We start from the raw sequence: 67848 nt of genomic DNA, 5'->3' as shown, positions 1-67848 counted from the left end.
GAGCCCTGCCCCTCCCCCACCCTAGGGGGACTCGGGGTCCCTGGGAAGGAGGGGGTGAGGAGGGCAGCCCCAGGGTCCCGAGTCCCTCCGTGGGGCTAAGGAAGGGCGCTGAGTCAAGGGGAGCTGGGATGCAGGACGGGGCTGACCTGGGGGCGGGGCTGCAGTGCCCGAAGGCTCTGGGTTGGTCGGGGGGGAGCTGGAAAGGCCAGGTTTGGGGGGAAGGGACCTGGATTGCAGGTGCCCTGTAGGGGCACATGGGGACCCCTAAAAGGGCCACAGGTGTGAAGGCAGAGTTCCTGGGCTGTCCCACCCACCCAGGCCCATGCCCACTCCGCCCCTGGGGTTTTCCCCAGGGACACAGTCGGGGGTGGGGTGCAGGGCCTTTTGGAAAAGTACTGGCCTGGAGGCTGCTGAGAAGTCAGTTCCTCAGGTTGATGGTTAATCTGCAGCTGAAGCGTAAAAACAACTTGACCCAAGCAGGGCAGCTACTGATAGTGGTGGTGGGGGGTGGGGGTGGGGACGGTGCTTGCGGACAACGCTCACCCCCCTCCTCTGCTCATAAACTCGTGTCTCACTGGGGGGCCGGGGGGGAGGGGCTGTGACCAGGCCGCCCCTCTGCTCCCGAAGCCCTAGGGTCAAGTGGATGGACGTGAGGACCCCTCCGCCAATACACACTCTTGCCAGGAGCCCCGGGACCTCTGTGCTCACCATCTGCCATGTTTCTCTGGGCCGCAGATGAAGGCTGTGACCTCCTCACCTGCGGATGGAGCTGCCACTGACCCCCTGACCAGACCCTTGGAGGCTCCTGCAGCCCAGCCCCTAGGAGAGCCTGGTGGAGTCCTTGTCCCCGGTGGAGGGACAGGCAGGTGGAGAGCTGGGAGGGACCCTGGGCAGCAGGGAGGAGGGACGCAGTGGGTACAGCCGCCAGCAGGAAGCGGCTGCCTGGCATCCCTGCTGGAAGTTGCACCACTGCACTGTCACCAGCAGGAGGAGAAAAGATCCTCTCCCGCCTGGCAACAGCTCAGCCAATGAGAAGCCCCAGCCTCCTCCAATGGGCTCCTTGTGTTAAGGCCCCAGCCACCTACCCATCTCCCTATAAAAAGATGGTCCTCTCCCTGGCTCCCGACTTGCCCCCAGCTCACCAAGTTCACCTTGCTCTTGCAGCCAGGGTGGCAACTCTTTGCTGCCCTGAGTAAACCTGTTTTACTGGTAAAAAATGACTATTGTTTTAGGTTAGCATAATGAAACCCTCCCACAGCTAAGAGACATGAAAAATGTTAATTCAGCCAGGACTCAGAGGCACAAATGGACCCTGTGAGATACCAACTCTTGATTCAGTTGGCAAAGGTTAAAATGATGCCTTGCTCAAGGGCAAGGGAGACCCACACTGCTGTGTGGAGGTCTTTCCAGAAAGCAAGTTTCATACCCTTCAACCTGACAAGTCACTTCTAGGAAAAATCTGTCCCAGGATTTCAAGATTGGGGGAGCTGGTTTTGAACAAAATGCTTACTGCAGCAAGATTAACAATAACTAAAAGTTGGAGCAACAGAACTGCCCAACAATAGAAAAATGGGTATTAAACATTCTAATATGTCTGTACACGGGGGCTTCTGGGCAGTGTGAGTTTTGCAGTGTGGGAAAACACAGTATGCTAACTGGAAAATACAAAATGGTAATCACTGTAAGTATGTGTGCTGTGTGCTTAGTCGCTCAGTCGTGTCTGATTCTCTGCGACCCCATGGACTGTAGCCTGCCAGGCTCCTGTGTAAATGGGGTTTCTCCAGGCAAGAATACTGGAATGGGTTGCCATTTCCTCCTCCAGGGGACCTCCCCAACCCAGGGATTGAACCCAGGTCTCCCAGATTGTGGGCAGATTCTTTACTGTCTGAGCCTGATTATAAGTATACATAAGAATATACTTATCATGTGTGTATATGCACATATGTGTACACACATACACATCAGAAGAAAAATGCTAAGTTAGCTTTTGAAAACTGTCTATGGATGGTGAAATCATGAATGCTTTTTACCCATGTCTTGAAATTGTCCTGTATTTTCCAAATTGCATTGCACATTTCCGCTACAATAATCACAAGTTAATGTGCACATGTTACTATCGACCTGACAAGACTTCTTTAGAGCATTCAGCTAATGCCTCGTCTGCTTTTTCCAACCACACAAAGTAGGTCGGAGGGCTCAGCGGGTGGACCTGGTCCCCGGAGATTTCCCACCCCACCCCACCCCATCCCCGCCCACCACTGCTCCCCGCTGAGCTCTGAGGGCAGCTGCCACCACAACAAAGGCAGAATCGCACTGCAGCCTCCCTGCTTATCTGGGGTTATTTCCTCAAAGACCCAGGTTGGTAACAATCAGTTCTCTAGATAAGCCGGCAGTAAACAAACAGGCGCAGGTGGGAGTGGGGCTCCAGGGGACTCTGGCCTCTGGCCGGCGGGGTGGGGGAGAGAGCAGAGGCAGCATCCTGGGGCGGGAGTTCCTCTGGGCCCGGGGCGGGGGCTGGGGTGCGCCTGGGAGTCGCTCTGGGGAGCAGGGGTGGGGCGGGGCCCTTCCGGCGGGGACAGGTGGGGGAGCATGCCGGCTGTCACCAGTCACCAGACACGGACCGTTCTCTGTCCCTCCCTCTCCTGTGGTGACCCGGCTCCATCTTCCTCAAGAGGAGACTAAGGCAGAGCAAACACGGACACAGAGGGAGAGGGTCTCAGGTTGGGGGGCGGGGGAGGCTGGCGCGAACCCTGGGAGCTCTGCTGGGGGCTCAAGCCTCCAGCCCGGGGCTGGGGTGAGGTAGGGGACAGCATGGAGAAGCATCAAAGGTCCCTGGGCCCGGAGGCCACGACCCAGTAACTCGGGCCCTGTGACCAGCTGTTCCAGAGCACCCAGCCCCGGGAGGCAAAAGTGGCCGTCTCGGACACCAGCGGGCCGTGGGGCCCCACCCACCTCTGGTCCCCGAGCCAGGGTGGGCGGGGGACAGGACTTAGGCATGCTCGTTTCTGTCCTGGCCCTGCTGACCCGGCCTAGGGCCACCATCCCCACCGGCACAGGGAGGCTGCAACACTTGGCTTGTTTTCTGAGGGCTTGAAGTCTGGGGCAACCTCTTAACATGAGTCTGAGAAAAATATGAAGCTGACTGCCAGCCCTACTGAGATAAAATCTGATAGAAAAAACATAGAATTAATCAAGGATGGAATCCACTTATAAATGCTTCAATAAGCCATCTGGTCTGTTTCAACTACATTTTTAAAAAGTCAAAGGCAAAGATAAAGCCTTTGACTGTGTGGATCACAACAAACTGTGGAAAATCTTTAAACAGATGGAATCCCAGACCACCTTACCTGTCTCCTGAGAAACCTGTATGCAGGACAAGAAGCAACAGTTAGATCCAGACATAAAACAGCTGGACTGGTTCAAAATTGGGAAAGGAGTATGTCAAGGCTGTATATTGCCACCCTGCTTATTTAACTTATATGCAGAGTACATTGTGCAAAATGCCAGCCTGGATGAAGCACAAGCTGGAATCAAGATTGCTGCGAGAAATACCAGCAACCTCAGATATGCAGATGATACCACTCTAATGGAAGAAAGTGAAGAAGAACTAAAGAACTTCTTGATGAAAGTGAAAGAGGACAGTGGAAAAGCTGGCTTAAAACTCAACATTCAAAAAATGAAGATCATGGCATCTGGTCCCACCATTATTCATGGCAAATAGAAAGGGAAAAAGTAGAAGCAATAACAGATTTTATTTTCTTGGGCTCCAAAATTACTGCAAATGGTGACTGCAGCCCTGAAATTAAAAGATGCTTGCTCCTTGGAAGAAAAGCCATGACAAACCTAGACAATGTGTTAAAAAGCAGAGACACTATGGCTGATTCATATCAATGTATGACAAAACCCACTGAAATGTTGTGAAGTAATTAGCCTCCAACTAATAAAAAAAAATGCAAAAATAAAAAAATTTAAAAAAAATAAATTGTGGTATAAAAAAAAATAAAAAAATAAAAAAAAAATAAAAAGCAGAGACATCACTTTGCTGACAAATGTCTGTCTAGTCAAAGCTATAGTTTTTCCAGTGGTCATGTATGGATGTGTGAGTTGGACTATAAAGAAAGCTGAGTGCTGAAGAATTGATGCTTTTGAACTGTGGTGTTGGAGAAGACTCTTGAGAGTCCTTTGGGCAGCAAGGAGATCAAACCAGTTAATCCTAAAGGAAATAAACCCTGAATATACATTGGAATATCTGATGCTGAAGCTCCAATACTTGGGCCACCTGATGCAAAGAGCCAACTCATTAGAAAAGACCCTAATGCTGGGAAAGATTGAAGGCAGGAGGAGAAGGGGAAGACAGAGGAGGAGAATTGTGTTGTTATGTGTACTAGCAATATACCGTGAGAAGATAAACATTAAGAACAGTATTATTCATCAGTTCAGTTCAGTCACTCGGCCATTTCCGACTCTTTGTGACCCCATGAATCTCAGCACACCAGGCCTCCCTGTCCATCACCAACTCCCGGAGTTTACTCAAATTCATGTCCATTGAGTCGGTGATGCCATCCGACCATCTCATCCTCTGTCGTCCCCTTCTCCTCCTGCCCCCAATTCCTCCCAGCATCAGGGTCTTTTCCAATGAGTCAACTCTTCGCATGAGGTGGCCAAAGTACTGGAGTTTCAGCTTCAGCATCAGTCCTTCCAATGAACACCCAGGACTGATCTCCTTTAGGATGGACTGGTTGGATCTCCTTGTAGTCCAAGGGACTCCCAAGAGTCTTCTCCAACACCACAATTCAAAAGCATCAGTTCTTTGGTGCTCAGCTTTCTTCACAGTCCAACTCTCACATCCACACATGACCACTGGAAACACCATAGCCTTGACTAGATGGACCTTTGTCGGCAAAGTAATGTCTCTGCTTTTTAATACGCCATCTAGGTTGGTCATAACTTTTCTTCCAAGGAGCAAGCGTCTTTTAACTTCATGGCTGCAAACACCATCTGCAGTGATTTTGGAGCCCAAAATAATAAAGTCTGACACTGTTTCCACTGTTTCCCCATCTATTTCCCATGAAGTGATGGGACCAGATGCCATGATCTTAGTTTTCTGAATGTTGAGCTTTAAGCCAACTTTTTCACTCTCCTCTTTCACTTTCATCAAGAGGCTTTTCAGTTCATCTTCACTTTCTGCCACAAGGGTGGTGTCATCTGCATATCTGAGGTTATTGATATTTCTCCTGGCAATCTTGATTCCAGCTTGTGCTTCTTCCAGCCCAGCATTTCTCATGATGCACTCTGCATATAAGTTAAATAAGCAGGGTGACAATATATAGCCTTGACGTACTCCTTTTCCTGTTTGGAACCAGTCTGTTGTTCCATGTCCAGTTCTAATTGTTGCTTCCTGACCTGCATACAGGTTTCTCAAGAGGCAGGACAGGTGGTCTGGTATTCCCATCTCTTTCAGAATTTCCCACAGTTTATTGTGATCCAGACAGTCAAAGGCTTTGGCATAGTCAATAAAGCAGGAACAGATGTTTTTCTGGAACTCTCTTGCTTTTTTGAGAGTCCAAAAAAGTCAGATGCAAGAAGAAATGTGATGGAAGACCTCCACATCCTACACACACACACACAATAAAACGGGGACTTCCCTGGTGGCCCAGTGGTTAGGAGTCTGCACTTTCACTGCTGAGGGTGCAGTTCAAGCCCTGGTAAGGGAACTAAAGACCCCATAAGCAACAAGGTGTAGCTGAAAAATAAAAATTTAAAAAAAAATCTATGAAACATTATTGAGAGAAAAAAGACCCACACTAATGGAGGGATGAGCTACATTCATGGTTTGAAAAACCCTATATTGTTAAGATCCCATTTAAACCACACTATAGATTGAATGCATTTGAATCACAATTCCAGAAGCTTTTCCGTGGAGACTTACAAACTTGTTCCACAATGTATGTGGCTTTAAAGAACATGGCTGGAAGGAATGAGACCTGTGATAAAGCTTCAGGGATGAAGGCTGTGAGTCCTAGAGAAGATGGTGGGCAAAAGACTGATGGAACAGAACGTAAAGTGGAGAAAGAGACACCGTGCGCGAACGTTTGTGGCAGAGCCAGCTCTGCGGGAGGCAGGAAAGGGAGGCGCTTTGAGCAACGGTGCCCAGTAACCGCCCCTCCCTAGGAAGGGCTCCTGGCCGATCGAAGGTTGCCTAGGCAACACCTGACAACTCTGCGAGGATTACTGACTTAACCTGAACGCTCCTGGACTAAACATGAGGATGTCTTCACGACCTTGAGAGGGCAAAGGGCCTTTAAAGGAGGGCAGGTGGGACAGCACTATAAGGAGGGCTTCTCATTCCCAGCACCCCAAGTGCAAGGGAGGAGGCTCGTGGGGCCCCCAGGACCCAGGGAGCAGGACCGTGTCCTGGGGGGCAGAGGGAGGGTCAGCACCCTGCATGGAAGGACACCCGAGTGGGCTTCACGGGAGGATGGTGGTGTCGCAGGTCAAAGCCAGCATGCGCTTTGGGCCAGCAGGGTCCCCGTGGCCACAGGGCACAAAGGCCAGTGACTGGTGACTGTGTGTGTGGAGCGTTCCTGGCCGGCTGGGGGGTGACTGGCTCGGTCCCCTTGAACACAGTCTGGCAGCATCTTCTGCGGACGGGCCCCGTGCCGCCCGGGAGGCGCCGTCTGCCTGTGGGTGCCTCCCCGAGGGCACCAGGAGGTGGGCAGGGGCTTCGGAGCTGTCCCGCAGCGGGAAGATGGATGAGAGGACAGACCAGGCCCTTCCTGCTGGGAGACAGCTGGGCGATGGTGTGAAGGACTCGGGGGCCTCGCTGAGCCCGGGAGCAGTCCCCGCCGTGCCGTCAGAACGGCAGGGGGACAGACAGACGGACGGTGCTGTGGAAGCGCAGGGCCTCTGGGAGTTGGGATGCTCTGGCTCTGTCTGTTAAGATGCTGTATTTATTTATTATGGGCTGCTCCCGGTCCACATGGCTGGCCGTGGGCCTTGCTCTGGTGGTGGTGCTTTCTCCTGACGGGCATCTCCTGCCGAGGAGCGTGGGGTCTGAGGTGCGGGGGCTTCAGTAGCTGCAGCTCCTGGTTGCTCCTTAGCACGTGCGATCTTCCTGGACTAGGGGTTGGACCTGTGTCCCTGGCCCAGGACCACCGGGGAAGCCTGACGTTCTCGCTCTTCATCCGGGTGGTGGTTCCATGGATGTGCCCGCTTTATGAAAAGTCACCAACATGTCAGTCAATAACAAAAGACACGTGTTCACAGACACACCACAGCAATAGTTATAAGAGGATAAACTGCAAACGGCAGAGACATGCCTTATCAGGGAACATTTCTGCAACAGTGGGCAAGCAGACAGGGTGCATGGGATGTTCCGTATTAGAAACAGTATTTGAAAGAAAAGTTTCACAAAGCATAAACAATAAAACAAATCTGATTTTAAGCTTAAAAATGTTTAATTTAATGAAAGGAACACTCAAGACATAATGTTTAGTAAAAATCATGCACGTTTTCACATCGTGGGTAAGTATGTGTCACTCATCCTTAGAAAACTGTGTGGAATAAGGAGAAAGCTCCGGGCGGGAAGTCTCTGATTTTCCTCATCGAGCACGTGTTTTGTGATAAAAGTCGTTGGGTCAAGTGTGAGTGAACAGACGGGAAGAGGGGAGTGGATACAGAATGCAGGACACGAGCCAGGAGCCGGAGTCCCCATCCCCCGGGGGGCGCGTCAGGGGGGTGTGGGCCGGGCCGGGCGCCTGCGTGAGGGGGTGGACCTGATTCCCAGGAGGCTCCTCGGCTGGAGGGGGGCGAGGTGAGCGGGCTCAGAGGCCTTTGGCCCTCGAGTCTCGGGAGCTGGTGGAGGTTCCAGGGCCCGGAGCGTGGGGGCCACACCTCGCCTCCTGCCAGCAGCTCTGACCCGGGGTCTGTTTGCGTTTCTGTCTCCCTCTCTGCCTCTGGGTCTCTCTCTGTGTCTCACTGTCTCTCTCTCTCTCTGTCTGTCTCCCTCCATCTCTCTCTCTGTCACTATCTCTCTCTCTCTGTCTCTCTCCATCTCTGTCTCTGTCTCTCTGTCTCTCCATCTCTGTCTCTCTGTCTCTCTCTCTCACTATCTCTCTCTCTGCCTCCCCCGCCGGCCCAGCCGTCCAGTCTGTGTCTGTTGCAGGAACCAGATGTCCCTGGAAGCGTATCTGGTTTCTCTCTCGGGCTTCCTCCCTCCTCAGACTCGCCTCCCCCATCCTGGGGGCAAAGGTCAGGGTCCCAACCCGCCCCCCACCTCCCGTGACCCCCACCCGCCCTCCCTGGACAAGCTATTCCGGGAATGTCAGTGTGATCCACGCAGTGGCGTGGTGGTGGGCAGCAGGGCTGGTCCAGGGCTGGCTTAGATGGAGCTCCCGTGAGTGCTCCTCTTGTGGCCCCAGCTGGGAGGCCGGGGGGGCCACCGTTCCGTGACCCCCGTGGTCACCCAAGGGGGCCACCCAGCTCTCTGGATGCACAGATGGCTCCCAAGTCTCCCGGCCTGACCTCTGCGCTCAGCGGGCAGGGACCCCGCTTCCCGCCCTGTCCCAGTGCCCGGCCCAGGCTCCTAGTGAAGGCACAGAAGCCCCACCTCCTGGCGGGCGGCGGACGGGAGACATCAGGGCGGTGGCTCTGAGTCCCCGGAGGGACCCACAGGGACGAGGGCCCCGTCTGGAGGCCCCCAGCTGAAGCCGCACTCCCTGAGGAGCGGCTCAGAGCCCAGGGGGCCAGGCAGCATCTGCCATCGGGGTTCTCTGCCCCCGGAGTGCTGGGGTGCCCGGTGCGTGCAGGGGGCGCTGGGGGCCAGGCTCACCTGGGCCGCTGGGTCCCGTTTGCACAGGGGCGGAGCTGACGGCCGCCCAGGCCGGAGGGTCCAGGCGCCTCTGCAGATAAGGCATTAACAGTCTGGCAGCCTCGCCCTTGGGATCTGCTGACACTTCCTTTCGGCCCAGGTGCTGGGGTGAGGTGCCAAAGGTTTCCTATAAAGCCCCAGGTCTCCGGCCGGTGGCCACTCGCTGAGCTCGCGGACCCGCCCGGACCACCATGGTGAGGCTGGCGCTGCCCAACCCCGGCCTGGAGGCCCGGATCCCGTCGCTGGGCGAGCTGGAGCGCATCGAGCAGGAGGAGAGCAACTCGCGGCCCAAGTGGGACAACAAGGCGCAGTACATGCTGACCTGCGTGGGCTTCTGCGTGGGCCTGGGCAACGTGTGGCGCTTCCCCTACCTGTGCCAGAGTCACGGCGGAGGTAGGCAGGTGGGCGGCGGGCAGGACGACCCCCGCGGCTGCACCCCACCCGGGGCTCCTGCCGGAGCACGGGCCAGCAGCGACATCCTCCTGGGGCACCACATCCCAGGTCGTGTGGGGTGGGGCGGGCTGGGCCCAGGAGCCCTCCCGTGGCCCTGGACCTGCTCTGACCCGGGCAGGGGCGTCAGAGGGGCCCCCGGCTCCTCAGGGGGGCCCCTCCTCTCAGCGAGGAAGATGAGGCCAGCGCTCAGTAAGCCCACCACGCGGGCACCGGGCTGAACCCAGCTTGTGTCATCAAGGGCACCCTGGCTTCAGCAGGCACTTAGCTCCCCGATGGACAGAGGAGGCGGCCGGGCTGGGTGCAGGTGACCCCTGAGAAACCACGTGCATCCCGGGCAGGAGTGGGGCCTCTGCCCATCCCGCTGCCGCCAGAGGCCTCGGGGCCTGGCCCAGAGCCCAGGGGTCTCCCTCCACGGGGGCTGAGGCGCCCCGCCACCCACCAGGTTCTGGGCCTGGGTCCCCACAGCCCCGTTCCTCCACCTGCCCTCCTGCTGTGCGGGAGCTGCAGGGACAGAGGTCACACCGTGGTCCCTCTGGCCCCGCGCTGGCCCGGGGAGCTGGACGCGGGAAGGGGATGCTCCTGGCTCTGGGAGCTCTTGACCCCGCCTTGGGCGGCACAAGCCAGCTCTCGTGAGGAGAAACTGCAGGCTCCCTGCGGCTCTGTGACCTGCGTGTCCTCCAGAGGAGCAGGTGGAAGGGGCTGTGCTGGGTCTGCCCGGAGACCCCCCTGAACCACCAAGGGCTCGAGCCGCCTGGGAGGGAAGGTGTGTCATCGGAACCTCTGGGCCAGCTGGCGCCTCCTGGACTGAGGCTGCCACCTTGGGGGCTGGGGCTCGCGGAGCCCAGGAGGTCAGGGCTCCCGCCTGAGTCATAGCCTATGCCCGCAGGGCCCTCAGGGAGGCCGCTGCCCCTCCCTCTGCAACATGCCAGTCACGACCCCTCAGGAGCCGTCCTGGGGGAGGGTCCCCAGCTCGGGGACCAGGAGGAGGGCTGGCTGCTCCCCTGCGCGTGGGACTCGGGGGCTGCTCTGGATTGACCCCGCTGACGGGTGGAGGCCCGTTGCTGGTCCCTGGGAAGAGGGGGATGGACCCCAGAGCTGGGGAGGGACTCCCAGGGCGAACATGCTAGAAGCAGCTTAGGGGTCTTCCGGGCAGTTGGCCAGAGCAGACACCAGGAACTCAGACCCCCAGGAGGCCAGGTGCACACTGACTGGGAGCTGGGGGACCTGGGAGGATGCTGCTGCGTGGACGCTGCCCCCCAGCACAGGGGAGGGGGACGCCGCGGCCCCCACGTGGGTCAGGGCCCCGCCCCCCGTGCCCCTGTCCCTCAGGAGGCCCGTCCACTGTCCTCTGGGCCAGCTCACGGGCTGGGACCCGAACGGCCCGCCCTCCACGCCCAGGAGACCATGCCTGAGGCCAAGGCGGGGTGGCTGGTGACCCGTCAGGGTGACACTCCCATTCTCGAAGCCCTAGCTGTGGGGAGCGGAGCAGCTGTGTGGCTTGAGGAGCCCGCCTTCGAGGGTCTTAGGGGGCCTCCCATCCCTGCTCATCCGTTCTGGTTTGGCGAAAGCTTAGTTAGTCTCCAATTATTTCCAGGAGTTTTGGATAATTTAAAAAGTAAATGAATTTTTGCTTTATTTTTAACTTTATATTATGGGGGGGAGAAAAGTCTATACAGAAAAGTAGACAGAGCCACGATGAAGACCCATGATGTAGGCTTGACCGTCAGCGGTGTTCTGTGGCGTTTGCTCAGTGTGGCCGTGAGCGGCCTGTGCACATCGCGTGACCCCGGCCGTGGCGTCGTCTCAGTCCCCCGAGCAGGAGCCCGGGGCGCTGTGCCCTGCCTCCCACAGGCTGGCCGCCCTCCTGCACTCCCCCGGGGTCTGCGCTCGCCCTGGCAGGCAGCCGGGCCTGTGAGGCTGAAGGAGCTGGCCCCTCTAGGCAGGTTTGCTCCCAAGGGGGGCGGGCAGGACAGAGCGTGGGTCTCAGCTCGCTCGGCTTTGAGGAGGACCGTCTGCTGCCTCCCTGGGCTCAGGGAGGTGGGGGCCCTCCCGTGGCTCCCGCACCCGGCCCCCCCGCGGGCCAGGGTTGTCCTCCCGTCCTCTGTGCCCCTTGCTGGGCCCCGCCGCCAGGCCTGCACGCGCCTGCCTTCCTGTGTCCCTGGGTGAGCGCCCTGTCGGGCCGCCGAGCCAGGGTCTCACACTCACCTGTGAGTGGAGTCAGCAGGCGGGCAGCGTGCATGCTGCGGTCCGCCCCTTGACCGCGAGTCTGGGGTCTGCAGGCCAGGTGCTGCCTTTCTCCATCTCCCAAGCCCCATCCTGCCCTCCCCAGTGCCAGGAGGTGTGCCCACCCGGGGTGCCTCCCCACCCAGCTGTGTCCATCCCAGCACAGCGCCACCTCTGTCCATCCAGCGAGCCTGCAAGTGCACATGGGCTGGGCGCCGCCCTGGGGGACCCGGCTGAGCAGGGCCCTCGGAAGTGCGGGGCCCAGGAGTCGTGACCCTAGACCCTGAGCCAGCCTTGGGCCTCCTCTCTGCCCCCAGGCCCTCCGGGCAGCGCCTCGGGCTCCGGAGTCCCCGGTGTGAGCCCGGTGCCTGTAACTTGGAGGCCGGCTGGGCCCCCACAGACCTGCAAGGACCAGGCCCCGGCGGCCAACAGAGGGGACCAGGGGAGGCAGGACATGCCACGCAGCTTTGCCCCCCGCCCCTTGAGGGCTGGCTCCACAGCCTAGCGGCCCAGAGTCCTGACTGATGGTGGGGTGGGGGTGCAGGGGAGGCCACGGGTGAGGGCGGGCGGTGGATCCCCCCTGCGCTTCAGGGAAGTGGAAGAGGGGCATGCGGCTCCAGGGCGTCTGGGGAAGCAGGCGGTGTCCTGGAGAGCCCGCCCATGGGAGCAGGAAGGCCCCCTTGGCTCCTGTCCATTCTGGACGCTGCGGGCCGGGGGAGGGCAGGGGGCAGCAGCCTCCGTTTCCACTGGGTTTCCCTCCTGGAAGCGGCTGAGGGTCTGTGGTCACAAAAGCCAGGCGCTCCTGGGAGACTCGGAGGCGGAGCGGTGCCCCACCTAAGGCTGCGCCCCTGTGGGCTTGACCTGAGCCCCAGGGGGCTCTCTTGAGTTCCCTCCCCCGCTTCCCTCCTCCCCCCACCTCACTTCCTGAGTTCCTAGAACTCCTGCTCCCTCCGGGGCGTGTTCACCCTCCTGCCCCGCGTCTCTCTGCACGTGTGTCCTCCCTCGGGGCTGACAGTCTCCTCTCTCGTCTCCGGGGACCTTTGGAACCCACCGGGCGCCGGGCACTCCGTGGCTTTCCTGCCTCCTAAGACCTGCAGCCCACCCCACGCCTCTGTTTGACATCCCCATTCCCGCCCCCGCAGCAGACCCAACCTCCAAAGGGAGCCAAGAGCCGCCCATCCAGGAGAGAGCAAGGGGCCGAGGGCCTGCCTCTGGCTGGTGCTGCCAGGGCTGGGGGTGCCCGTGTGGACTTGTCCTGGCCCCACCCTCCCGCCTCTGTAGAAGCTGAGCCTCCGGTCCTGCAGGAGCTTGTGGGGGTGGCTGGGGGGCTGGTGTAGGTGCCAGGACCACGGGGAACAGGGGAGGCTTCCTGGAGGAGGGGCTGTCTTATGAGTGGGGTTTTCAAGAATGAAGAGGAGTTTCCCAATGGCGGTGAAGGGGCAGGGAGTCCAGGGGTAAAAGTGGCATCATGAGAGGAAGGGATGGGATGGGGAGCATGTTTTCCTCTTGGTGGTTTTGCTCCACAGGTTTTCAAATCCAGCTCCTGAGAACCTCAGAGAGGCAAATCTTACTTCACCTTTACCTCCATGGACAGAGGGACAGGCGCTGAGCCCGCAGCTGGCTGAGCCCCAGACCCAAGGCTGCTGGCTCCCCTCCATTGAGGGGTCTGGCCTGGGGGAGGGGTCTGGCCTGGTGCCTTTCCTTGTGTCCCAGCCCACACCCTCGCCCCCTGACCCTCGGCACACTGCTCCCCGCCCCACACAGCACCAGCCCTGGAAGAAGCCTGTGCCCGGAGCCCCAGGTGGGCGGCCAGGCGTGCGGCCAGTCGCCCTGCAGCTCCCCGGCATGGGGACCGAGGGCGGTCCACAGGTGGGAGAAAGTGCCGCGGGCCCTGGGGCCCGTGCCCCCAGCGAGAGGGCACCAGGGAGGCAGATGGAGGAGGAGAAAGAGAAAAGGCCGAGGGATTAACCCAGGAGCCAAGCGGGGCGCCAGGCCAGCAGACTAGGAGCCCCCTCCACACGCGTTCCAGGTCCCCCTCAACACACACACACACACGCACATGCGCACACTCAGGCACAAGAGTACACACGGACACAGTCTCAAACACACCTACACACACACTCAGCTTTACATGTGTACATCCATGCACGCTCATACATATACAAGGACACACTCACTTGTACACACAAGTGCACACTCACTTGTACACACGTGTCACGCTTACACCAAGTGTCTGGATACATGTGGAGGCACCCACATGCTCACACATACACACTTATTCACATACATGTGGACACAACACACACATGTGGATAGGCACACGCACTACACACTGATGTACTCACGTGTACACACATGTATACACACATGTACACACATGTATACACACGTGTACACAGTGCCATGCCAGCAGGGACCTCCCGCTCAGGCCTGACACCCACGCTGCCCAGGAGGCCAGTGTGCGAAGGCTGCGGCCTGGCTGGCGTCCGGGACAGAAGCGGGCACAAGTGAAGGATCTAAGCTGCTTGAGGGGGAGCAGAGAACGTATGTTTCAGGAGGTGGAGGCGGGGCGGGGAGGTGAGCGGAGGAGGGCGGGGAGACGGGGCTGCATGAACCGGGGGCGGGGGGGGGGAACCTCACCCCTCGGCAGGCCTCTCCAGACCCCAGGACAGGGTGGGGGGACCTCACCCTGAGGCAGGCCGCACCGGACCCTGGAACAGAGCGGGGGGGACCTCAGCCCGCGCGGCAGGCCACGCTGGACCCTGGGACAAGGCGGGGGGATCTCACCCCTCGGCAGGCTGCACTGGACCCCAGGACAGATCGGGGTGACCTAACCCCACGGCAGGCCGCGCCGGACCCTGGGACAGGACGGGGGGACCTCAGCCCGCGGCAGGGCTCGCCGGACCCCGGGACAGAGCAGGGGGACCTCAGGGCGGGCGTCCCAGGCCACTGCTGGCGGTCCGGGTGCCCAGGGAGCCTGACCACAAGGCCCCTCAGACTGGACCTGAATCCACTTTTAAGCCCTGAAGCAAGTGTTTCCAATCCTTATCGGCCAGTTTCAGCTCTAGAGCCGGTGACCTTTGGTAACTGCCGCTGTGCTAATCTCAGCAGAACTGTGCTCAGCATGGGGCCAGGCTAGGTGCGCTGGACAAGGCCCCCCCTCCCCGCTGGTTCCCCCAGAGCCTGGGTCAGGGGGAGGAGCCCGGACGGCTGGTAAAACCAGGGCCTGGGGAGGGAGCTCACCCCTTGGGGGGTTTGGGATGGTGGGCCCACGTGCACCATGAAGGCAGGTGTTCACGGGGCCCCTGCTACGGGCAGGCCAGGCCCTGGGGCCCATCAGCGAGCGGAGACACAGACCCCAGGTCCCGCTGCTCCCTGGCCCAGAGCGGGGTCCCCAGGGCTCAGATGCGACCCCTTTCTGTGCGGGGTCTGGGCCGGCCTGGAGCTCCTGGCCTTTTCCCCTTCCCCACCCTCGAGTGAGGGTGCCATGGGCCGACACCGCCAAGGGGCTCACCCCGGCGCGTGCCCCTCCCTGGGCTCCTCCCACACGCGGACGCCATCCTAGCTCTCCAGGGACTGGGGGTCAGGCAGCGTCCTGTGGGGACCGCGGACAAGCCGGCCACCGCGAGGAGGCGGCACAAGCCCCCCCCAAACAACGCCGGTGACCGTCAAGGGCGTGGTCAAAGGCGACATCCTTAGTCACGTGACCATCCAGCGACCCGCCCTGACCACGCCCCCACGCCCCCCACCCCGCCCCCCGCCCTACAGGAGCGTTCATGATTCCGTTCCTCATCCTGCTGGTCCTGGAGGGGATCCCGCTGCTGCACCTGGAGTTTGCCATCGGGCAGCGGCTGCGCAAGGGCAGCGTGGGCGTCTGGAGCGCCATCCACCCGGCCCTCAAGGGCGTAGGTGCGTCCGCGCCCAGGCTCAGCCTGGGGTCCGTGCTGGCAGCACGCGCCACCCGCTGTTCCCTTTAGGTTTCAGAGAGGAGACAGCCCAGGGCTGCACGCCCCCACCCTGAGGCTGTTGCCACCCCTTTCTTAGACTCTTGTGGGGGTGGAGGGTGGGCTGCAGAGGCTATCCTGGGTACCTGGGGAACACAGGGCCTAGCGGGGGCAGACACAGGGGGAGAGCAGAGCCCCCCACTTCCTGCCCAGAGCTGGGACTAGGAGGGATGCTGACCGCAGGGTGCCTTCCTGCGGCCTGGGACCCTTCTGTTCACTCACACCCAGTGGGCCAGGAGGCTCTCCCCAGAGATGGCCTTCACTCCAGCACTGACCCTTCATTCCACAGTGACCCCCTACACCAGCACCCCCATCCCAGCAGTGATCCCCCTACCCCAGCAGTGACTGCCTACCCTAGCTGTTATCCCCACCCCAGCACCCCCATACTCCAGCAATGCCCCCATCCCAGCCATGACCCCCTCCCCAGCAGTGACACCCCTATCCTAGAAGTGACCCCCCTACTCCAGCAGTGACCCTCCACTCCAGCATTGCCCCTACCCTGGTGGTGACCCCCCACCCGAGCACTGCCTCCACTCCAGCAGGGACCCCCCAATCCTAGCAGTGACCCCCAACCTAGCAGCGACCCCCACGTCAGCAGTGACCCCCGCCGCAGCACTGACGTCCCCTCCCCCCTAGGCATTGCGTCCATGTTTGTGTCCTTCATGGTGGGCCTCTACTACAACACCATCATCGCCTGGGTCATGTGGTACTTCTTCAACTCCTTCCAGGAGCCCCTGCCTTGGAGCCAGTGTCCACTCAACGCCAACAAGACAGGTGAGCCCTGGGGGGCTGGTGGGGGCGGGGCTGGCCTGTGAGCAGCGCCCCCTGAATCTCTAACAGCCACGTGGTCGTCGCCCAAGTTTAGCAAAAACTCAAACACAGTAGGGGGCAGACCTGCTCCATGGCCTCCCTGGCTGCACCCGGGGGCCCTTCAGGGGATGTGGGCGGGGTAGGGTGGGAGGGTCTGCCAGGATTAGACCACTCCTGCCTTGGCAGGGTCTCACTGGGGTCCCATGAGCCCAGGGGGGCAACCAGGACCCTGAGATGCTAGGTCTAGAGCAGAGAGAGTGCGTGAGGCTAAACAGAGCCACCCGGTGCAGGCTCTGGCTTGAGACCCCCAAAGACTGCTGGCCTCCTGAATGACTGAGTGGCGTGCCCAGGGCTCTGACTCCCAGCTAAGCCCTGGGTCTGTGCCTGCCTGGGGCAGGGTTGGGGGAGGGGGCAGGGCTGGGGGAGGGGCAGGGTTGCGGTGGGGCGGGGTTGGGGGAGTGGCAGGTCGTCAAGGCCGGCTGTGCATGCTCCCTGTGTGCACGAGTGTGTGCATGGGTCTGCACTTGACTATACATGCAAGTCTGTTTGGTTTGTGCATGCTTATGTGTGTCTACAAGTATGTTCATGTGCAATGAGTGCATGAAAGTGTGCATGTGTGTACATACATGTATGTTGTGCATGCTGTTGGGTGTGTCTCTGTGGGTGTGCATACACATGTGTGCACATAGTGAATTCTCTCTGTTGTGCGCGTCTTTGTGGATGTGCACGTGTAAGTACATTTTGCATGTTGTCTGTTGGTATTCCTGTATGGGTGTGCACACATATGTATGTGGTGCATGCTGTCTGTTGAGTGTGAGTGTGCACACATGTATAAGTACATTGTGCGTGCTGTTTGTTGCATGTATCTGTGTGGGTGTGCACACATGTGTGAGTATGTTGTGGACATGTCTATTGTGTATATCTATGTGGGTGTGCACACACATGTGTAAGTATGTTGTGGTGCTGCCTGTTGGGTATGTCCGTGTGGGTGTGCACACATGTGTGAGTATGTTGTGGACATGTCCATTGCGTATATCTATGTGGGTGTGCACACACATGTGTAAGTGTGTTGTGGTGCTGCCTGTTGGGTATGTCCGTGTGGGTGTGCACACATGTGTGTGCACAAGTTCAGTGTGTCCTGGTGTCAGTGCCCTGGGCCCACGCTCTCGTGGCCCTCACTGGTGTGGTACGGTGTCAGGTTACGTGGAGGAGTGTGCCCGCAGCTCCTCCGTGGACTACTTCTGGTACCGCGAGACCCTCAACATCTCCACCTCCATCGATGACTCGGGCTCCGTGCAGTGGTGGATCCTGCTGGCCCTGACGTGTGCCTGGAGCGTGCTCTACGTGTGCACCATCCGCGGCATCGAGACCACCGGGAAGGTGCGGGGCTGTGGGCACTCTGGGGGACGGGGGTGGCCCCTTTAGCATCTCTGAGGGTCCGGCCCCCGCCCGCCCTCTGTCTGGGCAGTGTTTGCTGGTGGCCCAGGGCAGCGCCCCAGACTCAGTGCTGGACCAGACGGCTCCCAGACACACACTTCAGAAGCCGCAGGTGGGGGCGACAGTGGTGCCCGTCTGGATGGCGGGAGCTGAACGGTGACCGTGGTCACGAGAGGACATGGAAACCAGAGGGGGAAGCTGGGGCCAGGGCGTGGGAGGAGGGGGCACGGTCCGGGGTCAGCCCTCCTCCTGGTGGTGGGCCCCCACGTCTGCCGGGGCCCCCCGGCCCACAGCTGCCGCCTCCCGCAGGCCGTGTACATCACATCCACGCTGCCCTACGTTGTCCTGACCATCTTTCTCATCCGGGGCCTGACGCTGAAGGGAGCCACCAATGGCATCGTCTTCCTCTTCACACCCAACGTGAGTCTAGGCTGCCTGCCCACCCCTGGCTCCGTGCCCCCGCTGGTCCCTGGACACCAGACCAGCACCTCCTGGGCTGTTCCCGCTTCCTGGCTGCTGTGAATGTCTGTCCAGCGCCCCTGGACTCCGGCCGGGCCTGCGCGGGCAGTGCGCACCAGCTCGCGTGTGGCTCGGGGCAGAGGGCCACCAGCTGTCGCCTCAGGGTCGTTTTCCCTCTGGCCTCTGCTCAGTGGCCTCAGCTGTCACCTCGCCTCCAGGCTCCTGTGCCCTCCTTGGATGCCCCTCCTGGGTGCCCCCCCCACATCCTGTGGTACACGGCTGAGGGTCTCTGTTTGGCTGCAGGTCACGGAGCTGGCCAACCCGGTCACCTGGCTGGATGCGGGGGCCCAAGTCTTCTACTCCTTCTCCCTGGCCTTCGGGGGCCTCATCTCCTTCTCCAGCTACAACCCTGTCCAGTGAGTACGCTGGACAGGGGTCCCGCGGGGAACAGGGGGGCGGCTCCTGCAGGTGCCTGGCGCTTGGAGCTTCGGTCTCCCCATCGGACCTGCTGTGAGGCTGCAGGGGTTGGGCACTCTCCAGGGGTGCCAGCCCAAGTCTCCCAGATGGTGGGCGGCGGGGCTAGAAGCAGGCAGGCCAGCTCCCAGCTGAAGGCATTCTCAAGAGCTGCGGGGAGTGGGTGCAGCTGTCCCCCGGCCCCCCTGTGCCTTGGCCTGCGTGTCCGTCTCTCTCCCGAGGCCGGCTTGTCCTCGGCCTGCATGTCCATTTCTCTCCCGAGGCCGGCTCATTCTTGGCCTGCGTGTCCGTCTCTCTCCCGAGGCCGGCTCGTCCTTGGCCTGTGTGTCCGTCTTTCTCCCGAGGCCGGCTTGTCCTCGGCCTGCATGTCCATTTCTCTCCCGAGGCCGGCTCATTCTTGGCCTGCGTGTCCGTCTCTCTTCCGAGGCCAGCTCGTCCTTGGCCTGCAGACGGGCCTCACCGGGCTGTCCCTGCTCTCTGGCTGCTGAGAACATCTGTGCTCGAGCTCCGTGGGCACCTGTTTTCGTTCCCCGCGTGTGTGCCCCGAGGCGGAGCACGGGCCTCGTGGCAGCTCCAGGTCTAACTGTCTGACAGCCGCTGCCCCCTTGCAGCCCCCGTAGGGCCGAGTGGGAGCCTGGGTCCTCCCCGCCCTCGCCCATGCCCATGCTCTCAGATGCTTGGGTTCCGGCCATGGGGTGGGTGAGGCAGCTCACTGAGCTTTGCGTTTGTTGTTTAGTATTATTTTTTTTTCCCGCCTGCCCTGGGTCTTTGTTGCATTGTGTGGGCTTTCTCCAGCTGCAGCGAGCAGTATCTTCTCTTGTGGTTCACAGGCTTGGTTGCTCTGCAACCTGCAGGACCCTCCCAGACCAGGGATCGAGCCTGTGTCCCCCTGCACTGGCAGGCGGGCTCCCATCCACTGCGCCACCAGGGAAGCCCCTCACTGGGGTCTGGTTTGCGTTTCCCTGGGGGTTCTTGACGGAAGCACCTGGAAGGATGGTGCCTCAGCGGGTGGGAGGTCAGGGGTCATGCACCGAGCTGAGGGAGGCTTTAGGCGGCGAGGTGGAGATGGGCGTCCTCAGCCATGAAGGCCTGGGGTGAGCTGGGGGACGGCAGCGTTTGTGGGGGCAGGGAGGGGGGAGGAGGGGGAGGGAGGCGTCCAGGCCTGGGGACGGGGGCACCAGGCCCAGGCCGCCTCTTCGAGGCCTCTGTGGCTGGTGGTCAGAAGGTCCAGGCTGCCCTGCATGAGCAGGGCTGATGCATCACCTCCTGAGCCCAGAGCAGACGCCGGCCGAGCGGGGACCTGAACACAGGGTCTTCAGCCCCAGCTCCGGGGTCCCCAGGGCATGGGAGCACCAGGGGGCTAGCAGGCTGCAGCAGGCATGGGGGCCGTCACCTGGTGCTCGGCGAGCCCCCCCCACCCCGCCCAGCGGCAGCTCAGCCTGTCCGGCTGGCCCAAGATGCAGCTCTGACCACCTGTTGTGATGCGGGCTGGCCAGGTGGACACCACGCCCTCCAGCCTGTGCTCACCGATGCCGCTTCCGTCCACAGCAACAACTGCGAGATGGACTCGGTCATCGTGTCTGTGATCAACGGCTTCACGTCCGTGTACGCGGCCACTGTGGTCTACTCCATCATTGGCTTCCGTGCCACCGAACGCTACGATGACTGCTTCAGCACGTGAGTGGCCAGCGGGCACCCCAGCAGCTGTGGTGGCCTCGTCCCCTCCTCCGCCTCCGAGGAGCCCGCCCGGACTGGTGTCAGCCTCACTCTCTTTCCAGGAACATCCTGACGCTCATCAACGGATTCGACTTGCCCGAAGGCAACGTGACGCAGGAGAACTTTGCTGAGATGCAGCAGTGGTGCAACGCTTCCGACCCTGTGGCCTACGCCAAGCTCAAGTTCCAGACCTGCGACATGGATGCCTTCCTCTCAGAGGTAGGGCCAGGGCAGTGGGCACCTGGGGTGGACACTGAGCCTCCCCTGGAAGTCCAGTTAGGACAGACCTGCCCCATGCCACATGGCCACCCACCCTGGCCGTCCTGCCCCACGGGGTTCAGACACTGGGTCTAGGGCACCAGCACCTATTGGGCCATGAGCCCCGCGCATGAGGCCACGAGATGCCCTCCATGGGCCTGACCTCTCCCGTGGCCTCATGTCAAACACACAGAAACACCCCATGGTCCGTTCTTACCATAATTCTGCTACACAAAGGTCAGAGTTGTCGTCACTGTCCTGAAATCACTGGTGGCCATCAGGCTCCCGGGATGCACACAAGCTCAAGTGCCAGCCCCCAGGACAAGTGACATTTCCTGCTGTGATTGCTCATAGGCTGGCATCTACTAATCTTAGCTTTGCAGTTCTCTTATTGGGAGCCGCACATTTCAGGGGCGTGTTGAGCATTTTGAAGGCCTGGCACTGCTTCTCCAGCGACAGCACCGTCTTGTTAGAAGTGGACACAGCAAAGGGTCCTCCCTGCCTGGCTGTCTCCGGGGAACGTCACAGGGGCTGCGAGTCTCAATCCCCCTTCCTTTTAAAAAGAGACAATCTCAAGGTGCCAGTTCTTGCCTAGAAGCTCAGTTTGTGGGGGTTTAGTGAGTTTACGCAGTCGGTTTATGCCCTCCTGCACCCCTGATAGTCTTCCATCAGCCATGAGCGCCCGCCCCCAGCCCTGGGCAGTGCTGACGGGCTTCCGCTTTCCCAAGGGTACAGGCTGTTAGACCTCCCAGACTGCTCCTCTGCGATGCGGGCTCCACGGTGCTGGGACGACCCCCCTCAGCCTCCCCACGGCTCTGAGTCCTTGCGTCCCAGGAATGTGGGCAGATGCCGCAAGGGGGATCCTGTGGGATCCCGCCGGACCTGCTGGCTCCTCATGCAGCCCCTCTGAGCTCAGGGCTCTCTGTGGAAGTTCAACTCCCGGGAACCCTGAGCCCTAAGGGGGCCCAGTGTCTGAGGCCTCACTCACCTGCGTGGGCCACTCCATGCAGAGTGTGGTCATTACGCACCCACGAGCAGGTTTATGGCGCTACCTGCCCCGCGGGCCGCTCTGAGCACTGGTGGGCGCACTTCCAGGGGGTCTGTTTCCGGGACTCGCTCAGGCCCGCTGAAGTCAGTCCGCACAATGGCCTCGGCTGTGGGCGGGGGCGGGGCGGGGCGGGGGACTCCCCCTGGTGAGCAGATGGCAGTCCATGCCCATCTGCCGAACACCTCTGTCTGGGCTGCACGGGGCCCCAAACACCGCCGGACAGTGTGGTCAACTTCCCAGTGATGTAACCAGTTCAGCCTTTTCAAATGCACCTGGAGCTAAAAGGCAAGAGCTGCAGTCACTCCATAGAATGGCTTGCATCAGCCGTGACTGCGTGGGTGCAGAGCCATCCCGGGTCAGGGCCAGACCGGCCAGTGGGCACCTCGGAGGGCCCCAGTGACACGCCTGCTGCCCCGCAGGGCGTGGAGGGCACCGGGCTGGCCTTCATCGTCTTCACTGAGGCCATCACCAAGATGCCAGTGGCGCCCCTCTGGTCCGTCCTCTTCTTCATCATGCTCTTCTGCCTGGGCCTGTCGTCCATGTTTGGCAACATGGAGGGTGTGGTCGTGCCCCTGCAGGACCTCAAAGTCATCCCCAAGAAGTGGCCCAAGGAGCTGCTCACAGGTGGGCGGGGCAGTGGGCGCGGGGCCTGTGGGTGGTGGGTGGGGCCTGTGGGTTGGTGGGCGGGGCCTTGGTTGTGGGCGGGGTGTGGGCGAGGCCTGTGGGATTGTGGGCGGGGTGTGGGCCGGGCCTGTGGGCACTGTGGGCAAGGCTGCGTGGGCGGGGTCTGTGGGGATCGTGGGGCCTGCGGGTCTGTGGGCGGGTCTGTGGCCTGTGGGCTTGTGGGCGGGGCCTGTGGGCCCTGTGGGTGGGGCCAGGAGGACCGGCTTAGGGGGCACGGTGGGGATCGAGGCCGTGGCGCAGCGGCCAGAGGGAGACTGCAGCGGGCGTGGGGGCAGACGCCCGTGACCGCACCCCCGCCCTCTGCCGCCACAGGCCTCATCTGCTTGGGGATGTACCTCATCGCCTTCATTTTCACATTGAACTCCGGCCAGTACTGGCTGTCTCTTCTGGACAGCTACGCGGGCTCCATCCCCCTGCTCGTCATCGCCTTCTTCGAGATGTTCTCCGTGGTCTATGTGTACGGCGTAGACAGGTGGGGGCCGGGGATGGGGAACCCCACGGGGGGCGCACGCAGCGCCGCGCAGGTGTTTCTTCTGTCCGACGTGGTGTGGGGGTGGCCTGGCCCTGGGAGGGCAACCGAGAGGCCATGAAGCTCGCGCAGGGTGGAGGGTGGGGTGCAGACCGCACCTTCTGCAGCGTCCAGATGCCTCCCCCCAGGCCTCGGGAAGGGCACTGGCAGCAGCAGCAGGAGGCAGCCTGGCCTCGGGGCGAATGGGAGAAGGCAGGACGGTGCACAGGTTTGCTGTGGGCCGAGGGGCTTCCCCAGGACCCCTCCCAGGACCCTGCCTGGAGGATGGAGGGAGCTGGTGTTTTACTCCAGCCCCACTGCTCTGCCGGGCCTGCTCCCAGGGGTGTGAGCAGGGTTCCTCTGCCAGACAGAGGCTCAGGCGAAGACAGGCGGACAAGTGCGGCAGGGTCAGCCATCCCTGGGCCAGTCATTCAGGGCATCACGGATTGGCACTGTGTTCTTAATAGGAGTTGGACTCACCACTGCTCCATAAACGATCTGGTGAATCAATTAAGGTTAAATGCACAAGCCCGTGGAGGGGGCCCCGTTAAGACCCCCAGTGCTGCACCACTAAAAGTGCTGGTGAGGCTGCCCAAGGTCAGAGCCACTGCCCTGCCAAGGAAACTGAGACAGGGAGCTGGACAGCTCCCTTCCTCGGTCCCCAGCAGCTCTGCCTGGGGCTGAGGAGGATGCGGCCTCTGACGAGAGTCCACGCATCCAGCCCAGCAGTAGCACCTCAAGATGGCGGGGCTTCCCAGAGAAGGTGTGTCTACCAAGATGGATGTGAAAGGTCAGAGTGCAGCATTGCAAAGCAGAGACCGTCTCTCCAGGCGTGGAGAGGCTGCCGCTCTCTGCCTTCCTCTGCCTTCCGGGGACTAAAGGCCCTTTGGCCTCTGCTTCCAGGTTCAACAGGGACATCGAGTTCATGATCGGCCACAAGCCCAACATCTTCTGGCAGGTCACGTGGAGAGTGGTGAGCCCCCTGCTTATGCTGGCCATCTTCCTGTTCTTCTTCGTGATCGAGGTCAGGGAGGAGCTGACATACAACGTCTGGGACCCAGCCTATGTGAGTCCTGGGCCTCCAGGGTGGAAAGGGGCAGGCTCCCCCTCCCTCTAGAAGCCAGGAGGGAATCATGAGGGGTGGGTACCTTGCCCCAAGGGAGACCCTGGCTGCCTGGTTGCTCACCCAAGGCCGCTCTCTCTCCAGGAGGAATTTCCCAAATCCAAGGAGATCAAGTACCCGGGCTGGGTGTATGCCGTGGTGGTCATTGTTGCTGGGGTCCCCTGCTTGGTCATCCCCTGCTTCGCCATCTACAAGCTCATCAGGAACTTCTTCCAGAGGCCAGGGGACCAGCGGGCACTTGTCAGCGCAGTGTCTGCGGCCTCAGTGAATGGTGACCTCTCGTCCTAGGCAGCCCAGCCTGTGGGGTAGGGGTGGTGTCTGAGGAGGGAGTGGGCTGCACATGTGTGCACATGTGTGTATTATGTGAGGGTGCATGTGTGGGAGCATGTATACATGGGTGTGTGTGTCTGTGTGTATTCATGTGAGTGTGCACATGTGTATATGTGTACACTGTGAGTATGCACGTGTAAGAGTGTATCCTCAGTGTGTGGGTATGTCCCTGCATGTGTATGTGTGCGTGTGTATACATGTGCACGTGTGCGTGTACATGTGTGGATGTGTGCAAGCATGTGTGCATAACAAGGGACACCCTCCTGGTATGGTTACACACACATGTGAGTGTGCACATGGATGTGTATATGTGCACGTGAGCACATGTGTGAGCAGGTGTGTACATGAGCCAGTGTGAGTGTATTTGCATGTGTGTGAGTGTGTCTGCATGTGTGTGAGTGTGTCGGCATGTGTGTGAATGTGTCTGCATGTGTGTGAGTGTGTCCCAGTGTGCAAGCATCTGTGTACTGTGCCTGTGTGCTCATGCTTACGTGTGTGTGTACAGCTATGTGTGTGCATGTGTGTGCATGCGTTGCCTTGCAGCACACACTCCTGCTAGCAGGGCCTGGGGAGCTGACAGGCGGTCCATCTCCGCCCCGCTCCCAGAGCGTCAGCTGCCATGGGGGTGGGGGCTGCTGTGCACGGCCCGCTCATCTCGGCCCCTTGGATCCAGTCTTGGTGCCTCCGCCCTTTCCTCTCGAGGTCCCCTGCGACCTTGGGGTTCTTGCAGTGAGGTTGGGGCTCTCACCCCGTGACCAGGAGCACCCGTCTCAGGCCCGTCCGGAAGAGGCCAGTGAGCTTGAGAGAACTTGGCCAGCCCGGTGGGGCCCCACCCATCCGACAGAGTCTTGGCCACACCCAGGCATCGTGAAGGCTGATCTGCTTAATCCCTGCATCTGGCTGCCAGCAATAGATGAGCAGTTAAACAAAACTCAGCTCGGGTGACTTAAGGCAGACCCCCCCCCATCACACTGTACGTTCTTGAGAGGACATTAACTGCGTGAATATTTAGCCAGATGTTGGAAAAGACGGGTTGTAGGATAACTCAGCCTTGGCCACCGCGGTGGAGGACCGTCCATGCGTCCCGAGAGACATCAGGGACCGTGAGGGCAGGGGGACTGTCCACCTGCTGCTGCTTATTGAAGCCGGCGTTGGTGCCTCCCTCCCGTGGGGGACGGGATGCCACACCCAACCTGATCCAAAGTTACGTGAACTTGGGTGTTTGTTTCCAAGACCCGGTCACCTCCACTTTCCATGCAAAACTCAAGTTTATGTTAAATGGGACTTTCTGAGGATTCTCTGTGCAGGACCAGAGAGCCAAGTGGTGGGTGGGAGACTCCTGGACGGCATCCTTGGGACCCACCTCCTCTACTCCCAGAGCTGTCCAACCCGGTTGGGAAAACTGCTCAGGACCCCTTAGATACACCCCACCCCACCCCCGGAGTACATGGAGGGGAGACACACTCCCAGAAGTGACCTGGTCGGGGCTGGGCTGTCCTTCTCTGTCTCTTGGTGAGGGGTTCTTTCATAGACTTGATATTTTGCAAATTGTTAGAAATTTGGGGTTTGTGGGTGTCGTGTGTACGTGTCTGAATAAATCACTCTCTTTCATAGTCTTGGCCTAAGTGTTGTCTAAACGAGAGGCAGACAAGCTCCAGCCTGAGGGGCTGTGCAGGACTGCGGGTCTGCTGCATCCACGGAGGGCCCCCCGCCCCGCACCACTGCTTCAAGCTCCCGGCGAAGTGCGGGGTGGGCCTTGGCCTCCGGTGGGGGCTGCTGGTGAGGTCTCTGGGCGGGGGGACAGGGAAAGGCCGAGCCTCGCCCGTCACCTGTCTTCCCTCTCCCACTCCTTTCCATCTGATTCTCCCTTCCTCAGCGGGACCTGCACTTCTGGGGCCCCGTGTTTGGGACCATGCAGCCCGGCTAAGGGGAGTGTCCAAGGAAAGTGAGATTATGCATAAGGGGCCCGGTCCTGTCCTGGTGGAGGTGTCTGCTGGGCGGCAGGGGCAAGGGTCCAGGGAGCCCCCGGGGGAGGCCTCAGCTGAACCCACCATGTGGGCTCGTCACTGCTCCAGCCCCCAGACAGGAGGGCACCCGAGCTGAGGGAAAGGCTCACATACCCCCCGAGCCTGGCCGAGCCCCTCCCCACACCTGGTGTCACCCCCTCCGTCACCCTCCCAGGGAGCCCCTTGGGGACACAGGCCGCCATTCCGCCACAGCTCACAGTGAGCTCACAGTGGTGAGGATTCCTGGACTAGGGGCTGGTGGCTGCTAAGGGAGGGGTGGTCTTCTGGAACTCATCTGGACATCCTCTGCAGAGGAGCACCGGGAGCCAGCTGGAAGGGGAGCACTTAGAGTCAGATGGAAGGGGAGCGGCGAGAGCCAGATGGAAGGAGAGCACTCACTGGCAGTCAGATGGAAGGGGAGCATCGGGAGTGAGATTGAAGGGAAGCACTCACTGGGAGTCAGATGGAAGGGGAGCACCAGGAGTCAGATGGAATGGGAGCACCAGGAGTCAGATGGAAGGGGAGCACCAGGAGTCAGATGGAAGGGGAGCACTGGAAGCCAGATGGAAAGGTCACATTCAGACCATCTGAGAGGTCTGGACATCTTTGGAAAATAACTGTGGCTTAAAAGTAGACATGGCGCCTGGCCTGGCAGTCCTACTCGGGCATTCACCCACGTCCACATACAATCCCGTTGCAGATGTTCATTGCAGCTCTTCCTCACGGCCACCCTGGTCAGTGCGTGGTGGACACAGAGCCCCATGGGCCATATGACCGCCTGCCAGGCGAGTCTCCAGAGACCGAGGCCCATAGCCCAGCTCACACTGTTTACACAACGTCCCTCCATGGGGAGGGACAGCAGAAGCAGGCTGTCGGGGGTGTGGCCACACGAGGGACAGGGGCCCCTCCGGGGATGGCCGTGTCCACCGCGTCAGCCGCGATGCTGGTAGGTGCCTGCAGGGTGTCGACTGGAGGCACGTGGGCGCTCTGAACTGCTCCTCTCAGCCACACGTGCGCCGACTGTTTTTCCGGAAAGTTTATTAAGAGTGAACAACGTTTATGGAACAGGTAAACGGGCCCCAGTCTTGGAACCCCTGAGGTTCTCGCGTCAGTGGTGGCGGCCACAGACGTCGGGCGGGAACGAGCTGAGGAGGGCTCAGGGTCAGGAGAGCCGCGCGGTCGGAGGGGCTGTTACCAATTAACCAGGTCCACTAGTTTTCCTTTAAATCATGAAAAAGCACGCCCGTGGGGCAGAAGGCCGCGGCTTCCCACTGCGGCAGAGGCTCCGGGCCGCAGCAGGCATGGCAGGCGCCCCGGGGCCAGCTCCACCCACGGAGGGCGGCGGGGAGGCGCGGCCAGCCTGGGACAACAAGCTCCAGTACCTGCTGAGCTGTGTGGGCTTCGCCGTGGGCCTGGGCAACCTCTGGCGGTTCCCGTATCTGTGCCAGACGTACGGGGGAGGTGAGCCCCCCAGATAAGCCCCCACCACGGCCTCCGGGGTGTGGGGGACTCCCACCCCGGGGATCTGTCCCCCGGGGCCCAGCTGGCATCAGGTTTGCGGTGCTGCTCAGAAGGCCACCAGCCCAGGCTCCATGGGGTTCAGGGTGCCCAGTCCCCCTCACCAGCGCTGTGTCCTCACTGACCAGGCCCCAGAGGGCAGCTGGGGGGCCACGGCCACACGGGGAGCTGAGATGGGCGCCCAGGCTCCAGCGTGAAGCCCGCGGCTGCAGCCGGAGCCACTGGGCGGGGCGCCTCGCTCAATGGCCTGCGGCTGTCGGTGTCACGCCTGGTGCTGGGGACAAGAGGCGCCGACCAGGTGGACGGCTCCCCTCGGGGACGGACGTGAGGCGTGGCTCGCTGTGTCCCCAGGCTCAGGGCGGGGGGCTTCCTGGGCAGAGTCAGCCTCTGTGGGGTCTGACCTGAGGCATCCCCGAGGCCTGCCCACCCTAGTGCTCGCAAAGCTCCTGGCCGAGGCCTGCGCGGGTTGAGTGTCCCCTGCGGGACAGCGGCTCTGGCCTCCCGCCTCAGAGACGGGGAGGCCGAGGTGGTGAGGGTTCAGCCTGTGTTCCAGTCAGTGTGTTGGCAGGGGGTCCTTCCCCTTCAAGGGCAGAGAACGCCGGTTCTCCGCCCAAGATGGGTGGGCAGGGGGTCAACATGGAGGGCAGAGCCCGCGTGAGCACCGCCCACCAAGTTCCTGGTCATCCAGACACTGCGTCCTTGAGGTCTCTTTTTCCTGATGATAAGATCTGGGGCACGTGGGAAAGTCTGAACATGCAGATAAATGGACAGACATTCCTCTGTAATGGCTACCCTGGCGTCAGAACCTCCGCGGGTCCAGGGAGGGGCAGGCGCCTGGGCCTGGGTCTCCTGAGCGCACCTCTGTGACCACAGCGTGGAAAGCACAGAGCTCTCCGGAACGCCAGCGCGGACCTGAAGCAGGGCGCCCAGAGCCCTCAATGCCCATCATGTCAGGTCAGGGCCTTGGCGAGCCTCCACGCATGGGGCTCTGCCATCTGCAAGCATAGCACTGCCCACAGCCTGACCCGCTGCCCACAGCAGCCAGAGCGGCCGCCTCTCCCTCCATCCAGACAGCGAGGCCACGGGCATCACCTGCCGTGCCTGGGGCTCTGAGACACGCCTGTAGGATCCAGGATCCAGCTTTCCCGGGCTGGAAGCTGTCAAGCAAATGCCAAAAAACAAGCTTCTCACGTGGTGAGAGGCCCCTCTCTGTCTGTCTCTTTGACCACCTCTGGTGCCCCTGAGAGAAGGGGGAGGTGACAGGCAGACAGGGCATCCACTGGTTCACCCAGCGACCCCCCGACATCAGGACTGCGCCTCCATGTCGTGGAGGGAGGCAGTGCGTCACAGAGCCGAGCAGACGTTGACGCGGGGCCATCGGGGGCGTCACATACGCTCTACTCCGCGCTGAGCAGAGGCGGTGGAAGCACTGTGCCGGGTGCTGACTCTGGCCGCTGACCGCAGGGCTCCGACCCGGGCTGTGGCCGGGGGTCCCCCCAGGGAGCCGCAGAGGCCCCGATCCCTGCGCTGCCCTGGAGGTCTGTGGACACTGGTGTGGTCTAGTGCGGAGCTGCGGCGTCCAGCAGGGCGAGCCCTCGCGGCTCTTCCTCTAAACTGCTGCCACCCTTCCACATAGACTGCAGCCGCGGAATGCCGGCCTGGTGTCCAGCGGTGTGTCCAGCCTGGTATCCGGCCAGGTGTCGGGCCTGGTGTCTGTCCTGCTGTCCGGCGGGGTGTCCGGCAGGGTATCTGGCCTGGTGTCCAGCGGGGTGTCCAGAGGAGTGTCCGGCCTGGCCCCTGTGGTCTCCGTGGGGCTGGGAAGCAGGTACCCCCCACCACGTGAGCCCCTCTCCCTCCATCCTCCCGTGGCTCTTTCCTCAAGATCACAGGCGTGTTTCTCAGCAGCCCACAGGCCCTTGCCGCTGTTCGACAAGAGGCATCTTTTCTTACTGGACCGAAGGGCTGTGTGCCACACCCAGCAGCCCCCAGGCTCTGCCCAGACCCACCGCAGCTGGCGGCACATGGCGGCCGGCCGTCTGATGACTGTGGGCTCCTTGCCACCGGCTCTGCAGTGGCCCTTCAGCTCTCAGGGCCAAAGCACCAAAAGTGCGAGGCTTTCCCCACAGTGACCGGGCCTCCGGTTCACAGTGGACGCCGACTGGGTGCCCCAGGACTTAACCCCACTCTGCCCGCAGAGGCTAAGGGCAGCCCCACAAGATGCGCGCCCCCCACCCCCCACCTCAGATGCCAATCTGGAGTAGCAGGTCCCCAGGTCACCGTGGCTTCTTCCGATTTGGCTACAAATTCAAGGGGTCCCACAGCCCCTCTTAAGACTCAGTGATTTGCTGGAAAGGCTCACTGGACTGACTCGGGAAAGCACTCAGGTCTACAGGTTTTTCATGAAGGGTGCAACCCAGGAACGCCGTCTGGGAGCGACGCAGAGGCAGGGCGGGAGGGCAGGGCCCCTCCTGTGCCTCCGCCAGGCAGGCATCCTTGACGGGACCCTGGGCTGCAGGCTGGTGACTCTCAGTCTGCTGCTGGGGGAGGGCGGGGCTGTGAGTCCCAGGCGCGGTCACCCTGCCCCTCCAGCTCCCAGCCTGCGGGGTCAACCGGGTGAGGTTGAAGGGCGTTAACACACTGCGCCCCTCGCCCGACCCCCCGATATGCTGAGGGAGCTTGGAGGCCCAGCCAGGACAGGACCAGACACTCCTCTCAGTTCAGTGTGGTGTCCTGGATTCGGGACCCCAGCGCGGGGTCCACGCCAGGGTGGACCAGCTCTCCTCCTGCCTTCCAGTCCGGCAGAAACACGCCTGCCCTGTGCCGTCCCCACCGGCTCCTCCCGGAGTCAGCGTGACGGGGCGGGCGCCCCCCCCCCCTGATGCAGAGCCCCCCAAGCCCAGCCCTCAGCACCCCAGCCAGGTCTGTGGTCTGGATCCCCGTCCGTGTGGCGGTCGTGATGGGGCTGAAATGTACTGATGTACAGGGTGGATGCTGCTTGGCACTGGGTCACAGAAATGCCTCCTGTTCTCTCCTCGGAGCCTGGAGACTCAGCCACGGGCCAGGCCTCCGTCCCTCCCCTCCCCTCCCCTCCCTGTCCATCCCCCAGTCCCTCCCCCACTCCCCTGACCTCTCCTTGGGCCAGGCCCTCTCACACTGCCCTCAGCCAGCCCCTGAGTAGCCCTCGTCCAGCTGGGGCCTCCCCCTCAGGCTGGGCAGAGCCGGGGGAAGGGGGCCAAGGGTCAGTCAGCCTGGAGGCTGCACCCTTCCCTGATGGAGGCTCAAATGTGTGGGACTCAGGCCCTGGGCGCGTGGCCGTTCCAGGCCTGCCTTCGCCACGGAGCAAGGTGTGCATTCTGGGGCCCGAGCGTGGCTCAGGAGGGCGCCTCCATCTGTGAGCTGGACCCTGGGTCCCCGGTGACCTCTGCCCACAGCCCCCACTGCAAGCCCTGCCCACAGGGGCCCTCCCGCCCCTGGGAGGCTGTCCTGGGGCCTCTGGGGCCTCCACCTGGGCTGAATACCTCCAGAACTTAACTCTCTCCTTTGATGCACTTTGCCTTTTTGCTGCTACTTGGGAGATACTGAGACGCACCGTCTGCCCACATGCTGACCCCAGGGTCCTATTGGGCTGACGTGGGCCAAGGGCTCCGTGGCCACTGGTTCTGTCCAGGGCTCTGACGCTCATCCACACTTCGGACGGTGACAGAAAAAGCCAGCACGGGGCCTTGGTTAGTGGGAGTGGCTCTTGGAGGCTGAACCCATGCTTCCCGTGGACAGTGGGGAGAGCCGTGCCCACTGTAGCCGTGCCGTTGGCTGGGGCTGCTCCCTGGGGTCAACTGGGCCCGGGCGAGCGCGGGCAGCAGCCGTGGTCAGCCAGGCAGCGCTGAAGCAGCCACACGCGCAGGCCCAGAGCAGGCGGGTTTCCCGGGTCTGGACAGGGGATGTGCGGCTGAGACGCCAACAGCGCACACAGGGCCGATTCCGCTTCTGGGGACTCAGTCCTCCTCCTGACAGTGCGGGAGCGTGCCACGGGGACCCGCATCTCCCTAGCAGGCCTGTGGGCTCAGGGACACCAGGCCCCCTGCCACCTGCCGGGACCCGCCCTGTCCATGCAGGCTTGCGGTGCAGAAGGAAGCTGCCGTGTCTGCCTGCCTGCCCTCGGGTTCTTCCCAAGAGGCAGCTCCGTCCGAGGGGCTCGGCACCCAGGCCCACCCCGCTGTGTCCACTCCCAGCGTCCGGGCAAGGGTGAAGGGTTGGGAGGGGCTTCCGATCCCAACCCAGGGTGCAGCTTGGGGGACTTCTGGTGACCCCCTCCTGCAAGGCCCCGCTGTGAGCAGACCAGCTCCCCATCCCAGGAGCCTGGGAACCAGGGGTGTCAGGGCCCCAGTGAGAAAGCAGCTCAGCCCACGTGGCAATGGGAACCCCACACAGCCCCAGAGGGTGGGGGACACATGGCCGCAGAGGGTGGGGAGCCATGGCTTTAACACAAGCAAACCCCCAACGTCGGGCGGTCTCCCTCGGCGGCCACGAGAGCTTCTGCTCACCACTCCCAGCACCCACGTCACCCTCGCCGAGGCCGGGCCGTGGGCACAGCCCACTGACAGCCACGTGTCTGCAGGCGCCTTCCTCATCCCCTATGTCATCGCCCTGGCCTTCGAGGGCATCCCGCTGTTCCACATCGAGCTCGCCATCGGCCAGCGCCTGCGCAGGGGCAGCATCGGGGTGTGGACGGCCATCTCGCCCTACCTGGGCGGCGTGGGTAGGTGCCCCCCGTGACGCCCACCTGCAGCTGCTCGGTAGCGGGGGGCTGCGTCTACACGTGCCACGCGTGTTTGCTGGGTGTTCACTTGTCACGCCAGTGCACGCCTGCTGATTCAGAACTGGAGGGGTCCAGTCGGGAAGGGGCAGGGGTCCCAGACACGCAGGTCCCCGAGGGAGGAGTCAGGCGTGATGGTGGGGCCAGGGGTCCACCCCAGAGGCGGTCAGCAGCAGACTGACCCACGTTGCCCAGTCCGTGCACACGGGGCCCTGGGCACATGTGACCTGGGACCTCACGGCACCTGGGGAGACTGGGCAGAGGGCAGAGCGGTTCCCCGCGTGCCCGTGAGGTGGGCTCTGCCGCAGAGGGTCCCAGCGTCGCCGTGCAGGCCTGTGCCACACCTGGTGGCTTTGGGCTGTCCGAAGGCCCAGCTGGAAGCAGGCTGAGGCTGGGGGAGGACCACTGTGGCCCAGCCAGGAGGGTGCCGCCCGGCCGGAGAACGAGGGTGGCCTGTGGGCCATGCAGCCGGGTGCCGGCCAGCAGGCGGGCAGCAGGGCCCTCGGGGCCGACGCAGGGGGCAGACATGGGCTGTGCGCGAGGGGGTCCGTCGGGCAGCCGAGGGAGGCTCTGACCGTGCCCGGGGCCCGCAGGGCTGGGCTGCTTCACCGTGTCCTTCCTGGTCAGCCTGTACTACAACACGGTCCTGACCTGGGTGCTCTGGTACCTCCTCAACTCCTTCCAGCACCCGCTGCCCTGGAGCGCCTGCCCGCCCGACCTCAACCGCACAGGTACTGCTGTCGGGTGAGACGCCCAGCGTGGCGGGCTCCCTGGAGCTGGGTCCTGCTACCCCACGGCTGCCCGTTTGCGGTGGGACCCCGGGCCCCGGGCGCCCCATGCCCGCACCAAGTAACACCCAGGCCCCCGCAGACATTCACACACCTGGCAACGACAAGCGTGCGGGTCGGCCGCTCATCCCTCTGAATTAGGTCTTCAGGGGGCCCCCCGCCAGCCCAGGATGTGTGCCCTCTGCAGGGACCTCAGGTGTGGGGCGTACTCACGGTTTTCAAGTGTGCTCGTGACCCCGGGTGGGCCTCTGTCCCCGAGGACCCCCTGTGCCAGCTCGTGCTTGGCACCTGCCAGACAAGTCGGGCAGCTGCAGAGGCTGCCGGTGGCCAGCCCCCGGGCCCGCTCCTGGGGTGGCGGGGTCCTGCCAGGTCCCTGCGGCCCGCGGCCCACCCATGCGGGCCCTCCCGGCCCCAGGGCTCGTGCAGGAGTGCCGGGACAGCAGCCCCGTGAGCTACTTCTGGTACCGGCGGACCCTGAACGTCTCGGCCGACATCAGCGACAGTGGCCCGGTCCAGTGGTGGCTGCTGCTCTGCCTGGCGGCCTCCTGGGCCGTCGTGTACCTGTGCGTCATCAGGGGCATCGAGACCACCGGCAAGGTGAGCGCCTGCGCCGCGCCCCCCACCCCTGGCCCCCGAGGACCCCTCCCCACTTCCTTCTCCTCGGCCTCGGGTTCAGAGGTTCTGTCCGTGTTCTTGGAAAGCTGGGCTCCTCCCAACCATGAGATGAACCTCCTCCGCTTGGCAGCAGCCTGCTCTGAAGTCCTCTGTGATGTTGGAACAGCTGTTCTAGCTTCTTTGACTAAATTAATGTGTTTTTTTTCCCAGCTACTTTTCTTTTCGTCTGTTTGGGTCTTTGTGCTTCAAGTGTGATTCTTATAGACAGCATGCAGTTGGGTCTTGCTTTTTTACCCAGTCTGATGATCCCCGTCTTTTTTCTTTGGAGTTGTTAGAGCATTTACACTGAATGTGCTATTGATTTGGCTGGGGGAAGCCTGTCACCTTGTGTTTATTTTCTGCTCTTTGCTCCCGTTTCGCTTTTTTTGTTGTATCTTGATGCCGCTCTGTGTCCTTTGCTGGGTGGTTGGGTCTGGGGCTGCAGCGCACGCTGTCTCCTGGCAACGCTGCACCAGCCCGCAGAGGAAGCCCTCGGCAGCGCCCTTCTCCCCGCAGTGACCACGCCACCGTCACACCTTTTACTACAGCGTCATAAAACAGCAAGCGCAGTCTCAGCATGTTTTTTTGCCACACCACTCAGCTTGTGTGATCGTAAGTCCTGATCAGGGACTGACCTCAGGCCCCGGCAGAGGGAGAGGTGAATCCTAACCCGGGAACGCCCGCATTCTCAGCACTTTTGTTTTAAACACTGCATTATCTTTTAAAGAGACTGAGGCAATGATAAAAAATATCTAAAGTCAGCTAGTTTCCACGCAGAAAGGACCAGGGAGCCTGACTCTGCACCTCCCGAGTTTGCCTTTCAAACCACCCAGCACAGCCCTTCCCGCCTCTCCTCCTCCCGGGCTTGGATAAGTCCAGTATTTGTGTTTGTCCTTCAGCGACCGTGACCACACTCCACGCGCTTCTGCGGGGCCTCCCGACACCGGTTGTGGAGGTTCGCGGGTCTGAGTGTGTGTGAGCGCCTGTACTTTATTTCGGTTAACATGTGAGGGTGATAATTACTCTCAGGTGAGGGGCTCCAAGCTCGAGGGGATTGGAATTTCAGACCCAACCAGTCAGCCAGAAACCTGAGGAGTCCTACACAAACGTCCCTGAAGATGCCCCGGGCGACCCCCCGTGTCTGCATTTGGGGTCTGGGGCTGAGGAGGGAAGGGTGCCCGTTTGCCGATTTATTTTCTCAGATGCCGTGTGTATAGACCCCTCCCCAGCCCTGAGAGAACTGGGGACTGGTCCTGCTGGGGGAGAGCGTGTGGGCAGGTGTGCGGCCCCTGGACCCCACAAAGAGGCCCGCTGGGGCCTCAGGGTAGAAGGAGGAGGGGCCTGTGGACCAGAGGGAGGCCACTGCCCACCTTGGCAGAACCCGCACGTGAGCGTCAGGGCAGCCCAAGCCCCCGAGCGTGACCGGAGCCCGCAGCCCACCTTCTCCAATCAGACCCCATGACCCGGCAGTGGCCCGAGGCCTCTCCCTCGCCCCGCCGTCTCAGGAGCGGATGCAGATAAAGCTAACGACTGGCCTTTTCCAGGCGATTTATTTCACGGCCCTGTTCCCTTACCTGGTCCTCACCGTCTTCCTGGTCAGAGGGCTCACGCTGCCCGGGGCGATGGAAGGACTGACCTACCTCTTCACCCCTGATGTAAGTGGGCCCCACACCCCAGCTCCCCAACACGGCCAGGCCCAGGCTCAGGCAACAAATAAGCTAGGCCCCCCAGCCTGGCCCCTGCCACCCTCAGCCACAGGAGCAGAGAGATGGCCACAAGGAGGGGCGGCCCGGCATCTCAGGGGCCACGTTTGGAGGGCAGGGGGCAGAGAAGCGTGTGGTCTGGGAGGCGGGGGCTGCGTGAAGTGGGGGTGCAGCAGAGAGGTCTGCTGGGGACCTCGATGCCCCGCCAGGGTCCCAGGCCCCACATTTCTGAGGGGCTTGTCCAGGAACATGAGCCCACCACGAGAGGAGCCACGGGGCCATTCCGCGGTGTCTGGGAGCCCCAGAGGCCGCACGGCTCAGTGCTCCGTCTCCCAGGCCGGGCCCCCTGGTGGGCACATGGACGAATCTGTGGGTCCTGCAGTGGGAACACCAGGCCCTGTGTGCAGAGGGCCCCGTCCGGCCCGCAGCCTGCAGGGAGCTGAGCCGCCCCTTGGATCTGACTCCCAGCCCTGAGAGGGCCGTCCTCCTGTGGATGGGGCCCCGGGGTTTTTCTGCATCAAAAGCAGGGAGCCCAAACTGGCCGTGTCATCCCATGCGCTCCTCACGCGTGGTCCCAAGCTGTCTCGGGGCCTGAGTGGGCACACGGCTCGTGGGAGCGTCCCGGGGATGCTGGGCATTGTCTGGACCAGGAGGCACCAGGCTGGGGGCCTGTCTGCGGACCATGGGTCCCTGTCCCCCTCCAGATGCAGGTCCTGCAGAACCCCCGGGTGTGGCTGGACGCGGCCACCCAGATATTCTTCTCCCTGTCCCTGGCCTTTGGAGGACACATCGCTTTCGCCAGCTACAACCAGCCCAGGTAGGCTGGGGCTGGGGCCGGGGGCCACGCTGCTGAGGCCACGCTGAGCAGCTTGCCGTGACATCCTTCCTGGAACGCGGGGTCAACCCGTGTGAGCCGCTGATAAGCCCAAGCTCTCGGGGTTCCGGCAGTCACTGAGTCACCCCGAGGGCTGGGAGGCTGTGGCCCTCTGAAGCAGCTTGCCGCAAGTGCTGGAGCAGCTGCCGGAAGGGAACTGGGGTCATCAAAGCCAGGAACAAGGCCATAACCGGGGGCTGCCCGTGTGACACACGGCCATAAAAGCAGAAATACAGCCTGGGTCAGCCGCCCGGGTGTCCGCCTCCTGACGACGCCCGAGCACGACCGTGGGTCATAAAGCACATGGCTGAGCGATGATGCAATGAAAGCAGGCTCCGCGTGGGTCCGTGGGGGCAGCGAGGGGGTAGCAGAGGGGGCGGGGGGCGCGGGGGCCTCCAGCGGTCGCTCCTGCTGCGCTCTGCCTCGGCTGTTGCACATCCATTCCTCATCTGGAGGCCACGCACCCACACCCAGGGCCCCCAGCTCGCTCCCACCCCAGGGCCCCAGGGGAGACGGGCCCTGAGTGTTGGCGCCAGCAGCAGCCTTGAGCTGGGGTCCCGGGGAGGGCTCTGAGACCAGGCCGAGCCCCGCCCCAGGCGTCCTGCCCCGGGGCCCTAAGGCCGCGCACGTCTGCACAGAAACAACTGCAGGAGGGACGCGGTGAGCGTGGCGCTGGTCAACAGCATGACATCCCTCTATGCGTCCATCGCCGTCTTCTCTGTCTTGGGGTTCAAGGCGGCCAGTGACCACGGGCAGTGCCTGGACCGGTGAGCGGGGCCCTCGGGCACTGAGGAGTCAGAGTGAGGGGGGTCTGCCTGGAATGGGGGGCAGGACCTGAGCTGGAGGTCGGGTCTTGGCCGAGAAGACCGGTTCCGATGAGGGAGTTGTGGACGGGGTGGGCCCGCATCCGACGGCCGGTGTCCTGATGGGAGAGGGGGGTGCACGCAGACACGGAGGAGGACGCAGGGGTTGCAGGGAGGTGGCCACAAGTGCAGGCACACCCGGGGCCCCTCCCCTGGGCCCTCTGGGGGGACCGCATCCCTGCGCACGCCTCGTCTTGGACTCCCTGCTCCAGAGCTAGGAGGTCACACGTCCTGCGGCTCCGGTCGCCCAGGCTGCGGTCATTTCTCACCACAGTCCAGGAGCTGGCCCAGTGAGGACGGCCCCACAGGGGAAGTCACTGCATGGGACTGATGGCCCGGTGGCCTCCCAATGCGGGTTCCTGGGCGAGACCCACCAGAGGGACACAAGCCCGCCCTCCACGTGTGGCTGGATGTCCAGGGCAGCTCGTGGACGATGGCCTCGTCGGCAGTGTCGGCAGGCCACAGTGGGGTGCCTGCCATGACACCCCGGCCACACAGGGGAGGAAGGGAAGCTGCCTGCACCCGTCACAGGGAGCACATGTGTGGCTCAAGGACCCCGAGAGGCCGCAATGGCCGTGCCGGGGGAGCAGTGAGCGCCCCGCAGGCCAGCTCTTCCCGCTGCTCCCCCCAGACGCCCAGGGAACAAAATCGCAGACCAGCCAGCACCGGGCTCCCCCACGGCCGCACCTCGGGCGGCGTCACCGCCTTCTCACTGCATCGGGGTCACTAAACAGCCCTGACACTGCAAAATCCCAGACGGAACGCACACAGACCGAGAAAGCCACGGCCCCGGGCAGCCTCTGAGAGACTTGTCCACGGCCTGGGGGCAGGGTGTCCCAGGGGCCTGGCAGGAACCGGTGCGTCAGCCACCCCAGACACCTCTGCAAAAGGCTTTGGGAGTCTGCAGGGTGAGGTGACAAGCAGCATCTGCCAACACAGACGCCCCCGTGGCGTCTGAACCGTGAGCCCTGAGACGGACGTGGTGTGAGGAGCTGGAGACCCACCCGCCAGGTGGTCAGAGCCACAGGCCAGGGGCAGGAGGCCGCGTGGCCCATTTGCACCCCAGCCCTGGGGAGGCCTGTCTCCCACGTGTGCACGAGACCCCGGGCGCCCCCCCCAGAGCCCACCCCTCCGGGGTCCACTCACCCGCCTCCCCGCCCCCGCAGAAACATCCTCCGCCTTATCAACGCCTTCGACCTGCCCGAGCAGAGCATTTCCAGGGACGACTACGCCGCGGCCCTGGCGCGTCTGAATGCCTCGCAGCCGGCGCGGGTGGCCGGGCTCCCCCTGAAGGCCTGCCGCCTGGAGGACTTCCTGGACAAGGTACGCAGGGGCCGCGGCGGGGCCACGGGTGGCTGCAGACGTTGACCCGGGGCCGGGGTGAGCCCCGTGGCCTAAACGCAGTGCCTCTGACAGGCCCTGCTCTGCAGGTGGGGTCCGGGCGGGGAGAGCGGGCCTTGGGGCTGCCCAGAGCCCAGAGAGGGGAGCCAGGCCTCAGCTGGCCGACGTGGGGCAGGGACAGTGGCTGGGGGCGGGCAGGCCCCTGCGGGAAGCTGTCGGATGGGCTCCTGAGCCCCGGGCCGGGGGCGCGTGCCCCGCTGCGGGTGATTTAGGGGACAGGGCCCCTCCTGCGGAGGTGGACCCGCAGTTTGTGGTAACACGGGCCGGATGGGGCGGGGCCACCTCAGCCTCACCCAGGAGGGTGCCCTGGCCTTCCCGCAGGGAGTGTGTGGGTGCGTGTGCATCCTGGTGTGGCCTGTGTTGGCACATGTGTGTGTTCTGGCAGGGGGTGTGCTGGTGCACACATCTGACCCTGTGTGTGGGGGGGGGTGTGCTGGTGCACACGTGTGTCCCGGCGGGGGAGGTGAGCTGTCACACACATGTCCCAGTGGGGGGGGTAATGTGTGCTGGCACACACGTGTGTCCTGGCAGGGGTGTGTGTGTTGGCACACACGTGTGTCCCTAGAGGGGTGTGCTGGCACACACACGTGTCCTGGCTGGGCTGGGGTGCTAGTGTGCACGTGTGTCCCGGTGGCGGGGCATGTTGGCACACGTGTGTCCCAAGGAGGGGCATGTTGGCACACACATGTCCTGGCTGGGCTGGGGTGCTGGCACACGCATGTGTCCCAGAAGGGGGGCATGCTGACACACACGTCCCAGGGGCATGCTGGCACACGCCTGTCCCCTGGGGGGGCATGCTGACACACGCATGTGTCCCAGGGGCATGCTGGTACACACGTGTGTCCCAGGGGGCGTGCTGACACATGCGTGTGTCCCGGGGGCATGCTGACACATGTGTGTGTCCCCGGGGGGTGCGTGCTGGTACACACGTGTGTCCCGGGGTGGCTTGCTGACATGTCTGTGTCCCGGGGGCATGCTGGTACACACGTGTGTCCCGGGGGGGGGCGTTCTGACACATGTGAGTGTCCTGGGGGCATGCTGGTACACACATGTGTCCTGGGGGGGCATGCTGACACATGTGTGTGTCCTGGGGGGACATGCTGGTACACACGTGTGTCCCAGAGGGGGGGACATGCTGGCCCACGTGCGCTGTGTTGCAGAGTGCCTCGGGCACGGGCCTGGCCTTCATCGTCTTCACAGAGGCCGTGCTCCACATGCCTGGTGCACCAGTCTGGGCCGTGCTCTTCTTCGGGATGCTCTACAGCCTGGGCCTGTCGTCCATGTTCGGGAATATGGAAAGCATGACCACACCGCTCCTGGACCTGGGGGTCATGCCCAGGAGGGTCCCCAAGGAGGCGCTGACAGGTGAGCACACAGCCAGGCCTCCTCGCTGGACGTCAGATGAGCCTCCCCCACAGGGGCTCGAGGGCTGGTCCCTGCAGCTCAGGCGGACCCCGGAGGGTCAGGGAGGGCGTGTGGGGCACTGCGTCCCACACGGCCCCTGAAGGTGTCCTCCAGGGGGGTGCTGGGCACACAGGGGCCACTGGAAATGCCTGACGGGTCGTGTGCAGGCCTGGTCTGCCTGCTCTGCTTCCTCACGTCCTCCTGCTTCACGCTGCGGTCGGGGAGCTACTGGCTGGAGATCTTCGACCAGTACGCCGCGGCCCTGAACCTGATCCTCCTGGCATTCTTCGAGGTGGTCGGGGTCGTTTACGTTTATGGGATGAAGCGGTGAGTCAGCCACCCGGCCCGCCCCTCTGCTCCCGGCGTCTCCCGGTCCCCGCGTGGGCCTTGGGCAACGATGGGTGACACAGGCCACCTGAGGTCCCCCCAGTGGACCTGTCCACAGGCACAGCCGGGCACCACCACCTGGCTGTGCAGAGGCCAGTGACTAAAGAGCGGTCTCCAGCCACGTGCGGGTCTCCTGGTGTCCAAGGACAGGTGGACCCCAGGGCAGGACGGCCTGCCCAAAGCGCCAAGAGCCAACCTCCCCTGGAGGCCTGCGAGGAGGCCCAGCGACATTCTACCACCCTCAGCCGGCCCAGGACCGATGCACAACCGCACTCACACCTGCACTCACGCTTGTACTCACACCTGCTTCTTAGTTGCACTCACACCTGTCACACCTGCACCCACACGTCACTCCTGTCACTCACACATGCACACACACACCCCTGCACTCACACCTGTCACTCACACATGCACTCACACCTGTCACTCACACCTACACTCACACCTGTCACACCTGTCACACATGCACACACACACCCCTGCACTCACACCTGTCACACCTGTCACACATGCACCCACACGTCACTCCTGTCACTCACACATGCACACACACACACATCCCTGCACTCACACCTGTCACACCTGTCACACATGCACTCACACGTCACTCCTGTCACTCACACATGCACACACACACACATCCCTGCACTCACACCTGTCACACCTGTCACACATGCACTCACACATCACTCCTGTCACTCACACATGCACACACTCACACCTGCACTCACGCTTGTACTCACACCTGCTTCTTAGCTGCACTCACACCTGTCACACCTGTCACACATGCACTCAGACGTCACTCCTGTCACTCACACATGCACACACACCCCTGCACTCACACCTGTCACACCTGTCACACATGCACTCACACGTCACTCCTGTCACTCACACATGCACACACACACCCCTGCACTCACACCTGTCACTCACACATGCACTCACACGTCACTCCTGTCACTCACACCTACACTCATACCTGTCACACATGCACACACACACCCCTGCACTCACACCTGTCACTCACACATGCACTCACACCTGTCACACCTGTCACACACACACCCCTGCACTCACACTTGTCACACTTGTCACACATGCACTCACACGTCACACCTGTCACTCACACATGCACTCACACACCCCTGCACTCACACCTGTCACACCTGTCACACCTGTCACACATGCACACACACACCCCTGCACTCACACCTGTCACACATGCACTCACACGTCACTCCTGTCACTCACACATGCACACACACACCCCTGCACTCACACCTGTCACTCACACATGCACTCACACCTGTCACACATGCACACACTCACACCTGCACTCACACCTGTCACTCACACTTGCACTCACACCTGTCACACCTGTCACACATGCACACACACACCCCTGCACTCACACCTGTCACACCTGTCACACATGCACTCACACGTCACTCCTGTCACTCACACCTACACTCACACCTGTCACACCTGTCACTCACACCTGCACACACACACCCTGCACTCACACATCACACCTACACTCACACCTGCACTCACATGTCACACCTGTCACTCACACATGCACACACACACTCCTGTCACTCACACCTGTCACACCTGTCACTCACACATGCACACACACACCCCTGCACTCACACCTGCACTCACACCTGTCACACATGCACTCACACGTCACTCCTGTCACTCACACCTGCACTCACACCTGTCACCCTGCCCAGATGGGGACCCTAGAGGTTGTGACCCCTGACCTTGTGTTCTAAGGGCTCCTGGGAGGCCCTGAATGCTGGCCTCCACGCTGCTCTGTGGGCAGAGGGACAGCGGGCGAGTCCCCAGGGGGACACGCCTGAGAGCGCTGGGAGTAAGAGGCAGAGCCAGCAGTGTGTGGGGGACAGAGCGCCCCTGGACTCGGGGGGCCACGAGGTCTCAGAAGGGGCCCCGCAGGTGCCCTGAGGAGGAGAGCTGGGAGGGGCGTGGACAGGCAGGCGGCCCCGGGGAGGGGTCCTGAGCAGCAGAAACTCCCTCCTGTGTGTGCGGCGGCTGCTGTGTGTCCTGGGCCTCTGTCCCCGTTCTGGGACCCAGGTCAGGCGTCGCGTCCCCCCGACAGCTGGTGGGGGCTTCCCTGCGCTCACCAAGCCGGAGCCCCCCAACCAGGGCCAGACCACAGGTCCTGCCGCTCCCTGGGCTGGGCCCACCCCCTCGGGCCTTTCCCACCATTGACCTGGGGGCGGGGCGAGTCCTCACCAGAACCCAAGGCGGCCGCCTCGACCAGGGGCCACTCGGGAAGACGGGGACCGAGGTCAGAGTGGAGGCGGGGACAGTCCCGTGGGCCACAGCCTGGCGACAGGACGGAGGCTGCCGGCCTGAGCTCGGCGTCTCTGCGGCAGGCTCTGTGATGACATAGCCTGGATGACCGGGAGGCGGCCTGGCTTCTACTGGCGGGCGACCTGGAAGGTCGTGAGCCCCCTGCTGCTGCTGACCATCTTTGTGGCCTATGTTGCCCTCCTGGCCAGCTCGCCGCCAGGCTACAAGGCCTGGAACCCCCAATATGTAAGTCCTTTGGGTGGGGGCCGGCCCAGGGGCCCAGGACCCAGCCTGACCACCCCCCCAGTCCCCGCCATGCCCAGAGGACAGTCACAGTGGACATCGGTGCCCCGGGGTCAGCCCCAGGGCCGTGCGGCCCCTCGGATGGTCCAGGGCAGCTCTCTCCAGAACGCTCCCTCTGACCTTGGGGCTGACCTTGGGCGAGGGCCTCGGTCAGTGTCAGGAGAGGAACAGGTTCCACATTCTGGTGACCCTGCGGGTCCCTGCAGCCCCTCTCCCGGGGATGTGGCTTCAGGCCACACTCCCCACGTGCCGGCTCTGCAGACACCTGGCCGATTTCGGGTGGGACTCCGCCACCGAGCCAGCCAGAGTGCGGGGCGTGGCCTGGACTCTGGAGCCAGCTCTTGGCCCCAGGCTGTGCGCTGAGCCCATGAGCTCTGCCAGCCTGCCTTCCATCTGCCAGCTCAGAGCTGCCGCTCCTCCGGGGTGTGCATGCAGCCGGCTCTGAAGTCTCCCCAGAGAGCAGCCGCTCCACACGGCCAGGTGGGCGTAGGAGGAATGGCGCCATCTTCTGGGGGCTCAGCGCGGGGCCTGAGCTCAGGCGGGTGGTGCTCCTGCCACGGAGGGAGCATGGAGTCTGACTGGGCCCAGTGGTCAGCCCCAGGCCCCTGCGGCCCCTCAGATGGTCCAGGGCAGCTCTCTCCAGAACGCGACACCCCAGGTCCCCAGCCTGCCCCTCGGAGCCTAACCCCATGGGTGGCTTGGCCGGCCAAGTTCCTGAAACTTCAGTTGCCCAGGAGCCTATTGCCAGGGAGCAGCCCTGTCCACATGCCTTTCCCACCACCCAGCCTGGGGGCTCCGATAGAGGAGACAGGCTGAGGCTGCCCCCCATGCTCACGGCCCCTGTGGCTGAGGGCCAGCCTCCTCCATGCAGGGAACGCACGTGGGGCGACCTGCCTGCTTCCCAGACGCCCCCCTCAGTCAGGCCACGTGTCCTGCAGGAGCGGTTCCCCTCGCGGCAGGAGAAGCCCTACCCCGGCTGGGTGCTGGCCGCCTGTGCACTCCTGTCCTTCCTGCCCACCCTGTGGGTCCCGGTGGTGGCGCTGGGCCAGCTGCTCGCCCGGTGCAGAGAGAAGACGCAGAACCCGCCGCAGGACGGACGCCCGAAGCCGCGGGGCAGCAGGGCCTGCTGAGCACGGGGCCGGGGTGGCGGGGAGGCCTGCCTGTGCCACAGCCGGGGCAGCACCAATACACGTGCGCTCGGCCCTGACGGCCCGCGGTCGTTGTTCCTGACGCTGTCGCGCCCGCCGGGCCCGCTCACGGCACCGCCCAGTTCCCACATCACAGTCCACGCTCCTCTCCTAATGGGCCAAGTCCGCTGTCCGCCTCCTGGGCCCTGTGGCTGGCGGTCCTGCGTGGGGCCCTCAGGGAGGCCGTGCACTGCGTCCACGGGCAGAACGGCAGGGGTCCCAACGGCCCGGGGCGGTGGTAGCGGGAGGGACGTGTGGGAAGGCCCACCCGCACCCCACACTGGATGGACAGCCTGAAGCAGGGCCACTGCAGGGATGGCTGAAGGCCAGGATGGAGGCCCAGCCCCACGGAAGCACCTCTGCGTACCCGAGACCTGGCCCCGGGGAGGGTCTGTCCTGGGTGTGTGTGATGCGGACCTCGGGGCACCCGGTGCACAGAGAATCGTCCCAGAAGCACGGGCTGCCCCCGCGAAGGCGGGGTAGCCGGAGCATCGACATGCTATCCACGAGGCTGGCTCTTTGCAGGCTTAGCCCAGAAGCCCTGCCCTTTATTCTTCCGAGACTTTCAAGTCAAAGAGAGAAGGGAAGGCTGATCGTCATGCAGGTCTCCATTCTCTCCAGGAGAGGAAGGCCAGGCTCCTCCCCGAGCGTGGGTCCCTGCCTGCACCAAGCCCTGCTCCCAGCAGCCTCAGACAAGACCTGCCCTTTCCAGGGCCCGCTCGCCTCCACCCGCCCCCCTGCACTCTGGCCCTCCCGCACCAGCCAGCGACAGTCCTGAGGGGCCCTGGACACACAGCTGGGCTCCTGGAGACCCTGCCTGTCCTCCGCCTCGCGCTGGGAGCACATCCCTCTGCGCCCAGCCCCAGGCAGGCGAGAGCTGTCCGTGGTGCTGAAGGAGGCCTGCAGACATGGCCCCGCAGGAGGCCAGCACAGTTATGGGGCCCTCGGACCCGGTAAATGGTGCTGGTCACTGCTGCCTGCCTACGGGGAGTGGGTATTAAAGCCGGGTCAGCACAAGCTTGCCCTGGAGTGAGCCCTAAGCCACGTGGAGTGGGCGGGCCTGCATTTCACCCCCATGCTGCCCTTGGTGACTCAGGGCCCCCTCTTCCAGAGAAGCGCTAACACGGCTGTCTGCCTCAGCCTATGTCCTCCGTGTGTAGGGACCCCAGGCTCACACTAGCCCACCCATGAGGCGGGTCTGGATCACATCCCACCACAGGCCAGCTGATGATCACTAATCCCCCGGCACTCTAATGCCCCTCCACCACGTCTGGGACGGGCTCTTGGGTTCTGGGGTTCAGATGTCCAGGTCCCTGGGCATGTTTGGGGGTCACCACCTTGCCTCCCACCAGCACCTGGAGAAGTCTGAGCTGTGGGGTTTGGGAAGCCCTCTGCCCCACACTGAGCTTCACAAGTGAGTCTCCCAGGGCCAGGTGCCAGCATGATCCAGGGTTACGGCAGGGAGAGGGGCATGCACGTGGGGCTGGGGCCCCCAGGGTGTGGTCTGTGCCCTGCCTTCTCTCTTGCCTCCTCCTCACTCCCCTCTCACCTTGACTTTTGGCGGCACAGAGGTGGGGGCTGCTGAGGGTCTACTTCACATGCAGTTTAGAGGTAGTGAAGTGAAAGTCGCTCAGTCCTGCCAGGCCCCTCTGTCCATGGGATTCTCTAGACAAGCACACTGGAGTGGGTAGCCGTTCCCTTCTCCAGGGGACCTTCCAACACAGGGATCGAACCCAGGCCTCCCACACTGCAGGCAGATTCTTCACCAGCTGAGCCACCAGGAAGCCCGTTTAGATCTAGGGAAGCCTGAAAAACTCGACTTTTTTTGTTTCTCAGAATTCTATCATTTTCACGTTCCACCCTGAGGAACTGCATGGCAGTTTTAAAAATGATAAATCAAAGTGAAGTCTTAGTTGAGCCCAACCAGAACATAGGCCCTTTCCAAGGATTTTACACTTCAGGAAAAATACAAGTGATTTTGAGTAAAATTGGGACAAAATGCATTTAGTAGACAGAGTTTTAGAGGCATGTGGACGCTGGAAAGCTGAGTGATGACTGGCCTTTATGGAAATGCCAGAAAGAGGTGCGGGGCGCAGGGAGCCTGCAGGGGCTGGTGGGAGTCAGCGGGATGCAGCTGAGGGGTCCTGGTCACCTCCCACTGCCCGAAGCACCTGGCACCCTGAGCGAGCCAGGCCTCCCCAGAGGGGGCACCGCCAGGCTGGCACGCGGCGCGTGGGGCCCACCCCTCACTGTTCATGACATGCTTCTGGACTTGGGCCCATCATAAACGAACACAGCAGCCCGGGCACTCGGACACAGCCTGTGGCAGTGGCAGCCAACAGGCAACAGCCATGAACCGGCTGGCTGGTGCCAGGCGCCCGCGCTCAACCCAAGTGGGCGGCTCCCACGACCCCACCTGAGGTACGCTTGACAGCGTCTGCCTCAGTGCATGGCCCCATCAGCAACACCCCAGAAGGAAGCCTCAGGAACCAGTCACTGTCATCAGAATGCCTCTGGAGCTTGTGCCGGGCACAGGGTGGCCAGCCGCCCCAGGCGGCACCCTGAGCTGCCCCTCCTGTTCCCATGCCCGCAGGGGTCTAAGGGCAAGGACAGAGCAGGTCAGGCCAGGCCCACTGTCCTGATGAGCAATGGCAGCTCCCAACGATGGATTCTCCAGGGGGCGGTGGGGGGGGTGCCCCACAGACCTGGGCCTGGGGCGACACAGAGGCCTCCAACAGGGTGCTGAGGTGGGGACCCCCACTCTCACACAAGCCCCTCCATAACCTCACAGCCCTCTTCCTGCTGGCTGAGCCGCACGCCCACCACCTCCCCCGACCCACCTCCAGCATCCTGACCCTGACCCTGGCCCCACAGCCACTGTCTGCTCTGCCCCCAGGGCCACTGCAAGGGGGGATGGTCCCCAGGGCAGCCTCCAACCTCCCCACCCCTCAGAGCAGCCTCAGCAGAATGTGGGACTTTAAGATTCACACTCCCAGACCTGCTGAGCCAGAGACTGGGGCAGGGGCACCTGCATGGTTCACCAACCCTCCCAGTCCAGGGACCCAGCAGCTGTGTGGTTCACCCCACCAGACCAGGGACCCAGCAGCTGTGTGGTTCACCCCACCAGACCAGGGACCCAGCAGCTGTGTGGTTCACCCCACCAGACCAGGGACCCAGCACCTGTGTGGTTCACCCCACCAGACCAGGGACCCAGCAGCTGTGTGGTTCACCCCACCAGACCAGGGACCCAGCACCTGTGTGGTTCACCCCACCAGACCAGGGACCCAGCAGCTGTGTGGTTCACCACCCCACACAACCAGAGGGCTCAGGCTGAAACCTGCCCTTTGCCTGAGCCCCAGCCCTCCTGGGACAGCTGGCCGCACCTCTCCACAACCTCAGGGCCACCTGTCCACCCCAAGCCCTCCACGTGGCCCCCAAAGCACAGCCCTTGGCCTGGAGCCCCATGTGACTCCCAGAGGTCTCACCCTCAGGCACCCAAGCAGCCCCCACTAAGGAGCCTCCACCTCTGCGTGCCCCACCCCAGGCCTGTCCTGCTTCTCTGCAGGTGCTCCACCCGAGTCCAGCTCAGTGGACAGGATGGCACGTGAGCAAAGGAGCCCCTGGTGGTCAGGACACACGGGGAGAGGCAGGGTCACCCGGGTGACGAGGGGGAGGAGCCTGCGCGGACACACAGCGGCTGCTGCCGAGCCCGTCCGCCTGCCCGGGTCCAGCTCGTGGGGACCAGTGAGGGGACAGACACCTTGGGGAGGGCCAGGCCCACACCTGGACTTGGCGTCCACGGCCCGTGCCGTCCACTCCACGGGCCCTCTGGGGAGACAAGGAGTCCGGGGCCCGCTGTGAAGGGATGGGTGGGGTCGGGGGGTCCTAGACCTCGGAATTTTTGGATCCGCCGTCTCCCGAGTGTGCCCAGCGCGCAGCCAGGGCCGCTGCAGGCAGGATGGGCGCTGGGCCGGCCCCACAGGGGCATCCTCTCCGGGCCCCCAGCCCCTCCCGCCACCTCCCACCCCCAGGAGGCCCCCTCGGACTCCTGCCAGGCCAGGGACCCAGGAGCATCTGACACCCCAGCGGGTGTGCGTTTTTATAACCACAGAACCCAGTACTGACGGATATGCCTTTTAACACAAACATCCAGAGAAAAACAGCAAGCTGTGGAGACGACAGGCAGAGGCCTGCTGGCTTCCGGTGCTGCGGTGACTTGGGGTCAGTGCAGGGTAGGAGGAGGCGCAGACGATCCCAGCATGGTGCTGAGCGGGGACCAGCTGCCCACGGAGGTAAGGGGGGCAGGTGGCACGGGGTGGGGGGGGGCGGTGAGACCAGGGCGAGGGAACGGCCCCCAGCAGCTGACTGCGGGGAAGGCCCAGCAGGCTGGACTTCGAGCTCAGCGGCGGGTGGAGGGGGGCAGGCGTGGCCCGAGCGCCGGGCGGGGCGCAGGTGCGGTCAGCAGCAGGAAGGGCCCACTCAGCCCCCGAGTGCCCCCCCGCGCCACTGGACAAAGGTGTGTCCTCGCTCCAGGGCAAGGGGCAGGGATGACAACCCCCCAACTTCCTGTTCCGACGCCCTGACACCCCGCCAGGTTCTCCCGCGTGTTGCCGGGCCTGGCGGTCAGCTGTTGGAGATGGACGGTCTCTGGAGGGCCACGGGGCACCGGCCCCACTCCCTTGAGGATGTGGGGGCTGGCTCCCCGCTCCAGGGCTCTCGGGGGGGCCCAGGCTTTGCCGTGGAGCGGGCCTCACCCACGGGCTCCGGAGCTCACCCTCAGCTGTGGGCAGGGCTGACTGTCAGTCCAAGATGGTCTTGAAGTCCGCGGTCAGGGCGGGGTCGGCCGCCGCCTCCAGGGCGGCCCGCATGGGCCCCGGGAGCCGCTGGTGCAGCCGCGCTCGGGCTGCAGGGGGGGGACTGGACTCAGAGCCCCTCGCGGAGGCCGCCAGAGACTGCCGCTCACCGGGGCCAGGCACAGTGCTGAGGCCACGCAGGCGCCCACGCTGGGCCAGACACCCCTGTGCGCTGGCGGGCTAGGGGGTGCGAACCTCAGCAGGGGCAGACACCCCCTCACTCCTGGGGCCATGGGGGCAGCTGGGCAGTGCCCAGGGGGACACAGGTGGGGGGGCTGGTGGGCAGACGCCGTGGGAAGAGACCCCGAGAAGGGCAGTGAGAGGCAGCATGACCCGGGTGGGCATGCCCTGGACGAGGCGGGGCTGTGACCCTGGCTCCTGGGGGCTCCTGGACCCACCCACCTGCTCGAAGCGGGTGCCTTGTGGCCGCCCACACCCACCTGTCCGGAGGGCCCCCAGCAGGCGGCTGTAGGTGACGCGGTGGCGAGCCAGCTTGTGCAGGAAGGCATGGAGACACAGCCACTGCGCGGCTTCAGACGGGAACGGGCCAGAGGCACCCCTGGCCCCCAGCGACACCCCTGGGGACACGGGAGACTGAGGCCCCGCCCGATGCTGTACCGGGGAGACTGGGGGGCCTCCAGGTGGAGAGCATCAGCGCAGTTTTGGGGACAATGCGAGGGGTGGGGCGTAAACTGGCCATTTCATTTCAGGGGCCGCCCCAATAGGAGCCCAGGGAATTCTGACAACTGACACGTTTTCTTCAACTTCTCCAAGAAACCTCCACAGACATACTGACAGGAAGTCTGTGAGACCCAGGACCTCACAGACCGCACAGCCGAAACCTCAGACGCGTCGGCGAAGCCCCAGCCGAGGCCGCGGCAGAGCTGAGGGCTGGAGACCCCAAAGCACACAGGGGCCCCTCAGTGGGCTCCTCCCCAACATGAGCAAGGGTGGCCCAGGGCCTCCTGCTGCCCGCTGGCCTGGCTGACCCAGTGCCCAGGGCGCCAGGGCAGGAGGGCTGCCCGCGAGCAGGCGGGGCGCGCGGGGCAGGACCCCCAGCCGGTGCCCAGGCGCCCAGTCACTCCAGGCCAGTGGCAGAGGATGGGCCAGCGGAGGGCCTGAGCCCCGTCTCCCGCCCCGTGGGGCGTGGGGGGCGTGCACCCAGAGTCCCAGCCCCCCGCCGACCCTCAGCCCAGGGCACCCAAGCACCTGCGTTCCTGGCTTTCAGGAGGGCGTAGCCACGGGACGCGGTGTCGGAGATGACCCGGAGGAAGAACGCGGGGCTGCTCCCGACCGGCTGGCTGAAGGGGAGCTGCAGCACGCAGGCGTGGAACCTGGAGGCGGTGGCCCCGTCAGGACCCGGCCCCCCGAGCCGCTCACGTGGGGCTCCCTGGAGACCATGCAGGACAAGCCTGGCTTGGGGTCCCCTCAGCGGGCGGGAAGGGGTCCCGGTCAAGAGTAGACGAGCCCCGGACTCCACGGTCAGCTGCCTGCTCCCCGGCTCGGCTCCTGGAGGGGTGCATGGTCCCAGGGCAGGGAATGTTCCGGAAGCTGGTCTGCTCTGACTGGAGCGGCTTCCCGCTGGCCCCCCTTGGGGGGCACCTGAGGGCTGGGGGCCACTGCATGCACTGACCTTTGCTCCCTGACCGCCCCCCACCTACAGCCCTCCCGCTGCACCAACCCCCGCGGACCAGGCCCCCCAGCAGTCCCTGGGGACAGAGCAGCGTCCCGGGACGGTCGGGGACACCAAGAACGCAGAGGCTGCCTCCTCGCAGGGGGAGCGGCATGCTCCTCAGGTCCTGGGCGGCCCCAGGAGAGCGCGGCACTGCGGCTGAGGCCTCACCCCCCACAGGCGCACCTGTAGGCCTGCAGCAGGAATATCTTGTAAACGTTTGTGAAGACCGTCTGGAGGCTGTTCACCTGCGGAAGGGAGAGAAGGAAACACCGGTGACGCCTCTGGCTGCGTTTCTGATTTTGCTTTACAGCCACGTCACGTGGAGCAGGAGAAAGGACTGCCCTGATGAGAGCCCAGTGGCCTCTCCAGGGTAACCGACCAGGTCCCCCGGGGCCCTGAGAGGCGGTGCGGGCAGGCCTGCAGGAAGCGTGAGGCTGGGAGCCTGGCCGGACTACGGCCCAGACCCCACGGCTCCACGGCTGAGGCCGCAGAGGCCCCGCCCCGCGGGGATGAGCAGGGGTCAGGCCAGGACAGCGGGTGAGGGCTGTGGGCACACACATGCACACACGGGCACACCCACACGCTCGGTCACACATACACACACACGTACGTGATGACTAATGCTCTTTCACACACAGGCACACGTGCACATGTGCACACCCACATGCTCGGTCACACACACACGTACATGATGACTAATGCTTTTTCACACACAGGCACACACGCACACGTGCACACCCACACGCTCAGTCACACATACACGAGCACACATGTACGTGATCACTAATGCTCTTTCACACACAGGCACACACACACACCCACACGCTCGGTCACACATACACACATACGTGATGACTAATGCCCCTGCACACACAGACACACGTGCACACCCACATGCTTGGTCACACATACACAAGCACACACGCACATGACTAATGCCCTTGCACACACGCGCACACCCACACGCTCGGTCACACATACACAAGCACACATGCACATGACTAATGCCCTTGCACACACGTGCACACCCACATGCTCGGTCACACATATACAAGCACACACACGTGATGACTAATGCCCTTGCACACACATGCACACCCACACGCTCGGTCACACATACACAAGCACACACGTATGTGATGACTAATGCCCTTGCACACACAGGCACACGTGCACACCCACATGCTCGGTCACATATATACAAGCACACACGCACGTAATGACTAATGTCCTTGCACACACGTGCACACCCACACGCTTGGTCACACATACACGAGCACACACGTACATGATGACTAATGCCCTTTCACACACATGCGCACCCACACACCCACCCCCCCAGGATCTACACCACGTGGGGTTCCAGCTGCCCCCGCGCCCCGTGGCCACGCCCCCCCACCAGCCACCGCCCACCTGCAGGTCCAGGAAGAGACCATGGCACTTGAGCTGCAAGACCGTCAACAGCTTGCGACGCATGTTCCTCCCGGGCCTGAAGCCCTGGGTGAAGGTGAGACTTGCTCTGATGGACGTCCGGGCGTAACTGTGAGACAGGACGGGGTCCCGGGAAGCGCGCGTGTCCACCCCACACTGACCCACACTCGGATGCCCCGCCTCTCAGCTACACTGGCCAGGAAGGCCGCCCGTCCCCTGCACGGTCACAGCGTCACAGGCAGCCAGACACGACGGTGGGCGGGTCACGACTCGCTGGTGTGGTCAGTGCATGGACACAAGAGGCGATGTCGGGACCAGCATACGGACACACAGAACCGCAGATGAAAAGCATCCGCCCCTGCGTCTTCCCAGGGAGTGCCTGGTGAGGGGCCGGGGGCAGACCCCAGTTCCCCAGCAGGACGGGGCTACCAGCGCAGGACAGGGTAGCCCCATCTAGCACTGCCCTGAAACTGCTCGTTACTCATAAAGCAGCAGACTCGCCTGCATGCACGTCTCTCCTCAGCCCCTCCCTGTCTGTGCAAAGCGGGGGCTCACTGCACGCTCTGAGGGAGGGGATGCGGAGAGGGCCACCAGAGGCTGAATTGTGTCCCCGAAGTCACAGGGTGAACTCCGGCCCCCACGACCGTTTGGGGACAAGGCCTTTGAGATGGTGATTAAGGCAAAATGAGAACGAAAGGGAGGGGTGTGTAACCCACTGGGACAGGTGCCCCAAGAAGAGACGCTGAGATGCTGAACACAGAGGGCGACCACGTCGGGATTGGGGGCGCAGACAGATGCATCCACATGCCCCGGTGAGGCCCCAGGAGGGATTGGCCAGGGAGGGACCCGTGACATCACCAACAGAGCCGACCATGTGCCCTGAAGCCTTGTCCCCGACGGACCAGAGGGGACCCCGAAGCCCAGAGCCCAGTGAGACCTGGGGCTCGTGTCCTGCCTCTCCGGATCACAACCACACGCCTCCCCAGGAACACGCTCACCCCAGAACCCGCCACACAGTTTCCTTTTATAGAAAACACCCGGAAAACCGCTGCCTCAGAGCGTTGGTGCCCGCCGCCCTCTGTGTGGCCTCTGAGCCCCCGGGCCTCGGGCCCCATCGCTCACCTGGAGTGGTCGCCGTGCACCTCCAGGGTGCGGGTGTCCAACAGCAGGCCGCACCAGGGGAACAGGCAGTGGGCTGACAGCTGCAGGGGCGCCGCGCCGCCCAGGGCCCCGGGCTCCACGGGGAAGTTCACCACCGTCTTCCGCAGGTTCACTTGGCAGCCGTACTCGGGTACACCACGCACCAGCGTCCTGGGGCCGGGCGCCGTGTGAGTGCCGCGTGGATGGGATGCACTGGGTGTCTCGGGGGCGCTGGGCAGTGTCGCCTGGCACCCAGAGAGGCAGGCAGGGTGCGGAGGGCGGATTGGGACCGCGGGCCCCCAAGGAAGGCTGGACACAGCCCAAGTCTGGCCTCCAGGCTTCGGGGCGACTGCCCCGTGATCAGGGGCCAGGGTGGCTGGTGGCAGGGGAGGGGAGCAGGGGCGGCCCAAGGATCGGCCCTGAAGCGTGAGTGGATGCTGGGACCATACGCCAGGCTCTTGGAGCCCTGGGACCGCGCTGCAGGACGCTCCCCGGAGGTTCAGGGAAGCCCGGGAGGACCGTGTTCACACGCCTGCAGGACACGCCCGGGAGGTGCGGCAGAGACACACACGGGGGACCTCACCTGAGGAAGTCTCTGGCCTGCGTCAGGTGAGGGGTGACCAGCAAGAAGTCGTCCACCAGGCGCAGAAGCACCCTGGGAACGGAGAGACCCCACGGCGAGGGCAGACCCTAAACACACTGCCGTGCGCCCGCACGCAGCATCCTCCCGGGGGCGGGCGGACAGTGCGAGGCTTAACGTCTGAATTCAGCCAGACACAAATAAAGGGACCTTCTCCAGAGAAGCCACCACAGACCAGTGTCTGTAGGATTTGGCTCTGGCCAGGGCGAGCAGGGCCCAGCAATCCGGCTGGGAGCTGATGGGCTCGGTGCCAGCCAGACGCCCTGGCCAGGCTGCAAGCCACACTCACTCCCTGCTCGAGGCCTACTGAGCACCGCCCCCCAGCCCCGTGCAGCCCCACCTGCACCCAAGACCAGAAACAGGGGGGCCCCAACAAGGTCACGCCCGCTGACACGGGGCAGCGCCCGCCGACACTGGGGCGTACGCACCGACACGGGGCCGCGCCCGCCGACACTGCAGTGTATGTGCCGATACGGGGCCGCGCCCACCGACACGGGGCCATGCCCGCCGACACTGGTCTGTACCCGCCGACATGGGGGCGCGCCCGCCGACACAGCGCTGGCACGGGGCCGTACCCGTCCTGCTGGACTCCGGGAAAGAGCTTGTTCTCCATGTCCCCGTAGCAGAAGCTGCAGAGCAGAGTGGACAGGATGGAGCCCTGGGGGATCCCCTGACACTGGATGTAGGACCTGGGGGGCAGGATGTGGTCAGTAGGCGGGACGGCCACGGCGAACCTCACCTTCACATCATACATGCACAGACAGGTGTGCACACGCCACTCCCACCTGGGGGAACGCACATCAACACATTTGTCACACCCCCCACGAAGCCCTGCCACACGCGGCAGGACCCTGCTCCACGAGGAGTGGTGGCGCTGGGGAGGTGTCAGGCTCCAGGCCTTTCCCACAGAGAAGGATCTCCTCCCGCAGTGCCATTTCCACGCGTGTGCAGACCTGTGCTCTTGTCAGAATTTGCAGTGGGCACGTGTGCTTCCCCAGGGGTATGTGTTATTTTATATGTTACTGGAACTGCTTTGCCACAAGCATTGTAGTTACTTCAGACGTAATAATAACAAAGGTACATCCTTTAACCAGAAAGTCCCCTGAGCCTGGAGCACATTCACAACCCCTGAGAAGGACCCAGGGTCTAGACTGACCTGTAAGGGCCATGGCCACGAGCCCGAAGGCCCCTAGACCCCTGCGACCCCCGGACGCAGAGGGGTCTCACACGGGCGCCACCAGGCCAGGTGTGCATTCACACACGTTCGGAGAATGACCAGGTGGCTTCTGACCACGAGCACGTCCCATACGTGGGGGGCCATGTGCTGCCGCCCTGGCCCCAGGGCTGTGGCGCCTCCTGGGTGCTGACCGGGCAGGCGGGGCCCAGACTGACCTGCCCCCGATCCTGATGACGTGGTTGCGGACCAGGTGCAGGAAGAGTTCAAAGAGGCTGCGGCCAGGCTCGTTCAGGGAGCAGCTCTGCAGAGACAGGCGGGCGCTGGGCCGGAGCGGACGCTGCTCTGGGCGGCGCGTGGCCCAGGGGACGGGGCCGCACCCAGAGGGAGGCGGCAGGGAGCCCTGCTGGGGAACCCGCTCACACAGGAAGTGGGTCAGCACAGGGGTCAGTCGGAGGCGGGTCTGTGAGGCAAGCCCTCTGCCCTCCCAGAGGAGGCAGACATGCCTTCTTGTGGCCTCAAGGCCAAAACAGAGGGAGAAGACGGGCAGCAAAGTGCAGAGGGGCCATGGGCGGCGGGGGTGCGGGAGGCCCAGGAGCTGGAGGAGGTGCCCAAAGGCAGGGGCGCGGGCGCCCACACCCACCTGCTCAATGACCACAGCGTCCCTCAGCGAGCCAGTCGCCTGCAGATGCTCCACGAGCTGCCTCAGGTACGGCCGGAAGTCCGAGAAGGTGGACACCTGCCGGCCGAGGGCAGGGGTCAGAGCCTGGGGGGCTGGCCATGGCCACTCAGACCACGGAGGAAATGCCAGGCCGCCGGGGGTGCGGGGAGGTGCGGACACAGACGGGCTGGGTGGGGTCTTGGTTTTCAGGGTGCATCTGCCTTCCCCCGAGCTCGCCCCAAGGCCAGGATCCACCAAGCAGGAAGACCATGGGGTTCAGGGCCACTAAGCAGCAATGACTGAGGGCATCCCCGGGGGGACTTGCAGACCAAGGACCCTTACTCAGCACCCCAGAAGCCACGCTGAGCCAAGCACATGGTCCTAGCAGCCAGGGGGCTGGGCCTGGGGGCCCCTCGCAGCGGACACCAGGGAAAGGTGAAGTGAGGCAGGCCAGACGCCACACTGTCCGCAACGAACCCTTGAGGGACTCAGGTCACAGTTCCACTGGCAGAGAACCTCCACCCACCCTGGAGGAGAACTCACAAACCCACACGTTACAATTCCTATTCACAAAGTCTGGCGCTTTGTGGAAAAACAGGCCCAGGTGTGACCAAATCCTCTCGCAGGACAGCTCGGACACACGAGAAACCTGCCTGGGGGCCGGGGAGGCGCCAAATATCTGGAATTTTTAAAATCAGTCAAGATAACACTGCTAACAAAACAGAGGCAAAGCTGAGGGATTTTACCAGAGACGGAACCTGTGAGAAAAACCAGCATGGATTTCTAAACCTGCAAAACAGGCTGTCGAACTTAAGGGTTGGTTAAATGCATTTAAAACTGGAGACAGAAAAGAACAGACAAGTGAACCACAAGACAGGTCTGCAAAAGTCCAGGCTGGAGAAGAGATGGAACACACCAAAGCATCAGCACAAAAATTAGTTCAAAACAGACCCCAGGGACTTCCCTGTGGCCCAGGGGCTAGGATTCCAAGCTCCCAAAGCAGGGCCCGGGTTCAGGCCCTGATCAGGGACCCACATTCCCCACGCTGGAACTAAGACCTGGGGCAATCTAGTTAATTAATTCAAAAAGCCAGTCCCCGCCCGAATGCTGCGGCTCAAATGGCAGATGTCCTAACGGAGCACTGGGGTCAGGCAGCCAGCAGGCGGGCCGCTCAAGCCCGGTTTCAGCCCAAAACGACAGAGAAGCTGGGTCCATCAGAGTGAAAAACATCTGTTCACAGAGACTCTGCTTCCAAAGGCACAGGCAGGGTAGGCTGAGACAGCACCTAGGACTGCCCCAAGGCTTGTCCCCAGACCGGGGCTCATCCCCTCAGACAGACGACCAAGGAGACAGCCGGCCCCACATGGGGAGACTGGACAGGCGCCCCCCCAACTCCCCCAGAGGACACGCAATCCGGGTGGCTGACAGACGAGGTGCCCAGAGCCGGATCCCCCAGACCCGGTCCCAGCACAGGCCTGTGTGGTCCTACCGGGCGGCCCCCAACATCGCCTGCTGGACCCCCTGAGGTCCGTGGGACTGCACCTGGCACCTCTCCCGCGACATCTCCTAAAATGACACAAGCCCGGAATCCGCCCACAGGAACGAGGGTTTGTCCCCACAGACAGCGCATTACAGGGGTGCCGGCAACCGCAAAAGCCCACCAGGCAGAAGGCCGGGCCTCACCCGGCGGCATCAGAGGCCGCCACACTGGGCCCCAGGCACCCGAAACCAGACCGAGAGAGAGCTTGCCTGCTTCACAGCGCAAGGTTAGAAACAGGTGAGCCTGCTGCCTGGCGGGGGAGGGCGCCTGGGGGGCCCGGGGTGGGAGTGGGGGTCCCGTGGGTGCTGCCTCACCCGTGTCACACACCCAAGCTCCCTACATCACACACCCCGGACTCACAAACCACGCTCAGCGGTGCCTGTAGCCAGGTCTTCTGTGCGCCCTCCCCGAGGGCTTCCGGGGGAGCCCACCCACGCCTGCCTCCTCGTACACACGCTGCTCTGCGCGGGGGACAAGCGCTAGGAGCCCCGGTGGTCCCGGGGTCCTCCTCCAGCTCTTCCTGGCCTGAGGCCCCCATTTCTGGGGGGAGGAGCGGCCCCGCCGCCTGCTCCATGACGCACGCGCGCGCAAAAGGCAGCGCACCCTCCGAGTCGCAGGCAGGACGCCCTCTTGCCCCACCCCCCCGTGGCATACACGGTCCTGCTGCGTGGCCGTGGGGACACCCGTGTGGCTCTGCTGCCGCCAGGCTCCCCCGCTCTGCACAGCTCACGTGCTGTGGGGCCTAGGGGAGGGGCGGACCCGACGGGAATACCGGCAAGAGCCGTCCTCGGGACTCCGCGGTGCTGAGCATGCGCCCCCACCCCGCCGCCCCACAGACCACACCCTCCGGCACTGCACGGGCCCCATGGGTCTTACGTGTCTCTTGAAGGATTTCCACATGCGCCCGCGCGCAGTCCGGACCACGGCACAGTGGCGCACGCAGTATGCGTTCTCCTCTGGCTGCAGCACATTAGCGATCACCTCTGCCAGCCTGTCCTGGGGGAGGGCGTCGTAGGCCCCCACCACGTCCGCCTATGTGGGAACAGGGGTCCTGAGGACACGTTCACCTCTAACCCTGAGCTTTGGGTTCGGCTAGTCCTGACCTGCCGTCAGCGAATGCTGGGGTGAATCGAACATGAGGGGTGGGGAGATCCCCCACTCCCCTGAACTCAGCACCCCCAGGACTGGCCTGCATGCCCTCTCTGAGCTACATACAGGCTGGTGTCCTGGAGGGCCCAGGGGACGACTAGGGCCCCGCACAGGGCGCCCGGCACAGGGGTCTGAGCAGGTGTCTCCTTCCCTGGAGGGGATCCCGGAAGGCAGGAGCCCCTGCAAAGTGGGGTGCACTCCCAGAGTACTCCAAAGGCACAAAGCCTCTGCCCCGGGAGCTGGGGTCCCCCGTCTTCCAGCTCACAGGACAAGCTGTGGGACATGGATGTGACTCCACCAGGGGTGACCCATCCCGGCACACACGGGGCTGCAGGAGGCGGTCACTCCCCACATCGGCTGGGACGGACCCACAGGGTCACCTGTGGGCCCGGTTCTCTCCATGGGGGTGGGGACGGGCGCCCACCTTGACAAAGTAGAGTGGGGGGGCCGGGCCCCGGGCCCTCAGGGGCAGCACAAAGGCCCGCCAGGCCCTATGGATGTCGTCCATGCCCAGCACTGAGGCCCCCAGGAGGCCAGGCCGCCGCGCTCGCTCGTAGTTCAGTACCGCGAACAGCGTCCTGACCCGGGAGCTGAGATGCTGCACCTGCAGGTCCAGCCCAGAACAGCAGTGTCACCAGAGCGACCACAGCCAAGGGGACCATCCCCAAGGGGACTCGGTGTCGGACAGCCCCAGGGACTGTCCCCAAGGGGACTCGGTGTCGGACAGCCCCAGGGACTGTCCCCAAGGGGACTTGGTGTCGGACAGCCCCAGGGACCGTCCCCAAGGGGACTTGGTGTCGGACAGCCCCAGGGACCGTCCCCAAGGGGACTCGGGGTCAGACAGCCCCCAGGGACCGTCCCCAAGGGGACACCAAGGGTCAGAGAGCCCCAGGGACCATCCCCAAGGGGACTCGGGGTCAAACAGCCCCCAGGGACCATCCCCAAGGGGATACCAAGGGTCAGAGAGCCCCAGGGACTGTCCCCAAGGGGACACCAAGGGTCAGACAGCCCCAGGGACCGTCCCCAAGGGGACTTGGGGTCAGACAGCCCCAGCGATAAGGGGCAAGTCCCCTGCTCCATGCTCCCCCCTGCGCACCAGACCCCCTCAGACTCCAGAACCATACGGCCAAGCTGCCCACACCCACTTGAGACCCCAGGGTCTCCCCATGGACCCATCCTGGGATCACGGACACCGCATATAGAAAAGGCGAGCAGCCACACCCTGGGTCCCTCCCCTCCCCTGGTACCCCCACCCAGCAAGGAGGGATGCTGCCTCCTGGGGGACCACCCCCACCGCGGTGAGCAATGCGTCACTGCTTGTGGACAAGCCCCATCAAGAGTGACGGCTTCTCTTTGTCACTAATGGTAGAACCACCTCAATCGCTTCAGGGGGCTCTGGAAGGGGCGGGAGCTGCTGGTGATGCAGGGGGCTGGGGGGAGTGGCACGGGAACAGTCACAGGGGCCAAGCACGGGGGTGAGGTCCTGTGGGGTCCTGGGGACCCCAGCAGGCTGGTGACAGCCGTCAAGTAGCCTCTCTGCCACGGCAACCAGAGAGCACACGGCGCCCCTCTGCCCAGGAGCCAGGGGGGCACAGAGGCGTCTCAGAGCCCGGCTGGCACCCCGCAGGACAGGCCTCACTGGGAGCTCCTTCTCTGGACCCCGGAATCCTCTGGCCACACCCCCTGGCTCCCCAGGACTGGACACCTCGGGACTTTGACCACACCCACTGGGCCTGGGTTTAAACGCGCTTTGCCCGAAACAACACGAGCAGCGACCTTCTTGTCTTTGGGCGGCGCCGGGGCGCCCACAACACAGCCCATGTTCACGATGGGCCGCAGCCCGCCGGGCTTGGGGACGAAACGGAGCCTGGACGTCAGCAGAACCGGCCTGGCCTCCTGGTGTTGCCTGACCTCTGCTTCTGACAGTTCTCGAAGCCGCACACAGTCTAAGTGTTGTCTGAAACAGAGGTGCCCATGGGCAGCCAGGGCAGGTCAGCCTGGTGGACGCCCGTGCCCTTGAAGTGGGCAGAGCCCATGACCAGCATGCCTGGTTCCCGGTGGACAGAGCCCAGATCAGGACTGGACAGGACCTTGGGCCAGAGAACGGCTCACTGGGGAGATTCTGGGGTCTGGAGTGAGTGTGGGCAGCTTGGCCATCAAGTGCTTCTGGGGTCTGAAGGAGGCTGGTGGGCAGGGACCCCATGTCCTCCACATGGAACAGGCAGGGAGTGCTTGGTGGGGCCCCCGGGAGAAGCAGAATCGTCTCCCTGCAGACCAGCCAGCTCCTGGTGACCCATAAGCTTCAGCCTTTACCCCACAACCATCCACGGGGATGGGCAGGGGTCCTCCCACCTCCTGGCCATTGCGGGGAATATGCTCCCTGAGCTGGTGGCCCCGAAGGAAGCCCGTGGTGGGACCTGAGTGTCCGCCAGGCAGGGACAGGATGCAGGGGCCCTGCGAGAAGAGCGGTGCTGCCCGCTTCCATTTACATGCCAGGAAATCCTTTAATGGGGTGCCTTCACTCAGACCCACGATAAGGGCCTCCAGAGGCAGATACCACCCCGGCCCACGTGCTCAGGGACCCCTGAACCGCTCCTGACCCAGGGCACCTCCCCCTCTCGCGGGATGCCTGGGTAGGCCCGGCTGGTGTCTCAGGCAGCCCCCCCACCCACCCTGGCTGGGTCCCCGTCCAGTGACACCTGCCCTGGCCTTCGCAGAGGACACAGATGGCGGGTGGGGACAGAGCTCGTGGCCGCCGCGCGAGCACTCAGCCCCTGGGCAGCCTGCTTCACGGTGCCCCCAGCGCCCTGGGCGGCCGGCGTCAGACAGGCGGGTCCGTGAGCGCGGGCGCGGGCATCCCCGCGCCTACCTGATGCCCAGGCGCTGCAGCTGGCTCCAGACGCGCTTCCGGAAGAAGAAGAGCCGGTTCTTCTGGAACGTGGTCTCCGTGACGTAGAAGAAGCCCCTGAGCAGCTCCACCACGTAGGCGCCCATCAGCCAGCACAGGAAGCGGCCGAGGATCGCCTCGCGCCGGCAGTGCTCCGCGGCGGGCACGCAGCGGGCCCCTGGGAGGAGAGACGCCGGCGCTCGCCCTCTGCGGCTGCCACGAGCCTGGACGGCTGCCCACGGCCTCCGAGTCCAGGGCGACTCGGAGCCGGGGGCAGAGGAGAACGCGGGTAACTCGGCCAGGAGCTTCCGCGGGGCAAGGGCTAAACAGATGCTAACCGGATCACTGCGCTTTGATAAAAAATGTTTTTAAATGAGGTTCCCCTTTCTTTTTACTTTCTTCTTGTGGCTACTGAAACATTCTGAATGAGGCATGTAGCCCACGTACGTTCCTGCCGGAGCCCCAGCACTCGTCCGGTGTGCATGCAGACTGGGGGAACCGGGGCTGCTCTCCACATGGGGGGCTCAAGGTCGGGGCTGCGCTGCAGTTCAAGGCATCGCCACTGGGCCGCAGGGGCTGGAAATGCCCGGGGTTTTCCCAGGCTGAACAGGAGGGGCACGCAGAGGCGGGTGCATGCGGAGGAATGCCCAATGCTGCCGGCTCGGGACACACGCCTGCAGGAGTCGAGGGCCTGCCCCGCCGTCCCCTGGGGTTTAGCTCTCTACGCTTGGAAACCCCTCGGGCAGCGGAGCACGGCGGCCACAGGGGCCTCAGAGCAGACGGAGCCCGGGCCTCACCACCGGCAACCGGCTCAGAGGACAAGGAAGGGGGCCCGGAGGCGGGTCCGGGGTAGGACGGTTAATAGCCAGCGAAGGAGAGAGAAGGGGGCGAAGCCACATCCACACTGACCGCAGGAGTAGTGAGAGCAACGTCTAATTTGAGACACGGCTGGGTGGGCGGGGAAACAGTTCAACTGTGATGCGATCCCAACAGGGGAGACCTTTATAAGGTTGGAAGGAAACCACCCGGAGGGCAATGGAGAACACAAATCTAATTCTAGATGCGACACCCACTCACACATCGGAAAATGCAGGTCAAGAAACGGAATAAGGACACGGGAAAAGTGGGCAAATTGGGAAGATGAGAAAGATGCACCCAGACGGGCGATCAGCACAGAAAAGTGTAAGTCAGTCACTCCAGGAAAGCGGTAAAGAGCGGCAGACGGGGTCGGAAAGAATCGTAAAACGTTGGCTCAGTGCTGCGATAGGACACCTACACTGTGCATCCTCACAAGATGGGAAGATGCTGAAGTTAAAAACTAGATCGCGAAAAACAAGGGGTAAATACTGACTAGTGGGGAGGCAGGGAAACAGACTTTAAGGTAAAAAGGGCCACTAGACACTCATGAGGAAAGTCGACTCATGAGTCAACACGAGGGGGCCAAACCTGGCTCTCACAGAGGCTCTGCCTTCTTCTAGAAGTCGGGATCTCAGGAGTTTAGGGGTCAGGCCCGGGAGTGTACGGAAGGGGCTGGCCTGTTGCTCCTGCCTCTGCCCTGCGGACATGCTGGGCGGCAGCTGCACGGGAGGAGCCCCAACATCAAACCCAGACTGCCACATGGGGAGGGACGCTGAAGGCTCAGTTTCAGAGAAAGTCCCACCGCACCCCAGCAGCTGCCCACTGTCCTGGGGCCCAGCCGGCGGCCGGCTCTCCCCTCTGTGCCCACCCAGCCCGGCACCTCTGTCAAGGACACAGTCCTTTCTCTCCGGCCATCAGTGACCCTGGCCTGGTGGACGCACGATAAAACTCACTGGGTCTGCAGACGGCTGACCACAGCCGGCTGGGGAACCCCGAGCCTTACCTCCCGACCCCGGGCATGGGGGTTCTCGGCCCAGCCCCCACTTCTATCAGGGAGCAGGGTTCAAGGCGGTTAACTTGAGGTCAGAGAGGGACGATGAACCACCGCAGCCACGCCCACCGGGGCTCCAGGTGCCCCGCCTGCAGGTGCGGCCCTGCGCTCCGCGAGTCCCCAGCTTCCACTTCCCCTTCCCAGGCCCAGAACCTCCATCAAGTCCGGTATTCACGCAGACTGGGTGGGAGACGGGGTCAGAGGCCGAGAACGCGGATGGGGAGCTACCGAGAAGACCCCGCCCCCTCCCCTGGTGCGGGAAATCCCTGGGCGCCTCACCTGGGCTCGCGCGCAGCCAGGCGCAGTCCTGCACCTTCATCTTCCACGTGAGCTCCTGCTGCGAGAGCCTGCCGTGCTTTCCCAGGGCGAGGAGCTTCTTCACGTTCCGCAGGAAGCGCCGCTCGTTGTGCTGGGAGCCCCAGAGGCCGGCGGGCACCAGGCGGCGAAGACAGGCCCGCAGGAGGCCATACACCTGCCAGGTGCTGCTGTGCTGGCGGAGCAGCCGGACCAGGCGCCCCGAGCGCGCCTCGCCCGCGGGCGCAGCCGCTGGCCTCTCCGCGGGGCGGCCGCCCGCGCCCCGGGGGTTCTGATGGCCTGGCCCCGCCGGGGGCGCAGAGGCGGGCAGCGGGCAGTGCGCCCTGAGCAGCGCACCGTAGGGGCACCGGGCGTGGTTCCCAAGCAGCTTCCGGAACAGGGGCCGCATCTGCCAGTAGCGCGCGGGCAGGCGGCGCGGCCGGCGGGGAGCCCCTGGCGGCCCGGGCTTCGAGTCCAGAAAGATGGTCTCCACGAGTGTCCGCGCCCCGGCCAGGCTGGGAGGCAGGGAGCAGAGCAGGAAGGAGCGGCGTAGCTGTTCGCCACCGCCGGAGCAGTAGAGGAACCGCTTGGTCTCAGCGCATGCTCCGGCACCCGGCTCGCCCTCCGGGGGTGGCAGTCGCCAGGACGCGGAACCGACACCCCGCTCGCCGCCCGGGAAGGGGCGGCAGGGCCCGGGCACGTCGCCCTCCCGAGACTCGGCTTCCGCAGCGTCTCGGGTAGGTGTCACCACGCGTTGCGGGCCGTAGCCCGCCTGCCCTTCGAGATCCCGCCCGGGCTCCAGGCCGCGCCTGGGCCTCTTGGCTGGAGGCAGTCGTCCCTGCGCGCTTCCCCGACGACGCCTCGTGCCCTGGGCCCGCGCCTCCAGGAGTCGCCCTGCCTCCCCGTGGCAGCCTTTCGACGAGGCCGGGCGCGGGAGTCCGAGGCTCGCCCGGGTCCCGCCCACTCGCCGCGTGGGCCGAGGCGCGGCGGCGGCGCGGAGGTCGTAGAGCGGCGGCCCACACACCTGGTAGGCGCAGGTCGGGGGCACCAGCAGGTAGAGCGCGCAGCGCGAGAGCAGGTGGGTGAGCACGTCGTCGCCCACGCGGCGCAGCAGCAGCCCCCAGGCGCCGCTGCCGCGCAGCGTGTCGGTCACCGTGTTGGGCAGGTAGCTGCGCACGCTGGTCGTGAAGGCCACGGGCGGCCCGCCGCGGGCCCCGGCCAGCAGCGTGAAGCCGAAGGCCAGCACGTTCCTCGCGCCGCGCTCGCAGAGCCTCTGCACGACTCTGGCCACCAGCTCCTTCAGGCAGGACACCTGCGGGGGACAATCCGTGAGTCGCGGGGGACACGGGGACGTCTTCCCCCACCCCCTCCGCCATCACCCCGCCGGGCCCGCCCAGGCTTCCCGGGGACGGCCCACCTGGCGGAAGGACGGGGCTGCAGGGGGCGGCTGCGCGTCCCAGGGCACGCACACCAAGCACTGAGCTACCAGCGCGCGGAAGGCCGCCGGGTCCCCGCGCCGCACGAGCCGGCAGCCCTGGGGTCGCAGGCGCCGTACGAAGGCGGCCAGGGGCAACACCTGCCGGTAGTTGGCCCGCAGAAGGGCGCGCACGGCCCGGCACCTGGGCGCGCGCGGCATCGCGCGGAGGAGCAGGGGTCCCGGCGGAGGAAGGGGCGGGGCCGGGAGGAGGAAGGGGCGGGGTCGCGGAGGCCCGCAGCCCCGCCCCCTGCGCGCCCTCGGGGCCGCGGAGGTGGCCCCGGTGTCTGTGCCCAGGTACGGCGAGGACCCGGCCCCTCCGCGCGGCTGCTCCCGGGCGGTCTCCCCAGCCCCGCGCCGCCAGCCCTCCCAGGGCGCAGGGGTCGCGCGAGGGGTGGCACAGTGGAAAGGCTCTGTGGTACCGAGAGAGGGGACCAGAACGCGGGGTCCCTGGGAGGCCTGGTGCGTTCGGCGTCCGCGGGGAGCAGGTTCTTCGGGTTGGTTGCTTTAACACGCGGGCCGTGACCGTGCAGTGAGGGATGCTCTGGGGTCCAGAAGGGGCTCATGGCAGCGAATGCGTAACTTTGTACGAAGAAGAGAATGGACCACCGCCCCTGCCTGGCGGGCCTGGGGAAACCGAGGGGGCGCAGGTGCATCTTCGACCATCCCGCGAGGGAGTTCATGGAGCCTTCCCCGGCGCGGGCGGCGGTCATCGGGCGGTGGGCAGCGGTCAGCGGGCGGTGGGCAGCGGTCAACGGGCGGCAGCAGCAGCACTTGGTTTGTAGGCTTGGTTTCCTTGGCTCCAGGAGGCTCCAGGCTCCTTTCTCTTTGCGGGTTCTTTCGTGGTCCTCACCATAAACGGAAATCCTCCGACCAGTTCTCTGTTAATCGCCCATCCCCTGGGTAGGGCAAAGGAAGGGGAGACGTGGAGCGCTGGGTTCCCTGGGGCACCACCCGCGGGCTGTTGGCACCCATCCGTGGCCCGCTTTACACCCAGAGCCGCTCTGCCCTCTACAAGCACCACGAGAATGGGTCAAGGGCTGGCCCAGAGACTCATGGCCCCAGGAGGAGCAGGGCCTCACCTTCCAGCCCAGCCACAGAGACCCTCCCAGGCCCAGGGCATGGTTCAGAGCAGTCACCCTAATGACGTCTTGCAGGATGTTCGAGGAGAAACAGGAAATTTCTGGGTCTTGGGGGGTTTGCACAAATGATACACCTGAGTTCCGCAAACAGCGAATGGCTGAATAAATGCTTAATATTTCATAATGTTACGAGACTTGGTCAGAAATTACTTTTCTTCGTGGCCATAGCATTTAAAGAGGCCTCCGCTCTCCCTCCGTCACTGGCAATGTTTCATGTCCATCCCGCTTGCTCTGGTCTGCCCTGCTGGTAACCCTTGGGACCATGGGTGGCTCTCCTGGAAGTTCACAGTGTGAGCACTGTGAGGTCTCAAGCTGGCTCGTTTCTGCCAGTGGGGAACTGAGCGTAGCCTTGGGAAGTGTGTTCTTCTCCAGCGACTAGAAACCAGCATGGAAAATAGTTTAAAAAGGAGGAGAAGCAAGCTGTGATTAATACCATGCTAGCTGAGCCACAAGGGAAGCCTTTGAGACTTTCCTAGCGTGAGTGGAAATCGTTCGTCTCTTGAACACGGTGTCCACTGCCACATGGACGGCTACTCTGTCTCCGCAGAGCTGACAGTGGTGTTAGTCACCACGTCGTAAAACACGAAGGTGTTCCAGAAAAAAATTCATATTTTTGGTTTATGATGAAATACAACAAAATCTGATTCCAGGACTTCCAGAAGGCAGTGGACGGGTGTCAGGCTTCACACCTGGACGTTTCTAAACGGCATCTGTAGTTCAGTCACTAGGTCGCATCCAGCTCTTTGCGACTCCATGAGCTGTGGCGCGCCAGGTTTCCTTGCTCTTCACTGCCTCCCAGACTTCGCTCAAACTCGTCTGCATTGAATTGGGGAAGCCATCCAACCATCTTGTTCTCTGCTGCCCTTCTCTCCTCCTACCCTCAATCTTTCCCTGCATCAGGGTCTTTTCCAATAAGTTAACTCTTTGCCAGTATTGAAGCTTCAGCATCAGTCTTTCCAGTGAATATTCACAGTTGATTTCCTTAAGGATTAACTGGTTTGATCTCCTTGCAGGCCAGGGCACTCTCAAGAGTCTTCTCCAACACCACAGTTCAAAAGTGTCACTTCTTCAGCAGTCAGCCTTTTTTATGGTCCAACTCACATCCGTACATGACAACTGGAAAAATCACAGTTTGTTGACAAAGTGATGTCTCTGCTTTTTTTTTTTTTTGGTTGTCTCTGCTTTTTAACATGCTGTCTAGGTTGGTCATAGCTTTCTTGCCAAGGAGCAAGTGACTTTTAACTTCATGGCTGCAGTCACCAT

The 67848-nt window shown here is 63.2% G+C and overlaps 3 protein-coding genes across 5 annotated transcripts; 2 read left to right on the top strand and 1 right to left on the bottom strand.

Moving 5' to 3' along the window:
* The first annotated feature begins 8923 nt into the window (after positions 1 to 8923).
* SLC6A19 (solute carrier family 6 member 19) lies at positions 8924 to 26010 on the top strand. The gene is made up of 12 exons (XM_061129370.1): positions 8924 to 9262; positions 15314 to 15454; positions 16186 to 16323; positions 17558 to 17739; positions 18106 to 18216; positions 18559 to 18671; positions 20278 to 20406; positions 20508 to 20664; positions 22171 to 22375; positions 22748 to 22907; positions 23847 to 24009; positions 24151 to 26010. The coding sequence occupies exons 1-12, from the start codon at positions 9061 to 9063 to the stop codon at positions 24352 to 24354; spliced, it is 1905 nt and encodes a 634-aa protein (XP_060985353.1). The 5' UTR covers positions 8924 to 9060; the 3' UTR covers positions 24355 to 26010.
* A 1606-nt stretch (positions 26011 to 27616) lies between these two features.
* SLC6A18 (solute carrier family 6 member 18) lies at positions 27617 to 45794 on the top strand. 3 transcript variants are annotated; one of them, XM_061129367.1, is made up of 12 exons: positions 27617 to 27863; positions 32536 to 32676; positions 33327 to 33464; positions 33937 to 34118; positions 35720 to 35830; positions 36583 to 36695; positions 37391 to 37519; positions 38782 to 38938; positions 40177 to 40381; positions 40588 to 40747; positions 43210 to 43372; positions 44368 to 45783. In XM_061129367.1, exons 1-12 carry the CDS (start codon positions 27632 to 27634, stop codon positions 44557 to 44559), a joined length of 1923 nt encoding a protein of 640 aa, XP_060985350.1. In that variant the 5' UTR covers positions 27617 to 27631; the 3' UTR covers positions 44560 to 45783. The 3 variants fall into 3 exon arrangements, with proteins under 3 accessions (XP_060985350.1, XP_060985351.1, XP_060985352.1); XM_061129368.1 differs by lacking the exon at positions 43210 to 43372 and having other exon boundaries at positions 44368 to 45794; XM_061129369.1 differs by lacking the exon at positions 37391 to 37519 and having other exon boundaries at positions 44368 to 45787.
* Positions 45795 to 48737: 2943 nt separating this feature from the next.
* Positions 48738 to 65605, bottom strand: TERT (telomerase reverse transcriptase). The gene is made up of 16 exons (XM_061129365.1): positions 65387 to 65605; positions 63955 to 65281; positions 61749 to 61944; positions 60656 to 60836; positions 59304 to 59483; positions 58607 to 58762; positions 56173 to 56268; positions 55748 to 55833; positions 54931 to 55044; positions 54299 to 54370; positions 53698 to 53886; positions 52558 to 52684; positions 51328 to 51389; positions 50679 to 50803; positions 49910 to 50047; positions 48738 to 49519 (listed from the first exon to the last, which is right to left on the bottom strand). Exons 1-16 carry the CDS (start codon positions 65603 to 65605, stop codon positions 49416 to 49418), a joined length of 3372 nt encoding a protein of 1123 aa, XP_060985348.1. The 3' UTR covers positions 48738 to 49415.
* Between the last annotated feature and the right edge of the window lie 2243 nt (positions 65606 to 67848).

Source organism: Dama dama, chromosome 25 (genome assembly GCF_033118175.1).
Source record: "Dama dama isolate Ldn47 chromosome 25, ASM3311817v1, whole genome shotgun sequence".
Taxonomy (NCBI): domain Eukaryota; kingdom Metazoa; phylum Chordata; class Mammalia; order Artiodactyla; family Cervidae; genus Dama; species Dama dama.
Note: the sequence above shows the minus strand (reverse complement) of the source record. Positions and strands in the feature narration are given on the sequence as shown.

Bases quoted from the DNA above. Each gene is read 5' to 3' on its own strand.
- SLC6A19 (XM_061129370.1), top strand. From the start codon at position 9,061: ATGGTGAGGCTGGCGCTGCCCAACCCCGGCCTGGAGGCCCGGATCCCG. The intron at 18,672-20,277 runs GTGAGTACGCTG...TTCCGTCCACAG, and splicing joins TCCAGCTACAACCCTGTCCA to CAACAACTGCGAGATGGACT. The intron at 22,908-23,846 runs GTGGGGGCCGGG...CTCTGCTTCCAG, and splicing joins TATGTGTACGGCGTAGACAG to GTTCAACAGGGACATCGAGT.
- SLC6A18 (XM_061129367.1), top strand. From the start codon at position 27,632: ATGAAAAAGCACGCCCGTGGGGCAGAAGGCCGCGGCTTCCCACTGCGG. The intron at 35,831-36,582 runs GTAAGTGGGCCC...GTCCCCCTCCAG, and splicing joins CCTACCTCTTCACCCCTGAT to ATGCAGGTCCTGCAGAACCC. The intron at 43,373-44,367 runs GTAAGTCCTTTG...CGTGTCCTGCAG, and splicing joins AGGCCTGGAACCCCCAATAT to GAGCGGTTCCCCTCGCGGCA.
- TERT (XM_061129365.1), bottom strand. From the start codon at position 65,605: ATGCCGCGCGCGCCCAGGTGCCGGGCCGTGCGCGCCCTTCTGCGGGCC. The intron at 59,484-60,655 runs GTCGCTGCTCGT...CTGGACCTGCAG, and splicing joins CGCCGCCCAAAGACAAGAAG to GTGCAGCATCTCAGCTCCCG. The intron at 56,269-58,606 runs GTAAGACCCATG...CTCGGCCGGCAG, and splicing joins GGAAATCCTTCAAGAGACAC to GTGTCCACCTTCTCGGACTT.